We start from the raw sequence: 72,089 nt of genomic DNA on the forward strand, positions 1-72,089 counted from the left end.
GTACTCATAATAGTCAAAAAAGTTGGGTGTGGAAAATGTTACATTTTTGTCCCCGTCAACGGCTACATAGCAGAAAGGGTAACTAGTGATAATCACGGTTGAGAAAGCTGCAGCAGCTGCAGTGTAAAATACACTTTACAGATATACAAGCAAGTAATAACTGTTCATGTTTTGACAAGGTATGACCATGTTGCTGTGGAATATTTAAATGTAATTTCTGTTAACTGCAGAGTTGGTGTTCAATTCGCAACACTATCATGTTGAAATTCACACACTACCTGAGTAGGCACACAGTGCACACAGCGTATGGCATGAAAATGTACTGTTGGAAGTACACCAATTGAGACAGGCTATATGATTGTTCTTGAGTGATTCACTTAGCATCAAGCAAGTTCAAAACAGTTCCAGAAAGATGTCCTCAATGAATTCATTTTCTATTGAGCTGTACAGGCATACTATCTCTCTTTCTAACAGATTACTTTCTATGAGGCGTGTTGTTCATGGGCATTATGTTACCCTGAGAGGTATCTGTGATTTAGTTTGTTACGTGCCTTAGGCTTGTGCATTGCATTGTTCAAAAAATGAAACCAGTCAGCATTGATCAACCAGTCTAGACATGACTTGTTCGGGATCTTGTGGTTCTCTGTAAGTGAGCATCACCACAGCACTCCTGGCAGCCGGGAAAAAGGCTTCGTCACACCCTTCCCAGCACCACTCTGGCTGGCATGAGCTGGCATATCTCTATCACCAGAACATGTGCTCAGGCAAGAGACAAGGCGAGATGAGGAGCCGCCCCTTTGTTTGCTACTGATAAACTTGCGCTGTCAGTCACCCGAGGTGGTTTTAGTTACAGGCATCACAGTCGTCACTGCTATGGAGCCACCTCTTGTGCTGTCAAGGGGAGACGAGGTTGGGCATTTTCCATTGCTTGGTCATTCAGGGTGGAGATAAGAGATAGGAGAGCCCTGAGAGTTCTTATCATGGCTTAGTCACAGCTTGCTAACATCCTGATTGGAAACACTAATCTTCTCTCCTGGGCTGCTGGTGTTACTGCCCTGTCTTGGTCTGGTGAAACATTAGCCATTTAATCAAAGTTTGGAAAGGCCTCAGTAAGCACTCTGAACTCATAGATAACAGTCAGGGATTTAGTCACAGCTGACGCACTGGTGATTAGTGTCACCCTTAGTGGTAGACTAGTGGGTCTAATGATAGGACATAGACACATGTGTTTGGAAACATTGGGAGCCATAGTCCCCGAAGCAGGACTGGGAGACCAGTCCGCCAACAGCACTGAGATCATGGATTTGATTCCCGTAGAGAGCACCTTTGTATAAAATGCATGCCTTACATTTTAAGTCATTTTGGATGAAAGCATCTGTTTACAATCCAACAACTACAGTGTTATGGCAACGGAAATGATACAACCTGTGGGAAATGTGTTTTGAAGAGCACACAGAAAATGTTTCTATTCAAGCGAAAAAAAACTCCTTCTGAGAACATGGGTATTTCAATGCTGCTGTTACTGTTGGTGTGAAGGCCCACTGTTTATCACTGTCTGCTCTCCCTGCAGGTGTTATCAAAAGGTGGCGTGACCTACCGAGACGAGCCGTGGCATAAGGAGTGTTTCGTGTGCACAGGCTGCAAGGTCCAGTTAGCCGGTCAGCACTTCACCTCTCGTGAGGATAGTCCCTACTGCCTGAAGTGCTTCGGCAACTTGTATGCCAAGAAGTGCGAGGCCTGCAGCAAACCAATCACAGGTACAGTAATCAGTAGGGGTGTGAATCTCTCATGTAAAAGACGATACGATTCGCATCTAGATACATGGGCACGATTCAAGAAAAGATACATGTTCATAAAAAACGATTCAGTACGATTCGATGCAATGCGATTCGATGCAGTTTAAGAAAGGAAAGGATTCTGAAAGATTTTTTATCATTTGCTCAAGGTGCACATTAATTTTATATTATCAGTTATCATGGTCATGGTTGTCTATTAGGCAAAAAAATGTGTGAATATGATTATCTAAGGTTTGTTTCATATACTGTACTGTATTGAAATGACAAAGAATAGTCTACATTTCAGTCAAACACAGCAGCCAAATACAACATATTTTTTTATAGACTTTATAGATTTTATGGAGTTATATCTGATTGTTTTCATGGAGCTGTAGACTTGTTGAGGTAAGACACCGAAATAAAATAAAACAGTGCTTAAGACACTTGGCCTTTTCTCATATAGCCTACAAGAATAAAATAGGCCTATCAATGAATGAATTTTTTTGTTCCAAAGGTAGTCTGAGTGAATATGAACAAAATAATTGGCTAATAATTTGTGCATCGTTTTAGCAAGGGCCAAATTATTATTTAACATTAAGGAAATCCCTTCATCAAACGTAAGGCTATACTTTACAGACTATCGTTGCTGTTTAGTGTTTAATTTCGCGCTGGATTTTGAAAAACAAAAGAGTAAAAACTGTAAAACAAACGACCAAGTGTGAGTTGTCACATGCTTACGTTGCAGTAGATGTATGGGTAATGAGGTCATTTGACAACTTTGGGCAATGAATGTAGCCAAAAACGAACTGCATTACCCACAATTCCGTGCCACGTATAGTTTCAAAACCGGACGTGGGATGAACGCGCTGCTTGGAAGTTGGAACGTAAATGAGAGTCTGAGCGAGCAGAAAAGGTTGTGAACCGATTCGTAACAAGTAAATCAATATAACGACCGGTTCATTTCAGTTTTATTCCGATACAGGGCTTCACGTATCGATGTAGCCTTATCTTACATGTTAAAAATGGATACCGATACGTATCGGTTAATCTTTACACCCCTAGTAATCAGCATTTCCTGTGAGAGAATCTGTAGATCAAATTAAAAAAAACGCACAAGCTTTCCATCTCTAGTGATTAGAATGCTGTAACTGAATGCTGTTTGTGTGTGCGTGTGCGTGCGTGCGCGTGTGTGTGTGTGTGTGTGTGTTTGTGTGTTTATGTGTGTGTGTGTGTGTGCGTACGCATACGTGCAGGTTTCGGAGGAGGGAAGTACATCTCCTTTGAGGAACGTCAGTGGCACCAGCCGTGCTTCATGTGCACGCGCTGCTCCGTGTCGCTGGTCGGGGCTGGCTTCTTCCCCGAGCAGGACGAGATCCTCTGCCGCGACTGCAACAACAAATTGTAGAGCCTGAGCCTCAGCAGCAGCCCCACTGCCCTGCCCTGCCCTGCCCTGCCATCACAGCATGCTGCCCCAGCTAGCGCACCACCAGCTTCACCGCCACCGCCTGCCCTCAGGCCTACCTCCTCCTCGACTCTACTCTCAGTCCTGTTCAACTCAGTGCCCTATGCCCACTTAGCACTGCTAACTCTCACCTCTTCACACACACACACACACAGAGACACACACACACACACACACACATAAACGCATGCAGGCACACACATACACACACACACACACACACACATAAACGCATGCAGGCACACACATACACACACACACACACACACACACACACACACACACACACACACACACACAAACACACACACCATACACCACACACACACGCACACACACACACACACACACACACACACACATAAACGCATGCACGCACACACACACACAACACACACACACACCGCACACACATGCACACACACACCACACACACCATCTCTCCTCATGCCTCAGGTCATGTTTATCCAAACCCTGAACTCTCACCCAAGTGCCTCATCACCCTCCCAAACAAAGGAGCAGCCTGTGTTCTCTGGCTGATAAATCACAGATGCAGCCTCTTTCAAACATTCCACACCAACAGTAATAACAAGAAAGACAAACTCTTTGGGAAACGATGACCTTAATATGTTTTATCTAAAAAAAAAACATTTTCTTTTACATTTATTGGGTGTATTAACTCTACGAGTTATGTGTATTGGTAGACTTTCGTCTTTACTATGTGTGTCATTGAGAGATGTCTTCCATGTTTGCTTTGAAAATCCGTATTTAATGGATAACCATCACATACTGACATCATCCCCTTCAGACTAGGAAGAGCGACACTAACGGACGAGTCAGAAATCCAGGTCACACACTCACTCCTCTCCACATGCAATAACAGCTACACTGTAGACATCACACACATTTCACAGGGCATCCATCTTGTCAAAGTACTGATGAGGTAAACTCAGGCTCTCTCTATAGCTCAGATTTCAAGTGCTTCAAGGAAGTGAGGGTGGAAGTATGTAGGAAAAGAGGCTCTTTCAAACGAAGGTCCCATGACAAGTTTAACGTGCACATATTATGTTACAACAAACCATAGAATGGTATGCCAGGTATGCCGAAATATCATTGGCTTGAATTTGGAATAATGTGTCATGTAATTGATAGTTTGGTGAACAACCCACACAGGATGTTTGAAATGTGTACACGTGTTTGTGCTAGAGTTTCTTTGAAAGTTGTAGGGTCAGAACACTTTTTTGGGTTTTTTTGGGCTAAATGAATGAGCTATGTATCTTTTTTGTTCTTTGTTAACAGCCATTCGTTTCCCAACCCTGTTACACTCTCTGTATATTTTTGTATTTTATTTAAATCAAGTCATCACTACACTAACGTTAGTGTTTGAAATAGAGCAGGAGGATTAAGACAAAAAAAAATTCCATGACGTAAAATGAGATCAATTCTTAGGCAGCAAAATCACATAATAGTACAAAGCACTCGCTTAGGCCAAAAATAAACGTTTGCTACGTTGCCATGCATGTTAAGTGATGTTGTCTAAAAAGAAATACACTTTTTGACACGTGTCCATGGCACAGATACCCATGTATTTGCACTATGGATCCAGTAATCACACACATAACTAGTGCTAATATCCATGTTAAAAAGAATCTGCAGAAGCTTGTATACTTTACTGTATGTATTATTGCAGAGCACACAAACCACTTTGTATCTTCTAAGAGCTACAGTATATTTCCCTTTGTGTTGTTTCAACACTTTTTTCTAACCAAATTCATGATGTATCATCAGTTCTGTGTTTATTTTTTTGTTTGTGTTTGTTTGTGTTCGTCTGTTTGTTTCTCCTCTGTCTTAATCTTTATTTACTATTTCTATGAGAGCCACAGTTGCTTAAAATGAATGGGCTAGTCCCTTGCAATGTTTACTGCAATGTGTCAACAAGATGGTAATGCATGCTCCTGTTCCTCTTGTTGCTTTCCTTAACAATTATGACAATTTTTATTTTGTTACTGAAAATAATATTAGTTTTAATTACTTAATGAATGAGATATGATGCTAATGCTTGATGCTGGCAAGTTGGCTAATGTGCTAATGAAAAGAATTGATAACGTAATGTTGAAAGTAGGGTGAGAGAGATTTTCCTGACCTTATCTGTCATCGATGTAATTTGTTAATAAAAAATGTATGACTATATTGAGTTCTTATCTGATGTGTCCTGGTTGTTTAAATAGTTCTGTTTTATTTATTTTTTCTATTCATTATTTTAATGCGTCCAATGGTTTTTGCTGGTGTGTGTGTGTGTGTGTGTGTACGTTGTGACATGAAACAAGAGAGGCAGAAAGAAATAATGTATGTCAGTGTGTTTGTGTGTGTGATGTGTGTGCGCCTGTCTGTGCATGTGCTTGTGTGTACATGTGCAGGCAGGCATGCTGAGTGGGCAGTTTCCAAGCCTTGCTGAAGCATACAGGCCTCCCACCAAATGCACAGCCAGACTTACTCCACCCCCCCCCCCCACCCCTCTCTCTCTCTCTGCCGGTGAAGGTCTTCCTCCCGTCCCCGTCAACGCTTTCGGAGTTTTCACCAAAAAAGGAAATGGAAACGCTCCTCTGTGCAGTTGGGGGTGGGGGTGGGGGGGGGGGGGCAGCCAGCAGAAGCATAGTAGGAGTGTGGGAGAGGTTTGCAGAAGGAGGGAGAGACTGAGAGAGGGAGGGAGGGAGAGAATGAGTGTGTGAACATCTGGAGGCACTCTTTTTGCTGGGGGTCAACTCCGCACACAGCCCTCTTGGTTAGGGGTGAGTGGGAGAGGGAGCTCTCTTTGTTGCAGAGTAGTACAGATGGAGGTTGAAACATAAGAGGTGAATTTACCTCGTCCTATGAAACGCTAAGCACAGTTCACATAGACAAACAAAACAATAAACATACGATTCAGATTGATCTCCACAGATTTGATTCAGCAGAACATTACTGTCACACTTATCCTGTTTCACAAAAGGTATGTGACATGTGCGTGTGTGTGTGTGTGTGTGCGCGCATGTAGACATGCATCTTATACACAAAGTGTATAGGCTTTCTAACTCATTAAACATTACCTGTGGGATATTTTTTACCACTCCAAAAGGTGACTGTACCTCAATATTTATAGAATCCATTTCTGAACACAAATTGAGTAAAATATGGAGACTACAGCCATTCTTAAATGCTTTGGCCTCTCTGTCTGGACCCTGGAGTGCACACAGCTGGAGGCCCTGGATGGGACCCTAGGAGCCAGAGCTGACACGATCCAGCTGACTTACCCTCAGAGGGCTGAAGAGATCTCGCATCTCTCCACTCGTGAAACCGTTCAAGAACACCTGAGACGTGTAACTTGTGAGCGTGTGTGCACGACTTTGACATTAAAGCGTTACACATTGCCGAGGCGAATTTTGTTTTTGTTTTTTTATCACCCCAAGTGGCCCTTGAGAAAAGGCTGATTTAGCATACTCCACCGTCAACAACCCAGTCCACTTATCCCTTAAAAGTCCTAATGAGGACCATAATTACTTACTCATAATACCATGTTTCGTCTTTATGGCCTTTTTGTGGTGAGAGTAAGTAAATTAAGTAAATTAAATTAAATTAAACGAATGAAAGTCTGAAAGGCCACTGAAGGTAACGAAAAACTTGTAGTGACATAAAGCAGGATTGGACTGGTCACAGATGAATGCCGTAGTATCGTGACATCCACAAGTGTGTTTAGTCCACATCCTGTGAAAGCAACTGCTGATCTATGTCTACAAACTCGAAACGTATAAACTAAATGTTGCCCCAAAAGCACAGTCCTTTGCATTGCTTTTGACATTGAAGAAATAGTGTCTGAATGCACTGTGGATACAGAGCTGTGATGTATGGAGGTATTTCCCTTGCATGAGCCAGAGAGGCTCATCTATATTGTGGAGTTGGCCCCTCACACCAGAGCCCGCCCTGTATTTCAGGCTGCAGTGTAAACTGTGCTGATGCGGTTTGGGGGGGGGTCGGGATGCAATGCCTGACTGGGTTACATTGTCCTCAGAGAAGACGTCTCTAGTCAAAACACTCTACCGACGTTACCCAGATGCATGTCTTCATGGCGCATGAGTGTGACCAGAGCCCTGCTTCAGACAAGGGAAAACAAGGAAACATCCTACACACATACACATACACATACACATACACATACACATACACATACACATACACATACACATACACATACACATACACATACACATACATACACACACACACACACAAAGACGCACCGACACACTCGAGGCCCTGGGCCATTTTTTGGGGTTAAGAGAAAACAAGCAGAATGCGAAAATGCGATGCTGCTGCCTTGTTATACGTTTTCCCTTCATTCCTGCCTTGTTGTCAAGTGCTTGGCAAACAATATTTTGGAAAGGCAAGGGCACTAAGGTTTTATGAAGCTTATGGTATCCATTAGTAGTTTCTCACAGATATCTTGCCAGAACCTTTTCAAGACATGCTGGACCTTTGCATGCAATATTATTTTTATATTAAGTCTATAATATCTCAGGCTAAACAGGAAATTATATTTGTAGGTTTCTCTGATGGTGGGTGTGGAATTGTTTTGTTGATGTTGTTCTGCTAGACTGTGGTTGCCTTATTGCAGAATGCCTGAGGTTTATAGAACCTCATAAAACATGCTCACTGATAGCAATTCTTTCCCTCCTAAGTGATCCTGCGTTATCTGAACTCAGACTTGACACTCTGAATGTGGCGAGACTGCTTAAGCTAACAGCTACCTACTGAAAATGTATACAAATAGTCGATCATGGTTCAGTGTTTTATGGATACATTTGTAGACAATTTACAGGTGAGTAGGAATGAAAAAAGCATATCAACAAGGAAGGCGTGTGTGGACAATATAGTCCTCCACATTCCACAATCAAAAAGTCATTATCCCTGCAATAGCTGAATGAGTCAATAAAGCAAGAGAGGACTCCAGGAGGACTCCGGCTGGTTAGCAGAGCTGTGATCATGAGGCGGGGCCCACCGGAAGCTGTTCCTCTAGCGCTCCCATGTGAACTGCCAATCAAGGGCCTATCACTGTTTCTGCATGTCAGTCTCCGTCTCCACAGATGCACCAAATGCACACATCCTCAAGACAGCCCATAGCTCAAGCCTGAGTTTGTCCTCTGCTGAACTACATTAGACTTCACAATTTCCCTACAGATAGAGATACATACAGACACACACAATGACATGCACAAAAGTTTTACTAAACAAAATGAATGCCAGTAAGTGAAGATGCTTTCAAAATCATGTCCAAGTCATAAACGTTTATGACATAACGCTTCTGTTATTAAGTGACATTCGTTTTTTGTCATAACAAGTTAGGGTTAGAATTAGGGTTCATGTGTCTTGACAGTGTTATATGTTCATGACTGTGTCATGTCACTCTTATGTCGATACTGTCAAGTAAAGTGTTACCAAAACAAAAAGCAATGTGTTAAGACAAATGCCTAAAACTTTTGCACAGAGCTGTCCAGTTGTGTGATGCCAGTGCACTGTCTTGAGGTCCCCCTTTAAATCTTCAACATAGAGACACTGTGCAAGAGAGTAAACAAGAAAATCTAATCAACAGACTCAGTGAGGCAATTCTCCAGATGTGGCCCCTAGGTTCCAGTTGTCGATGCTTTTGTATAATGGGTGCGATTCAGTCTTCATTTCACAGTGGAAGTGGATAATCTTGTTTGATGCCGTGGAGAAAGAGATCTTTGTCAGATTGTTGTGCAGAACCGTAGGTTATCTTGAAATGAATAAGATCATGTCACCATTTAAAATGTATAGGAGCCTATTTTTCTCTCCAAATCACAACCTATTTGGAGAGATTACAACCTGTTTAAAGGTACATACTGTACTAAATTACCTAGAAATATCTATAGATAATATCATCTTGGGTCTGACTGGACAGTAAGGCATCAGTGTATCCCAGAGTGTAGTCACACACTGTGGCTAGATTAAATTAGATTACCTTCAGATCCTTACAGAACTGTATTCAACCATAGCCTCCATTCTGAGTTCCCCTCACCATCACAGTCTAATATCCAATCACTGATGACTCGGACAGGGAAATCTTATCACTTCACTGACAGCTGGTGTTTTTACGACGTGCCAAGCAGCGATGTGGCAGTATCAGGAAGAAGTCTAGACAAGAACACAGTGAGACTAGAGAGGAGAGATTAGTCAGTGCCAGCCAGGGCATGGCGTTACATTGTGTCACTGCCATTAAGTCAACCGTGAAACGTCAAGCCGTGAACCAAGCCTGGGCAATCATGCCAGGGGCATATGGAGCCAGGGAAGTGGGATGGTATGGTTTGGTATGGGGTGTGGTGGGGTGGGGCAACGGGGGTTGGAATAAGGCATTCCACAGCCGTCTGACCCCCCACACAAGCCACTAGACCCAGGTCACCTGTCACCCACTCTACCCTGTGCTGCTTGGCTGTAAAGAACATTGCTGCTGCCACACAAAAGTGATGTATGTGTGTGATGTATGTGATGTTCCCCAGCACCAAGCTTTAAATTATTTAGTATTATAGTATTTTTACTGTATGTTTTAATGGAATAAGGTGGGGATGGGGTAAAAGTGTTGATTCAAGTTAAATTTGGTTCAACTTCCAGAGTGTAACGTCACACTCATAAGTGTCAGTTTAATGAATACCAGAGCCATACAGAGAAACAGCTACATCTGATGTATCCTAGCAACATTTCAGACATTCTGAACTATTAAGGGATAATGGACGACAGCGCGTGGGTAGCAGATGTGAATGCACATCTGAGGTGGTAATGTGGCCAGGACACAAAGCAGACTCTGCATAAGATTCATGGATATGGGTGGGTGGGATGTTCCCTTCTGTTGTGCAGAAAAATACGCTTTATAATAATAATAATAATAATAATAATATCAAAGTGCTTTACATTTGGAGCATGTAACACAGTAATAGAGAAGAATCAGTTATTCATCTTCGTTGCTGTGGCAGTTTATGATCCAATCAGCAATATATATATAGGTTTTGCTAACAAATGCTTAGGCTAACAAATGCTTAGTCCTTGTTCCCAGAAATCATTTCACATCACCTATCAACATAGAGCTTTGTTTAAAATAATAGAAGGTTTGAGATATGCACTTTGCCGCTGCTTCATATCTATTTTTAGTGTGATTCTCTCCTATGTCAGGAAGATTTTGTCATGAGATGTGAGATTTCAGCACAAGAGGGTGCCTTTCACAGACATTTTTCCATTTTTCTCACAGGAAGTGAACACTCTCTTGCCATTACACTGGGTTTCTGGAATGCAGTCCATTCACCCCCCTTTTGGTCAAAAGATTGTGTCCATTAGGATGGATGATGAGGGCTCTCATCTCGCCTCCACACGGGAAGTGCACAAGTGTTAATGCTGGAGCAAAAACACTCACCCACTAACCTGGCACTACATCCTTGCCAGAACTAATTTCTCAAGAGAGCCACAGGAAGTGTGTGTATGTGTGTGAAAGTGTGTGTGTGTGTGTGTGCATGAGAGGACATCTGTATGTGAGTATTTAAATGACTCATGACCCAAACCTGTCTGGTACTCTCTCAGGTGACTCACCTGGCAGGACCTGCTTCCTCCCGCCAAGACAATCAATCAACACTGAAGAGATACAGCAGCAGTATAGGGAAAACAGTTAGATAGACACTTTGTCACAAAGAGCTGCCAATAACCAGTGCTACTGTACTGCACTGAAGATGAGGTCACAGTGGTTTGATAATGCCGAGATTGGCACATGCCCTCACTATTAGATTAAGAATCAGCAATCTGAAAGACAATATCACCACCCCTCTTGTCTTACATGTAGCGTTTAATATGAGAACGGCCAATCGTTTCAGTTACCATGGTAATGAAAAGTTTGGCAGAGAGGGTTCATACAAAAGATTTATATGTATCAATGCTCTTAAGTGAGCCTTACCTCAGACACTACATTTACTGTCAAACACCAATTACCATTTTCCAGATATCTGTTTTCCTCCAATCCACCCATGTATTTTTAGTAGGCTACATTCATGGAAATTTGGCTAAAAGAAATACAAGTCTTCTAAAAAACACTTCTAATCAAGAGGAGTTGTGAACAGCTGTCATTCGGGTGTTTAGTAGGCCTAATCATTACAAAAAATAAATCTCAACAAATGTTAATTGGACGTGATTATGAATAAACCTACTTCCATCAACCTTCAACAGTTATGTTAATCCACGATCCATCAATTCCTTCAACCACCAATTCCCCCAATCTTCAATTTAGATGATTGTATGAGCATTTAAAGCAATTCCACCACACACCACCTACTTCAATGGTTAAACAATTGCATTAAAAAGTTAAATGAAAACCCAGCAACTATTCAAAGCATTTCAAAATGGCCCCACCTATATCAGAGAAAGAGAGAGAGAAAAAAAGAGAGAGAGAGAGAGAGAGAGAGAGAGTAGTGGACAGACTGTGTGCTGGTCCGCTACATCTCAGACATAATTACATGTTCCAAAAAGCAATCAAACATGCAATACAAGAGAACATCTCAGCACACTGAAATCACGAGTGAGTTATGGAGGGGGAAAAGGAGGGGGGAACACACAAAATGAAGAGCCAAAATAAAACAGACAATGTTGAGTGTTATTGCAAAGCCTTGAGTGAAACGTGGCAGGAGCCTGGTGGGAACCGTGGGGTGGAACGGAGAGGGATGAAGCATTCCGAGGGTTTACTCCTAATTCCACACAGGGTCTTCTGGTAGTGTGTGGTTTACTCTGGGTGTCCACTGGAGGTGGAGGGGAGCTGCGTCTCTAATGGCACAAAGCAGGGACAATGGGGGTTAGATCAGCAAAAACCACTGAGGAACCAGTCCAGATAAACCCAAGCCTAAGCCAGCCAAAACAAACTGTTTTTTTCTTTCATTTGCTACTTTCTGAACTGTAATTGTGTGGACAAATAACATTAATTATGTAATGCAATTTGTAAGTCCAAGACATACAAAATGACCCAAGATGTCCTGTGGCGATTCCAGGATTCTGTATTAACCACTACCAGATACAAACTCTCTACCAACTCTGTCTAGAGTGAATTAAAAGCATGCCTAAAATTACATATGTTATAGTTCATATAGAGTAAAGAAAATAAAGATGATGTAAATGCAGAAATACAAATACAAAATGCATTACAAAGCCTATTTTTGTTAAAGCATTTCTGCTACCAGCCTTGAAAGGTAACTTAACACTGCATGAAACCACATCACACTAGAGAGCAGCGGCATGTTGTAACCAGAACCCTGCAAACGTCAACATCCCCCCCCCCCCCCCCCCCCCCCAGCCCCACCTGATCTGGTGTAGCTCCAGCACTGGTTGGACCACATCATCAAGCCCTCATCCATCTCGTCTGCAACTCTTGTACACTGTCATGTATGATCAGCGCAATGCTTTCCAACACCACTTACTCTTCCTAAGACCCAAACTGACATGCAGGAACCCTGATGTTTGATGGAGGAGATTTGGAGGTGATGCTTGTGGCTTGGCACCCGCCTCGCCCCTCTCGGTCTTGTCTCTGTGCTGAGGTCAGGAGGATTTAGCCTACTTAATGTGGACGCAGAGGGCTGAAACAAGAAGCAACATCTCAACATCCTAATGGGCCCTTGATGTTGTGGGGGATAAGACGCTAGGGCTCAGCTTTCTTAAGTTGGCCGGGCAGCAGAAACCACGAGAACACCAATAAATAACCTCGTGTGACGACCGCAAGACCAAACCCTTCTTGGCAAACAGTATATGAGCATTAAGCAACAAGTGAGCATGATTCATATAAGCTTTTTTTTCTCTTTTCATTGCCTTAACAGAGAGACCTATCCCATGTTGTGGGAAGCATGATTAAAGGAACAATCACCTGAGGAACTCTTGGCTGTGGTCCTGGGTTTGTTCCTGACTGAAGGCGTCAGACATCAGATGTCAAGCAGCAGGCAGAGATCTCCAGGTGTGTTCGGGTGTAGTCACCTGTGTGACACAGCTGGGCTGGCTGCCACTGGAGGAGACGCCCCCTCATCCATCACTTGCTCTATACTCTCTCTGCTGCCACATCCTAAGCCCCCACAGCACAAAACGCTAATGGGCACTGCAGACTTCAAAGCACTAGCTACAATGCTGCTTAAAGGAGAATTCCTGCTATTTTTCACATAGATCTCACAGAGTACTGTCGGTAGCCTACAAAAAAACCTCCAAAAACAATCAGTTAGGTTGAGTTGCTGCAGCCAACAGCTAGAGTGCTACACTCTGGGGGCATGAATATAGGTGCTCCCGTCAACTATCGTTTAGTGTAAGGTGCCAATCTTAGCAGTTTTAAGTCAGTCCGAGTCAGTCTTTTTGTATTCTTGGCGTTACGACAATATCAAACATGTTTGATATTATCATAAGTCTTTTAGTCATGGCTCATACAAATAATGACGTGAACAATATAAAAACCAATAGTGAGCTCTCTCTAACACCAAACAGAAAGGGGCAAAGTAGGCTACAGCTGTAGCCTGTATTATTTGTTATATAAACAGTGACCCTGCAAGATCCCTATTGCAAAATCTAGTGACTTAGATACTCTGACTTGTCTTTAGATGTGAGAGGGCCTGAGACTGTAGTCTTTCAAAAATCTTTTCCAAATCTTTTCAAAGTCCTCTGGTGTAAAGATGCCATTAGTCACCTTGCCTTCGCACAGCAAAAAATAGTTTAACTACATCAACTAGAATGTATTCTGCTGTTAGTGAGATATGATTGAGATAGACAAAAAAGTGCTAGCTTACCATTTCCACTAGTGTGTGCATAATCTACCTCTGATCAAAATAGGTTGCAAATTACATTTATAGTCAGTTCTGGGTCTTTTGGTTTGGAAGAAAGCAAGGGGCTGAAGAAAAAAAGGTGAAACTGTTTATTAGATATAGACTTGCAGGGGCAAACGCTAGTATGACTACTACTGCATCTCCTTAGGGGGAATATCTGATGATTAGACTTACTTCTAAGGAACAAGTATAGGTAAGCTAATCAGCGTAACTCTTTTCCCAATGGTCCAGACGCTGATTCAACAGGTTGAATCTCTGCCTGCTTCCTGACATCTTGTTTGTCAATTCGCCAAGCCAAGGGAGGTCTGTTGGTACTGGACTTTCAGACGTGCATTGACCGACCAAAAATTATCATATCTGACCATCGGCCAACATGGCTCCAGCACATATACAGTAACACATCACCCTTCAAGTGGGCCCACTAAAAGCATTGAAAGCAATTGGAAAAACTATGAGAATATGATATTATGAGTTGTAGTCTAATCATTAATAATGCACACCACAATGATCAAACATAATCAGAAGCACAGACAAACATGCATGTGGATAACCTCAAGCTTCTGCCTTGGGCCTCTGTCTTTACCATCTCTGCATAAACATCTTTTATATAATGCAATGTGAGAAGCCTCAACAATTGTATTTTTAAATGTCCTTACATCTTTAAATAGGCTTTGATAAACTTGCATTTTTACTATACACATGCATGCTCATATGAACTTTCTGCCTAAAATACCTCTGAAGTAAATAAAACAAAACTGCAGCCTCGTCCCACAAACATATTAGCTTAAAGCTTGTTTAAAGACATTATAAAAAGACATTGGTGAATTTGTGCTGAATTGTGTTAGGTCTGTGAGTGCATGCAAGGCTTGTCTTGAAGTGCTCTAGTGTTCAGGTACAAATTGAGTTACATTTAAAAACATCTTAGGCTGATTCTCAGAAACACCTGTTTTCTCCAAAACAACAGACTCTGTTGTTTGTCCAAGAAGACTCAAGATCAAACACAACTTCAATATACTTAGTTAGCTCTCAAAGTTCCTCAATGTTTCAAATGGTGCACATCAAAGCTGTATCCAAACATTCTTTTGCAAACTCCTTAAAGGTGGCTAGCAGTTGCGTCATGTGAAATCGAGAGAGGCATTTTGGTGACGTAAATAGAAGTGTTAGGGACCACAATCCGCAACACCAATCTTAGCAGTCTCCACCATCTTCCAAGAACCTGGTTACGTTCCCAGACAGAGTGGCTTCTATAGGAGTCAAACGACTCCTATAAGAAGGTTTACCACTTATTCTGAGTTAACAAGGTTTGTTACTAAACCAGGTTATTGGAAAACTCCCCCTCCTTCTGAGAAACTCAATTAAACGTTTTCTCTGGTACATCAGCTATTTGTTGGCATGCTTCAAATAGGCTTCCTGCAGCATTCTTCAGCCACAACATGCTTTACACATATGAGTCCATTAACATCTGTCTCCTCCTCTCTCGCTCTCACGCAAACAGGATAACCTGTAAACACATGGATAGGATGCAGACCCAGGGGTGTATTCCAAGTAGATGGTTATAAGTTCTGGCAGATCTGGGTAAGTTAACCCAGAGGAAGTGGTAAACCTCCTAATAGAAGAGCCTTTTGGCTTTGTTTTGTTAGATATTGAAGCCCCTGGGCTATTCTATTATCAGGTTTACAACTTCCCCTGGGTTATCTTATCCAGGGTTGCCACTAGACCACCAGCTTAAAATCATGGCCATGTCACAAACTCAAAAACAAACCCAACACACTCAATATCACAGGTTGACCTGGGAGAGAGGGAGAAGGCCTGAGAGGAATCATGGGCATATTTTCAAGTATGAGCCAAACCTGGATGAGTTAACTCAAGCGTAAGTGATAAGCCTGCTAATAAAACAGCCCTATTCTCCTTAGCTACTAGGAGATTAACCACTTACTCTGGGTTATTGTACCCAGGGTTGTCACTGGGCCATGCAGGCCTATGAAGAACGCTTCCCAGGCTGGCCTTCTGCCAGACTGCACACTGTGTATAGAATGGAGAGTCAGTGCAGCGCGTCCACAAATGGTCAGGAATATGATGCACGACACTGATTATTTATCAGCTGCCCGCCACTGTTTACCATTTCTCAGGAGCAGCATAAACTGCACAGAGCCCTAGCAACAAGTCCCGACATACACTTTGTGCAACTTCCTGGCCAGGCACAAACACAGGCACACAAATACACAACTGGTTCAAAGTAGTTTGAATCAGAATCCATTCATCTTTATCAAATTCCTCCCTGCAAGAAGTTCCTGCAAACTAAACTGTTGGAGCAAAGGTCTAATAACACTTATACTGATTTAAAAAAAAAAAAAAAAAAAAATCCAACAATAAATGCAAATAGATTATAGCCTTACCAGAGCTTTAATCGAGGTGGAATCCTCCAGCATTCTTCAGTGGAGGCATGACAGACGTTAACCCCCATGTGCAGGTCATGTCAGATATATGGACACTGTTGATAAGTTGATGATTTCCATTTTAAGAGTGGTCTTTGAAGGGAATTACATACAATACAATTAGGAAATGGAGATAATTGAAATTCAACATGGACATGCCTGCCACTCCAATGAATACCCTGGACTATCCTATTTTAATGATATTATTATTACTTATGTCATTTTATTATTTAGTTATGTTATTATTAACTTCTGTTTTCTTTCTTTTGTCTGTTTTATTTATATTCTTTCTACTTTAAACAGTCATGGAGCTAACTAGGCTTTCGTTACTTGTTATAACTGTATGTGACGAATAAATCTCTGAATCTGAAATTCTAATGGTTCAATAACATGACGGGACAACCTTAAAACATGGTATGTAGCGCCCTCTAGTGGGTAACCTATACTTCCACGTGCACTCTCCCTGAGTGGCAATAAAGCAGGCAAAGACTATGGTCTTGTTTATGATAATTAGCAGTCACATTGCCATTGTGTGCCATTGCTACAGCATCTGGATAAGATCCTTATCACAAGGATACATTGACAAAAACAAATCTGAGGGCACTTAAGATGAACAATAAAGATGAATAAAAAACTTTATTTTTCATGACTTGTAAACCCTTTTCACAGAAATTTCACAAAAGTACAAGGTATAAAAATAATAGCTCATAATGAAATCAACAATAAACATATAAAAGAAATTAAGAGTTCAAAACTAAATGGACATGATTGACTTGACAGTGACATTTTTGCCTTTTCATTGATTTCTCTGAGTTCTGGGAAATTCTCTGGAGTGCCTGAAAATAACAGCGGCCGTATCTAGCAACCCCATATACTAAAGCCAGTTCAAGTACCCTGTAAACACAATTTACAGTATGTAGCCTGTTCCAGTTCTATAGCTAATCCACACCTACATTGACCAGGATTCTACAAACACCAAAATAGATGCCATAGAGGCAGAACACTACTAAAAGGTAAGGAGTCGGAAATTCCGGAGCCTAATGTGAAAACTGTACACATGACTGAGACTCAAAGTCAAAAACTGTCTATTAGAGAGAGGCAGATGAAGACCAGCTGGCTACGATGGAACCAAGGCTTTCCTTCAGAACATGAAGTTCACATAAAGTTCTGCCATGTGACTTGTCACAAACATGACCTACATATCCTTTAAGGGGTAAGAGTTGGTGTATGGCTTGAATCTGTCCACCTAGCCTGCTTCACAGAGGGTTATTTATTGTCTGTTTGCATCAGCAGAGGCAAAACAGTACAACCTCTAGTTCCAGCTCAGTTTCATGCAGCCTGGTATGTCATCTTCACATATGTGTTTTCCTTTCCAGATGAAAACCTGTGTTCTCTCCTGTGGTCTAGAAGTCCGGTTGCTGAGGAGATGGAACACACAAAAGAAAGCCATTTTAGACTGAACCCATAGCAGTGGGAGCAAAACGGAACATGGATGGAGTTCATAGATGGTGTAAATCATGGCACAAAATGTAGTTACTTCTGTCTAATCGTATCCCATTAAGGATCCAAACCAAGCATTGTAAAAGTGGTACTTACAGCTCGAGGTTTCTTATTGATTTTCATGTCCATCCTGTGAGTAAATCAAGAGAACTTTTTAATGTACATGTCAATTGTTTAATTAATCAATCTACAGATAACAGCCAGGATGGAAAATTGGGAAGTGCAATCTCGACATCTCCCTATATATATATATATATATATATATATATATATATAGATAGATAGATAGATAGATAGAGGTGACCTCTATAAGCATTACATACTGTTATTGGCGGTTTGATTAACCAACAAATTCAGATTGAAAGCTAGTCTTAACACTCCATAAAAACAAACACAAAAATAAAACTGTTAGAGCAAATGACAACATTACATGAAATGAGTCTAGCTCAGGAGTGTGAGGGTGGGAGAGAGGAAGCTGAATGGAGCAGTTACAAGACAGCATGCAGCATGCATGCAGATGCTGATCTACAAATGCACACACACTCACTTACTCAAAGTCATAGTCATTCATGCCACTGGGACTGAAAGCAGCAGAGGAGAGAAGACACCAGATTACTGATTAGATGCTACAACCTCAGCTAACACCTGCGCTCAATGCATCCAAATGGATGTGATGAACAGTTTTCTAACTATCTTCTCTCATTAGACACAGAGTGAGTCTAGCCTTCCTATAATCACACCATATACAGCTGGCAGTCATGGAGTCATGCAGTCCATATTTCAAAGCAATAAGTAGGAAAGGCCAGTACACTTAAAGATAATAAAAAAAATCAGGCCACACACTATGTAAGTACTAAGCTAAATGCCTAACATGTGGTCCAGCACACTTTCGCTTAACTTCATTCAAGGTTAATTTGTTTGCTGCAAAATTTAGAGAGAGCTGCTCATACAGACTACCGTGCATGTGAGACTTGTGGCGTACAATATAAATTCCTGGAACTCCACCAGTAAGGCCATCTAAGGCTAATTGTTTTTTTTCTACACAAATGCAGACAGAGTGGCACACATGAACTTATCAGCCTATCACAGGAGGATAAAAGCATGTACAGACTGGAAAAGACAGAAGTTATCGTGGTGGGTGGACCCACCTATGGCGGTTCTTGTTTTTTCGCTTCTTGTGGCCGCCTTGGTGGCCGCCAGCGGATGAGGAGAGGGCCTTCTGCGGCTTCACACTGTGGGCTGCTCCCTCGGACTCCTCCGGCTCCTCTGGGCTGGGCTCATTCTCCTGGTTCTGGGAGTCTGGAGACCCGTCACTCTCTGAACCACTGCCTGGCTCCCCTACAACCACCACACATAGAGCAGTATGTGTATTGCTGTGACATTACAAAGAGGGTTTTCTGTTTCCACAGTTTGGTTTTGGTATTACAAGGACAGCATGCAATGAAAGGATTTTATGTATATGACGTGTAAGTAGTTCATCAAGGTAGTACTTACGTTTCTCTACAACCTGGTCTTGAACTCCTCCCATTGCACTGACAGCCTGTGTACACACACACACACACACACACATACACACACACACACACACACACAGTTGTTTAAGTGGCCACAGTGACTGACAGCCACAAATCAGAGGGCAAAACACAGTGTAACTTACAGCGACAGAGGTGACTGAGGATTTGCTAAAAAGGCGCTCTGCTTCTTTGAATTTGCGGTTCCGTCTGTCATTTTTGCTGTTTGTGTTTCTGTGAGGCAAGAGAGTATGAAAAGCAAGCGGTTAAGGTTACGGCAACAACTAAGATCCATTTAGATTTTCACTCACTTAAATTAATTTACTTTTGGTTGGTGAGATAGCGGTCCCATCCTCGGATTATATTCCCATACATCTGCGTATCTTCCAAATAGCTCCCTTCAAATGCATAGATCTGCCTCTCCAGGTTTGCCAATGTTTCCTAGAAGAACAGGGGGAAAATGTAACTTGGCCTTATCAAAGACTATCCCGTTTTCAAGACAGTACAGTTAAATCCCAGCCTACTACTATGCCATTTAATATCTGTAAAACGTATACCTAAAGTGTTCTGTATGCCTTCTAAGAGATATGAATGACACTACAGACCTATTTCTTTTCATAAAACGGCACGCCCCCAATTCACCCATAATACCTGCCATAGGGTCTAGTGCTGCCTGCTTTGGGCAAGGCCTTAAGTTACCTGGCTCCATCCTAAACAAAGCATACGTAACTTAGTAAAATGATAAGTCAACCTCATTTCTTAACGTTACTTAAATAACACAGCAGGTGAAATCACAATACAGCTGGGGAGTTAGCCAACTTAGCTAACGTAAACTAGACGTTAGATTGTAAACTAAAGCCCGACCAAACATCTTTCCTTGCGTTCAGTGTTCTGGCTTACATATCAATTTTTAATAGTTCATAAATAGGCAGTGTAATTACGCCTTGTGGGCAATACAACCCGAAACCCAGCAAGACAGAAAGGTAATTGGCTAGCATAGTTAGCTAACGCTAACAGAGCTACAGACGCTTTTGTTATTGTTGACCAGAAAATACGGGTCTAGGTCTTTTACCGCAAGCTCCTGTTTTCTCTTCAACAATTCTGTCAGTTCTTTGCGTGTATCTGGAATCTGCGGAGGGGTAGCTTTCGCATGCATTGCCATAATTTAGCAATTTGGGATATAAAAATAATTTGTAAACAACCGGAAGACCAGACCATGCGCCCGTGCGTGCTACGTCAATGTTGCGTAAGCGTGCTTACTGGACGTACGTTAGCCGCCTAGTGGTAAATTTATGCAGAACAACACGACAGTAAAGTACATATTTAATGTCTTGTATTATATTATTTTTTCTGGACATTGGAGGAACTAACAGGCCTAAATAATTACACTGTATTACGTTTGAATCACAACCATACATAATAGAACAGTAAAACACTGTAGAAGCATGCATTGTTATGAACACAAAAAAATATACATTTCCCTTCTTCTCAAAGTTGAATTTTGCTTAAGCAATAGAGATATACTTCTTATAAGTTATGTCTGATGTAAGCTCATCTGCTACTTATACAGTAGGCTACGGCTGCTTTGCCAAGTCTGCTTGTTGCTTTTGAGGAGATGTGGCCGAGTGCTTCATCGCCATGGTAACTGTAAACAGGTAGTGAGGGTGAAGTAAACTAACTGATACAATGTGTTAATGTTTTCCGCTTCTTTTGTTACTTTGAAAACTTTATTTAATTTTAGATAGGTCATCTCCAGTTTACCGTCATGATACCCCCAGCCGACTCGTTAGTGAAATATGACAACCCACTTTTGGTGAGCAAGAATACAGAAAAGAAGTCTCCAAAGGTAAACTTCCTTTTAGCCTCTCAGTTTTGGCTAACGTTAGCTAACCAGAATATTTGTAGCAGCACTCCTTGTTTTATTTTATCCGCTTGTAAACTGTTTCAGCTAAGCACCAACTATGTTTTAGTTGCCTTGATTAAACAAGTTGCATAGCACAGCTAAGGTGACAGTCTTTTTTTTTTTTTTTAAGAAATGGCCTTTCAGTAAACAAAAGGCCTGCTTTTTTAAAAAGTTTTTAGTTCCGCCTGCATAGGCCTATGGCAAAACAACAACAACAAAAACATACCTCTCACTATGCAGCTATTTATCCGGCTGCAGGAAAAATATTAGTCTAACTTACTCTCACCTCTAACTTTGCTACTCTCACCTCTAACTTTGCTAATCACATATAGGCCAGTATTCAAACTGCATAAATTAAACGTTGAAACATTTTATATTGAAATCATTGAATTCAGGCTCGTCCCCTGAAAGTCAGTCCTCAACAACAGGTCGTCACAGGTCCAGTTCCTCCTCCACCTAAACCAAAGACCCCAACAGCTGATGCCACTAAGCAACAAACAGAAGAAATTCTTAATTCCATCCTTCCACCCAGGTAAAGATAACATTAGGCCTAATCAGTCTTTCCTGCCCTGTCACTTTGCTTTAAAAAAAATGCAGACTGGACTAGATATAATATCCTTCAAGCATTGTATGTGCTTTAGGTGCTTACTGTAGTGAAATCAGCATACCTATAATAAGAAACAAGTTTACTCTCAAGCAGATCTGAGTGGGGCGAGATCCATTCCAGTGTGTCACCTAACTGTAGAAGATCTAAAAGCATTAGCATGCCTGGGCTCCAGCATAGACCGTTTCATCCCATGTGTGCACACATCCGTGTCCTCTCTGTGTGTCCATGTGGGTTGTGTCTTGCAGGGAATGGATGGAAAACAACCAGCTGTGGGTGCAACAGGTGGCCAGCACGCCCTGCACACGCATGGATGTGGTGCACCTGCAGGAACAGCTGGACATGAAGCTGCAGCAGAGGCAGGCCAGGGAGACAGGCATCTGTCCTGTTCGCAGAGAGCTCTACACGCAGTGCTTTGGTAGGGGGCCAAACCTGCACATCAAGCTGTGATGTCAATTGTTGTTCCTTCAAGTCAGTTTATTTGGGAGTGGAAGCATGTATGAATGTGAGAGATAGCTTATAAAAGATATGTAAACTAATGTCTGCTATACTTACAAAACAATTGAGGACTCCCACGTTACTAGAGATTTTGATTCATGATGAAATCTAAATCCACATAACTGAAATGCATGCATGTGTTTCATAAATGTTATCTGTTGAGTTTGTCCCTATCTGTTTTTCTGTAGATGAACTCATCAGGCAGGTCACAATAAACTGCTCTGAGAGGGGGCTGCTACTGTTGCGGGTTCGAGATGAGATCCGCATGACCATTGCTGCTTACCAGACACTGTACGAGAGCAGCGTGGCTTTCGGCATGAGGAAAGCTCTGCAGGCTGAGCAGGACAAGTCTGACACGGAGAAGAAGGTAGGCGTGGGTCAGCCCAAGTCTGAGGCAATCTAGTGTTTGGGAAGATAAAGGAATACACCTAATCGTGTATAGACATACCCTGGAAATCCAGAGTTCTCGCGAGAGCACAATGGAATTGATTGAGCAATGATGCACGTTACTTTTACCCCAACATTCCGGGGAACCAGCTACAGTAAACTGATGAAGACAGCGCTGCAACGTTGGAGGACAGTACACATTGGTCGTAGTGTTATCCAATTGCGTCTAAGTCCGAAATCATTCAGAGTAAACATGGCCTAGTGTTATCCAATTGCGTGCAGTGAGATTTTGAAATGCATGCTTGTTGCTTGGGCCATTACATTACAAAGCCCCTTAAGTTAAGTTTTTCCCTTAAAATCTGATTTTAGGGTCCCTTAAAATAAAAACGGTTGCACAAACACCCTTAAGTTTTCTCCTTAAGATTTCCTTAACATTTTAAGGGTTAGTCCTTATCTTGTAAGAAATCCCTTAAACTGTTGCACAAATGACCTCAGTAGTCCAACTAAGGGAAAAAACCTAAGGGACATCTGACTATACCTTAACCATATTATTAACTGAATTTATGCTGATAAATGAAGTATATTATTTATATATTATATACTATCTCTGTCAAATAGGCCTAGCTTATTGTGTAGGCTAGTTTACATAGGCTAACGTTAACAATTCATGTGGATGTCTTGTTAGCCTATGAACTTCGGTTCGGTTCGCTAGGCAAAACGTTGGTGCACTGATGACGGCAGGATCATCTCTAACTTGCCAACTAGTATTGTTCAGTTCATGTATATAACATGCTTTACTTGCTACCTGGATAATTTCCGCAAATATTATTAAGGTAAGATGAATGATAAGATCATTAAGCTTTACTGTGTTCGGTGGGTTAACGGCATCGTGGGCGTTGAACAATCGTGGAAACTATAGAATTTTCATGCCGGAAAATCCCTTTCAATGCAGTAAATCGCTTAACGTTTCTCCTTAACTAAGGAAACATTTTAAGGTATTCTGTGCAACACCCTTAAGTAAATCCCTTACCTAAGGAGAAATTAAGCCTTAAGGGTCATACTTAAGGGAAAAAACTTAAGGTGCTTTGTGCAACCGGCCACAGACCCTTAATCTTTCTAGATTATCAGGGTCTGGATCAGTGTTGCCAACTATTTCAAATGAAAAGTAGCTAAAGCCAGCTCCAAAAGTCGCTAAATGACGTCACACACTAATTTACATATCAATTACGTCACCAGGTCGTGACCCCGCCCCCCCCCAAAAAAAAAAAAACGGTGATGGACCTTTAATTCCCCTTTACACTTGTTTGCTTTTCTCCTAGACCTACTGAAATAGGCAACTTTAAGAGCCTAATTTAAATATATTTAATTTAATATACTTGTGGTAATTGATACACTTTACACTTCTGTACATCTTGTCATAGTATACACCAGAATGAGCATTAAGTGGCTGAAAAGCAGTAATTTCCAACCTATTCCCAACTGCTGCATTTGCTTTGCACAGCTCTCAAAAAGTCTCCAAGAACGGCAGAAAAAGTAGCTAGATTTGTCTCTAGTCGCTTTTTACAAAAAACGTCGCTTGGGGGGTCTGAAATCTCGCTAAATATGGCGACAAAGTCGCTAAGTTGGCAACACTGGTCTGGATTTTCCAGGCTAGTATAGACACCTAGTTGTTGCGAAATCAATAAAAGTTTGACGGTGGGATCAGATCAACATTGATCTGAGGCAATGGTTCTCAAACGGTCTGGTGTGTCGTGAGGTGTGCCATGGAATTTTGAGGAACACAATGCGGTTTTATACAGATTCATTAAATAAGGCTAGAGGGCTATTTTGAAATGCATCAATGTCAAAGCTTCTTTTAAGATTAAAACGGTTTTAAAACCATTTAAAGTGGTTGTTATAAAGTAGCCTAATAAGACTACAGATTTGTTAAGAGCTCAGTCAACATGTGAGCATGAATCGCTGTATTCTCAACTCATGAACACTCCGTATAGAAAAATAATAATGTGTATGATACTTCACAATATGTAACTATGAATCAGAGTGCCTTGGCGCTTTGGTTTGACCTTTGATGTGCCTTAGCCCCAAAAAGGTTGCGACCTCTGGTCTGAGGAATTGTTGACCTGCTCCATAGATCGCAGGCCTGGAGATGGAAAAGCGGGACCTGGAGAGGCAGGTGAACGAGCAGAAGGCCAAGTGTGAGGCCATCGAGAAGAGAGAGGCGGAGCGGCGGCAGGTAGAGGAGAAGAAGCACACAGAGGAGCTCCAGTTCCTCAAGCGCACCAACCAGCAACTCAAGGTAGGCTGGCATCAATGCTGGGACCAGCTAGTCTCTCACTCTCAACAAAAGGTGGATTTGCACTTCTGTAGCTCCAGATGCACTCACTGACTCACTCAGCTGATGGGGTACTGCAAAATACCATAGCAAAAATATTTAATAAGACAGCAACATTTTACGGTAATTTGTTTTTCCTTTGTAATGTTCTGATGAAAATGCTACAATGTCATGGACATACCAATTATCATAATAATTCATTATTTCTTTTAGTAATTAGTAAAGCATGGCATCAATTGAATTGGTTCAATTCCAGGGTAACTGCCATACTGACAAAATGTATAGCTTGCACAAAAACTAAGTCTCTTTTGGCAAAACAGTTTAGTAAATGAATAAATATCTAGTCTTTGCTTTCAAGAGATTGTGGGGCATGTAGTTTCTGTCTTTACTTTTTCGGGGGCAGCCGTGGCCTACTGGTTAGCGCTTCGGATTTGTAACCGGAGGGTTGCCGGTTCGAACCCCGACCAGTAGGCACGGCTGAAGTGCCCTTGAGCAAGGCACCTAACCCCTCACTGCTCCCTGAGCGCCACTGTTGTTGCAGGCAGCTCACTGCGCTGGGATTAGTGTGTGCTTCACCTCACTGTGTGTTCACTGTGTGCTGAGTGTGTTTCACTAATTCACGGATTGGGATAAATGCAGAGACCAAGTTTCCCTCACGGGATCAAAAGAGTATATATACTTATACTTATACATCCAGTCTACCAGTGAATGATTTTGTTAATATACTACAGCTCCTCTGTATTAAATTCATCACTTTGACCAAACACTTCTTTACAACTGTAAATAATGGCAATGCAATCTCAGGAAATGCAACTGCAATTGGTCAAAAATAAAATGCATTTGCAAAAAGGAGTTGTGTAATCCAGTTGTCAGTATCAACAAGTGAATAATATCCTTAGGTCCAACGGAATAAATAATACGTTTTATTTTTACCCCTCCATTAGGGGCACACTATATGAAGGCAATAATATTTTATTTGCAAATGCTTTTCTTATTTTTACAGACCCAGTTGGAAGGAATCATCGCTCCAAAGAAATAATAATCCTGTGTTGGACATTGAAGTTGCTGTTTGATGAAGCCCTGCACATAACTGTTCTTTCAATGCATATTCATGAAAATATACACTTCCAAAGCCAAAATCTTTCTTTTGCAGTAAAGAACATTGAATAAAAAAGTCAGTTGCCTCTGTGCTTCTTTATTAACAGATGCAGAGACAAGCCACTCCAGTGTACAAGCCACTGACAGATCATTGGTTGACATGCAGCAGAATGGCTGCATTTTAGATAAGAACATTCTGACGTTCTATACAGAACAATGTTGGTTTTAAGACAGCAGCAAGTATTAGCAGGCCATCACTTTCACCAAGGACGGTGAGTAAATGAAGGTGATCAAAAAAGCATTTTTTTTGCCTATTCCAATGACAGACACATCAGACTCTTAAATACACCAATAAAATTCCCACCTCCAGCCATACACTTGCACAAAATGTCCATTGAAAGATGCAGATTTGAGGAGCCCAAGTGCTTATCGCTTGGATCGCTTGGCTTTTTTGCCCTCTGTGGGTATTTGTTTGTTCTTGTTCTTGTTCTTGACGTTGTGCGTATCATAATATCGCACTCCGACCTTTTTCGTCTTCTGGGAGCGGTCGATCCTTCGCTTCTGCAGAGACAGACGGTGGGGAGAGAGAAAGAATTACGGATAGATAAGACAAATGCAAGCGATTCGACTTGAGAAACAGCAGGAACCACATCTTGGAGGCCATCATCCATCTGTGGTGTCAACCCAGACAGATGAGGCACGCGGGAAGAACTCGCCAAGTCGTACCTCTTTAGACGTGAGCTTCTTTCGTCTCCTCTCTGGCTCTTCATCATCCTCAGCCTTCCTCTTTCTGCCCACCTGCGTCATGCCTGCGTAAGAGATGGTGAAGAAGAGAATACATTTAGGAATCAGATAAATTCACAAGTCATCATTACCATGTATGGACCCAAAACATCAGCAATATCACAACTCAGTGACGCACTGCAGGCATCCATGCTACATACAAAAGCTATACCAAGAGGACCACTTATGAAGTTGGGAAAAAAAATAAAAAAAAATGGATCCTTTACACAGGTCGGATGAAGTTAACTCTGTAATGCCTCTTTAGTAAGTGTTCATGTCTGTCACCACATTAATCATTATAAAATCTGAATTGGCTTGAGTATGTCCTTGGTGGAGAAAATAAATAGTTTGCATATAAAAAGAATGCACATATTTCATATTCATGATTTTCATAAGGTCCCCTGCCACAGGTGTATAACATCAAGCACCATGCAGGTGCTTAATTCTATACACCTGTGGCAAGGGACCTGATGAAACCCATGAATAAAGGGAAATAATGACATATGTCGTTTAATTGTAATTTAGATAAATCACTTTTTGATTGCTGTTCTTTTTTTCTATAATGGTGTATGCTTTCCAAGAGAAATGGATACAACTATGGGGAAGGTCAAATACAAGCAACTTGCACAAGGCCAATGGATGCCAATGGATTTCTTATTGTTTTTGTCTATCTTTGGTCAAAGCATTTTCCCAAACTTCACGTATCAAGCAAGTAAGCTTGCAGTCAAAGCACAAACCACCAATTTCGGCATGCTGAAGAGATAAAAAAAAAAAAAAGGTGTTCTCAGATTAGGTGGTTACCTTTTGTGCGTTTAGATTTATCAGCTGCTGTCTGCTTTGCCTTCATGTCTGCAAACACTTTCTCTGAAAGACCTTTTGGGATCCTTTAAAAGGAACAGAAGGAGAACAACATTACTCACAATTTCAGCTACCCGCTACCAAAGGTTTGGGGGGTCAGTGTTTCGGGCCAGTCCTTGGCCAAGCCCTGATGTGAAATTTCACAACAACAAACAAGTACAATGACGTAAAAGACAGCAGCATGAATCAAGCAGATGTGCCAGAGGCAAATCGGGAAGACAAGCCAGATTCTGCCAAAGGCCAGCAATCTGGAGAGGGGCACAAGTTCACCCCTTCAGCGGCCCCCCTTCACCGACTCACTCACTCAAGAACTCCTGGCGAACAGTGCTGCATATCAAAGGGGTGAGAGACAAAAAAAATGGAACACTGACCGGATAGCCGAGAAGTGCTTGGACTTTGCCCGGTCCAGGAAATGCTTTAACTTGGCAATCTTCTCATCCAGCTCCTTGTTCACCTCGCGTGCACCCTTGGTCTTTGAGCCCCCGGCTTTCTCCGCTGGTTTCTCTTCATCCTCCTTCTCTCCTTCCTTGTCCTCACCATTGTCTCCTTCCTCGCTACCCTCCCCATCCTCCTCGTCATCGTCCCCACACTCACTGCCGGACAGGTCGGCAAGGTCAGGCATCTCGACGGGCACAAGGTCCTCCTCTGTGAACTCGGGTGCCACGTTGATCTTGCCGAAGTTCTGCCGGATGCTGGACAGCATCTTGCCGACCTGCTCTTGCCTGTGTTTGTGCTGCTCCTGGGCCTCTTGGTCAGAGGATGACACTGCGGCCTGGGCCTCCATCTCCCCCTCACACACAGCCTGCTCGGCTTCTTCAGCAGGGCCTGCCAAGGGCATGGGATGCGCCTGGGATGGAAACCGATATGTAACCAGTGAAAAGGCCAACCAAAACATACTCAATATCCCTTCACAAACAGTCACAATATTATTCCAAAATATAATTCCTTTACACAAAATGGTGTCAATGTGACCCATCAATTTCTTAAAAGCATACAAATGCAACTGAGTATGGAATCCTTGCATTTTACCAGAGGGTGGCAGAACAGAGTAGTACATTTGCAATTTTTCACATTGTGGCTGAAGTCCAAGGCCCTTTGCCCTGTTTGCTCACCTCCTCGTCTGTGTCCATGCCAGGGGGCTTCACAAAGAAGGGAATGCGCCCTCGCTGCCAGTCATTCAGCACCATCTTGGACACGGTGGGAAGGTCAGGCTCACCACCCTGCAGCAATCAAAGACGTACACACATACACAGAGGCTGAATTTAAAACACATTTTCATAACTCAACGGAAGCCTCAAAGAGTGTGATCTAAACTCAGTCATTAACCAAAACAACTTGTTCCCTTTCAGATAAACCAGATCCGATCTAATGAGTTGGCCTCAAAACGTCATCCCCAGCTCCGGATGAAGACCCAATGTGGTCATCCTCTCCTGAGCAGCACTTTCCCCCAGTGTTGGGTGTCTGGCGCAACGTTCATTTGTTGGTATCTGGGTGTATGGCTCTGATTAAGCGGGCCTGCTGGTTCCTGAGGGCCGAGGAGGGAGTTGTGCAGCTGCTCCTGCTGCTGCTGCTAGCGGAGATGGCCAAGGCAGGCCCCAGCCGAACCGGCCAGGAAGTGCACGAAGGGTTCATGTGCACGACTGACTCACTCTACCAGCTCCTGCTGGCACAACCCAGCCCGTTTCCACCCAGCAGGGCCGGACGTGACTCATGAGGTCTGTTTACTTGTAAAGTTAGATAAACAAACACACACATACACACACTCAACATACGTAGGTAGTACATGTTTTGTGTTGCGCTTCTGGAGGCCAGACCTTAAGGAGTTTTCCCGTGCGGAATGCGAGCTTTTCCAGGAAATCCTCGGCGGATGTCCAAGACGGAATTCGGTAGGTCTTCTGGATGTACTCAGCCTTGGCCCTCTCCAGAACTGCGCCAATGTGGTCTTCTGGGTTGCGGATCTTCTCAACTTGAACCTGGCCGAGGAGAATTCACGGATGAGAGATCCACTTCAATGGTGAACGTGAATGAATGATACACACGTTTGATAGTGACCGATCGGGGGGGGGGGGGGGGAGAGAGGGAGAGAGAGAGAGAGAGAGAGAGAGAGAGAAAGAAAGAAAGAAAGGGAGCTGGGATCAAGTCTTACCACCCCTTTGAGAACAATGTCAGACTCGCTGTCCTCTGAGGGATACACAACACCTGGACAGTCGATGAGGAAAATGCGTCTCATTAGGGTAATGTACTGCCAAACCTGGAAGGGTGAGAAGGGAGACACACATGGAATACACGCTACCAGGCAAACTATTCTACCATTCAACACGGGCATCACTGCCAACAGTGTTCAGGAGATGTTTAGATAAAGGGCAAAACATCTAAGGAGACATTTTGTTAGAGGGAAAAACATATTAAAAGATCCCCAAGAGTGGAGGATGGCTGTTTTCAATCTGGATTTTAGAAAAAGAGCCATCATGTGCCCTTCCGTACCTCCTCCTCTCATCTCCTCCTGGAAAACCATTACTCACTGCCTGTTTGTACAACCAGAGGAAACGACTGACAGGGTAAGGGGGAGAGGGTAATTTTGACACAAACACACAAATACATGTGTTTAGGGCCAACAAGGCCTGCTGGAAAGCTACAGGAGGTTCGCATTCTCACTCGTGTCAAAGCTGTCCAATATGGCTCGGCCACGCATGACTCCAGACTGGGAAAATGAATGAATTATATACTACCATTCCGAATTTTGGGAATGAGGGCTCAGTGTCATAATCGACATAGTGATGGGTCATAAATGGAGAAAACATCATTGATTGAATGTTAAAAATAACTATAATAAATTGAATGAGACATGGCCTTGTGACAGAGACAAAATATAAAAATAAATAAATACATGTTGCTGCCCCACAAGCACGAGTGTCCTCAAGAAACCTGAAGTTTGGAACAAAATAAGCTCCATTAAATGCATGTTGGGGAAGGAGAAGCCAAAGCTATTATAATGAACCACAAAGAGTGATTCTCACGAAAAATGCCAGACAAATAAATTACCTCTGTCAAAAGGGGGCAGAGGGTGGGGGTGGGGGAAGAGTGCTGAACACATTACAAGCCATTTACTTGAAGAACACTTGAACACACCCCATTGAGTAAGAAGTACAAGGCGTTCGGAATTTGCATTATGGGTGAAACGAAGGACGAGGTGAGAAAGCAGCTTTAGAAGGCCTTACCTTAGTCTCGCCAGCGAGAGGCGCCACGTTGCACACTTTTTTGGAGCGCAGGGTGTTGATGATGGAGCTCTTTCCAACGTTAGGGTAACCAATGAAGCCGACGCTAATCTGCTTTTTGTCTGTGTGGAGCTGCAATGGCAAGGACAAGAAATGAGAAACAAATGGGACAGTAGACAAAATTCAGAATGTAAATATGAAAGGAAAAACGAAGTTAAAATAAAAAATTAAGATGACTGTTACAAAAGGGTGCAGTTCTTCTACTTTCTCCTTTCTTAAAAAATAGCAAATGTTCAAGAGTAATGGCACTGGTACAAAGGATTCAAAAAACAGTATGTCACTTCGGTCATTGTGCAACACTTTAAAATGACTCGGACGCCGCATTATCTTCTAGCAGGCTCTCCAAGTTCGACATGAGACATAACATTAGTTCTGGTGGTTTAGTCAATATTTTCAAAGCAGAAAATAGGGGTTTGTTTCGTGGAAGACCCTTCAAAGTTATTATGACTAAAGATTTACAACTACGCCATAATAACTGTGGTATTCTCGGCCTTGCTCAGCTAAAAGGGGTATATCAGTAGTATAACCATCAACTGAATTTATTTGCTCAGGCATGCACGATCTTTTTAGGGCTTCCAAGTCCAGCTTGTTTATGGCCCAGACCCTATAAATAGGGGCTGACCGACCGATCACAGATGTGTAGTCCAGGGGCAATGCCTGGGGAGGAGGTGATGCTGGGGCATTTGGGGGATAACGTTGGGGCTGTGCTACATGGCTCACCGTCCATTCACCTCTCACCCGGGACTCAAGCATGACAAAATAACTGCATGTGTGTGTGTGTGGGTCTCTGTGTGTGTGTGTGTGTGTTGGTACGAGTGCGTCCTTGATCACTCACTTCTTCACACATTTGTCCAACTCTTGGAAACACACACCATGACACGCGGCGATGGGGGAAACACAGATGAGGAATCATGAAAAACGGGGAATAAAAAAAAAAAAGGATAAAAAAGGGTGTTGCTGAAGTTTGTGTCTAGCGTGATGGGGCCAGAGGAGCGTACCTTGCCAAACTGGCGGAGGAGTTGGATGAGGGAGCCCTTGCCGAAGGAGTTGGTGAGGCTGGCGTGGAAGGCCAGCGTGGGGTAGTCATGGGACAGCAAGGCCACCCAGCGTTTCTGAAACACAAAAACACACACACAAAATATGAGCACATATATCAACCTTTTACAAAAAAATAGCCAAGCCCTACTCACAGAACAGCAGACACAAAATCACACAGTTGGCACATACATCACTGATTCTCTGGCTCTCCATCTTTTATTTGTTTCTCTCTCTCTGGCTTTCACTCACAAACACACACTCATCCCTTCACTACAACTTATTCTCATGGACAAAGATAGACAAATCAAACACACAAAACATGGACACGCTTGGAAACTCATTTACAAGGTAGTTATGACTATGTCTATGCCCATTAAGTCCACACTGTGATGACACTAACCTTATTCATCTCTATGAGCGTGCGCACGTGCACACACACACACACACACACACACACCACACACACACACACACACACACACACACACACACACACACACGGCAAAGATAAATACTCCTAGTGGTAAACGAACCAACGAACCAGAACTGGCAAGGCCGCACCAGGGGAAAAACCTGACAAGAGATTTCCATTTAAACATGGTGTATGCACACAAAGCAAGCATTAACACAGCGCACAAAGGTACCTGGCACGGGACTCCCAAACAAAACGAGACAAAACAAGAAATATGCAAGCTTTGGTGTGGTGATCTCACGCCCATAAACAAATCTTGTGGAACAGGCAATTAGCTTCCTGTTTGGTGACCCCTTGTTTTGTTTTTCTGCACATACACACATGCGCATGTGGAAACAAAAGTGGTGCGGTTGAGATATACACACGTAAACCAAAACAGAAACAAGAGGCAAGGGCCTTCAGGCAGAGAAAAAGAGAAAAAGTTCATTTATTCTCCATCACCACGCTGGGGAAGCATGTACCACAGGCTCTGCTTACCGTGACCCAGGTGGGAATGAGGTCGCACTTGTTGAGCACAAAGATGAGGTGCTTCCAGGGCTTCTCCTTCTTCAGATAGGTCTCGATGTTCTTAGAGCGTGTGCCTATGGGGTCGCGAGCGTCCAGAACCTGAATGATGACATCCGAGGAATCGATCACCTGAGGGGGGGAACCGATGGAGGTTTAGAGGTCATCCTGAGAAGGTATTATTTGATAATTTGACAAACCTGTTCGCTTTGTCTTTCACAACAGGATGAGAGAAATTGTCTTATAGGTGCGGAGTTCTGTAGGGTTCAAGTTGTCTTGAACGCAGCGACACGCCACTCTTGCTAACTTTTGCTGAATGCTAAGTCTAGAGGATTGCTGGGCAACACAGAGCATAGACGGCTTTGGCATTACGTCAAAATGGTTGTTTCTTCAATTTCTGTTAATTTTGTCTGTCACTTGTTTCTCCTTCACATTTTAAACTAAAAAAACTCCACATAACCCCCTTTAAAGCAAGCAGAGTTTGGTTACCTTATAAAGTTCACCCCAAATCCTTTTGGACTGGCCCTTCTTGAAGATCTCCTCACGAGCTTCGTTCCTGGAAGCACCAGCAAGTACTGATTAATGACCAGAGATAAAAGACAGTGACAAGAGATAGGCAGAAGAGAAACCCATCTAATTTCTCTCCTCTTTGTTTTGAGGAACAGAATCCATGGTAACAATGAATCTTTCGCTGAATCTTTCAAAGCACAGTCTCTGAGAGCTGACTATAATCTGCACTATTCCATGAATACCAGTAATGGCAAGAAAACCATAAAAAAATAAGTTACGGCATCACATCTGCAAAAGACTTTCCCTGGGAATTACGGAATGTATACCCATCAGCTTTTGTTCCTCCGCGGTTAGAAAATTCACCTTGACTCTTCTGAGTGTGTGCTTATATCTGAAATAAGCTGCACTGCTGAATCCCTGCTGAATGTTTACCTGATGCCACTGTCCTCTGTGACCAGATCCCGGTCCTTGTCGGCACTGTAGCTTTCTGCAGAAGCCTGGGCCTGTTCCAAAAGGTCTTGCACATCCCCCACCACTAAGCTAGGCCTTTTACGCTGAGCCTTGGGTCCGAATGTGGTTTCAAACGTCTCTGTGTCCAGGATATGAACCTTGGAGTTCTGTTGAGTAAAGATACAGAGAAGGTGAGAGGGATGACAGTGGGTGGATGACTTAATTGCTGTAACCCTTCTGGTTGGTTGAAATTATAGCTGCAGATTGTAACATGCTCAGCTAATCTGCTTCTGTCACATCTCTGGCTTGGTTCTCCAGAGCCAGACCAGCACTGAAGAACCAAGCTAAATTGGACAGCAAACCAGCGTGGTGGAGCCAGACCAGAGGTGCGTTCAAAAAACAGTGGCGAACATTCATGGTGAATGTCTTCTCTGAATTTGAACAATTTGGTGTAAACATTCCATTGTAACAGTAACACTTGTCCAGCTCCACTCCATGTTTGCAGAGAACTACCTTCTCAAACTGTTTGTAAGTGTTTTACTTCCGCCAAGAACTCAAGGCAAACAGCAAACTGTTTGCAGAAAACTGTTTGCAAACTTCGCCTAATGTTTGCAAATTTGAATGCACCTCAGTTCAGTAAAGCTCAATCTGCAATGCAGTGGCAGAGCAGACAAAAAAGCTCTGGATCCACACCGACTGGATTTGCACTCGCGTGCTTTGCATTACAGACAAGCGATGTTCAAAATTGACACTTTCTTACCACAGTCTCCTTTGTGGTGAGAGACTAGGGCTGGGCGATATGGCTGAAAACTGTATCACGATATAAGTATTTCATATCAGTCGATATCAATAATTATTGATTTTTTTTAGATAAGGACCAGAAGGAGAAAAAAGTTAAATTTAAACACTTTTATTTTAAACTTAACCTTCCTCTGATTTGAATCACCTCAGTTATCAATCAAAGCAAACAGGGAAAAGAAATAGCAACACAATCATGAAAAACACTCAAATAAATAATTGTGCACATAAGTCTGAATGAGTGCACTGGTTGAAGCCTGGAAATATTGTAAACAAAGTAATTTGCTAGTTTATCATAGTAAGTCTACTGGTTAGACTGTTCAGTTTCCCCATGTGTGTTTAAGTTTCAAATTAATACTTTTTCTCCTTGGGACAGGCCCGTTTGAGTCTTGGAAAATACTTTTTCATTTGCATCGGGATTGAGTTTATTAGAATTTAGCAGTCAATTTGAATGCAACAGTTTTGAACAAATTCGTGCAGCGTGCTAATGATGCTAACCGGATTTAATAGCAATTCAGTCGTCTTGCACGATTGTGAATGTTTGGATTACATGCGCATGCTGAGGAGGGATGCACCTAGAGAGAGAGAGAGAGAGAGAGAGAGAGAGAGAGAGAGAGAGAGAGAGAGAGAGAGAGAGAGAGAGAGAGAGAGAGAGAGAGAGAGAGAGAGAGAGAGAGAGAGAGAGAGAGAGAGAGAGAGAGAGAGAGAGAGAGAGAGAGAGAGAGAGAGAGAGAGAGAGAGAGAGAGAGAGAGAGCGCACAGGGCAAGGACTCATTGAGAGTCTGTGTTGAGGTAGGCCTACTTCTATCATCTACTCTGGTAGAGTTGCACATACTAGCTACAATGCAAGATATATTTAGCCTATTTATTTATGGACGACGTAAGGCGGGAGGTGTATGTTGCTTTTAATTATCGAATGTTCTATCGAACACATTTTTTATTGATATCGATTAAATGTCTATTGCGATACATATCGCTATCGTATTATCGCCCAGCCCTATGAGAGACTGCTATTTGCAGTAGTGAATAAATACATAAATAATTAAATCTGTCAAAAAATCATTAGGAGCCACTTGAAGGGCTGGCTGTGGGATCCGGATAAGACGTGGGACCTCAGATGGGCATTGGATGGTGTGTTGATGTTCCGTTTAATGTGGAATGCAGTTCCAACTTGAGGCCAACTTGAAGCTCTTGAGCAGCTGTTCGGCACAATCAAAGCTACAAGCAAGTCAAGAAACTATACTACGCATCCCCCAACTTGGTGTACATTTTGTTGGAGGTACAGACAGTTGTGAACACTCTGAACATGTATATTTCAATTAAGCAAACAAAAATTTCTCTCGATGACAACTCCTTATGGATGCATGCGTGCGTGTTTGTGAGAAACCTGGAGAAGACAGTCAGACCCCAAAAAGTCAATGCAATGTTATTTGGCAATCCCGGTTTGATTTCAGTTAAGATTCATGTTGCAACAAACGAAAGAAGCAAAATAGCCTAACATTTACCAGATCTTGTCAAAGTGCATCAATTTCAAGTCTTGAGGCAGAAACTGTGACCATCTGCTCTGGGATTCTGGAGTTTATATTCTTAAAACCAGTGGACACCCTTTTGACATCCACCCAGGCATGTGTGTCCTCGCCAGTCTCTCCCTGCTGATGTCTGGCGTAATAAGAGGCTAATTAGGACCATTAGCACAATCTTGGGTTGACCGCTGCTAATCTGAAGCTCTCCTCACTCAGCGCAATACTCCATTTGTCTTGATTCTAGCCCCTGGCAACAGAGCAGATGCTCATTGATACACACCAAGCCAGCAGCAGAGAGAATCTTCAGCGGTGACTGGAAGAGATGGAACTCTGGCAAAGATCGGCAGGATGAGCTGGGACTTGAGACCATGCCAGAGAGGGATCAAAGGACCAAAATATGAAACAAAACCGGGAAAAAAAAGGATGTGGAGGAGAGGCCATTCATAATGAGTTTGCAAGTTTGAGACGTGTGTGTGGACTTGTTAAGCAGAAGTGCCCTAATTGGGATTAGGGTTGCAAAATTTCGGGAATTTTCAAAGTTGGAAACTTTCCATGGGAATTAACGGGAATATACGGAAATTAACGGGAATTAATGGGAATAAACTGGGAATTTTTATTATGGCAAGTTAGTCTATAAAGGGGAACTTAAATGTAGTGGACAAAACCCCATCTTGCAGCATAATATTAGTTAAAACAACCTGATTTAATGCAATTTCAGTCAAATTTCTACCCTGCACATACGTCAATCTCATGCACACAGCAATCAGCATAGGCTACCAGACATAAAGGAAACCTATGATGCGTGGGAATAACTGGTGTGAAACTGGGGGAAGTTTGCAAACAGAGTTGCCCAGTTATGAGCTTGTCGTCACTTTTGTCTTCATTCAAATGGGTGTACGTCATTTTGCATAAACTGTAATGGAACGATTCATCTGTCTGATTAAGATTGACAATTTATATATAATTTACATAATCTATAAGGTTTGGTTGGGGTGGTATGTTGTATCTTTATATTTTTATTAGTGCTGTCAGTTAAACGCGTTATTAACGGCATTAATGTAAACCTATTTTAACGGTGTCAATTTTTTTATTGCAAGATTAACGTTCTTTTTGGTGTAACAAACATTGTAGTTTTTTCACATGCTGTTGCAACAACTAGTAACGTTAGAACAACTACAACACCACACTGGATCTAGCTAGACCGGAAACTAAACAATACCCACTGACTAATGGAATGGAATGTTGTATGTGCTGCACGTACACGCCCCCTTTTAGGGGAAAGATGACTGATATAATGGAAACCTATACTGCATCAAAGTGGGGAGCGAAAAGGGCTTACAGTATACTTACTAAATCTGGAAACAAACGTGAATAAAAGGCACAAAATAAGGTTGGTGTAAGAGTTATCTGTGTGTTTATGGGATTAATGTGACCATGTTCCTATGTTTTGCTCTTTCCAGTTTACTAACAGGAGTGTCACGAATGTATCGATAGGCACAGTCAAACTGCCCGTGGCTGACTATAATTAAGTTCAGCAAGCTTAACTTTACATGTCATAACATCAACTAAACATAAGTCACACATTCATTCTATCACTTGTAATAGGAACGTAGCCTATTTCCTACAACTAGGTGAGATAATTGGCTATGTTATACTGAAGTTCCACAGTTAGCTAGCTAGCAAGCTAACCGTTTTGCATGGGATATTATCGATATGGTTAGTGTAGCTACATGCAAAATGTGTACAAAACATGGGGTATTGCAAACAAATTAGGTTAGTAAAGTACATAGTTTCGACATGAGTAAGTTACATAAACATAGTTTTTCATAACTGCCGTGTTAGTAAAATGATTGAATGTCCTGTGAATTAATAACTAGATGTAACGTCAATGTGTGATTACTAGCTGTCTATCCCATTGGAATCAATGATATAATGTTAACATGTTTTCCGCTAAAATGGGGTGTGATGCAGATTAAATGCATCTTTATGATGATGTGCCGTTAGTAGGCTACGTAAAGGTATGCTGCACACACTTGGTTGGGGTTACGAGCCGGCCAAAGAGTAGTAGCCTAGGCTGACGCATTAGTTGTGTGCCGCTAAAGATTTTTTCACCGTCACTTGTTCTGTTATCAACATTCCTCTTTGGCTGCTACTATTTGCGATGCACTCTGCTTTCAACATTCATTTACATTAGATTCCATTCTTTTCAATACAACTCCGCACACCAGCATCGCACTTTGCAGCTGTGTAAATCACGATTCAGTTATATTTGGTCGACTCTGCTCCATAAAATCAATTGTTCATCCAGTGTTTGCCTGTTAAAAACTTTGGCATTGATGTGTGTGGCAAGTGACATAGACTGTAGGCCTATAAAATGGCAATGCACTCATGTTGAAAAGTTCCTTATTTTCAACTGAACTCAAAGATAATGAATATAGTATGAATATAATATTTTCTGTTTGTTATGCCCTTTATAATGTGTGTAGGCCTACATTTTGTGCATGCACTTCTGCGGTAGCATTTATTTCAGTTTATATCAGCTATATATTTCTGAAGAATATATTGTGTTGCCTCAGGTCTGCTGCACATCTTTTGAAATTTGATTTGAAATAATCAAATAGACCTACGTCTTAAAGTTCAGTTAATAAAGTAACTTGCTTTGCTTTCATTTGAATCCCAATCAAGATACACAATAATTGCTTTATTGTTAATATGGACTCCTGGAAAGTTCAGAAATGCAAAATAATAGAATTTTAATCATATGATAAAATATGTGATTAATCATGATTAACTATAGGAATTCAGCGATTAATCGTGATAAAAAATAATCGTTTGACAGCACTAATTTTTATTTGTTTTACCATTTTCTGGGATTCTAACTAAACAAACTGATTGTCAGTCAATGTTCCGCCCCTTTGCAACCCTAATTGGGATCAATAAGATTGTCTGAACTGAATCACAATTGAGTGGCAATGTTACGTACTTCATGGGCACATTAGTAAGGGATAATGGACGACACGGTGGTCTGTTCACAGAAATTAATGCACAGTCGAGGTTGTAAAACGGCCCTGACGCGAACTGCCGTTACTAGTTCTAAATGGATGGTTGCTAAGGCCAAAGGCCAGTCGTTAGTTCTATCTCGCCCGTTGTCAAGCAGGCGTATCCCAAGATTCTGACAGCTTTAGCTTTGAAACATCGCTATTTTACTTAGCCTGTGTAATAATTACATTACCTTTACTCCTCTGTCCAAGTCATCAAAAGATGTACTATACACCGATTTAAGCTCAGTCAAGCCTATCCAGATGTGCAATCATTTGATATATTTCTTGATTCATATTAGTGTACTTTTGTAAGTAAAATAATTCTTATTACATTTCAGGTATCTGATAGAGAAATGTATGAGAGTGAGGCTACCAGTACCTTTATATAATGGGGGCGGTGGTAGTGTAGGGGTTAAGGAGCTGGGCTAGCGTGCAGTAGCTTGAAAGTTGTCGGTTCAATTCCCGGCTTCCACCGTTGTGCCCTTGAGCAAGGCACTTAACCCCAAGTTGCTCCGGGGACAATGTGATCCCTTGTAATATAGCTGACATATGTAAGTCACTTTGGTCAAGAAGTGTCTGCTAAATGTAATGTAATGCAATAATGTAATATAAACTTTTTCATAATAGGAGAATGTCTGAGATCAGGGGATATCTGATCCATGATGGTGGGCCATTCTATGATTAGTAAAGAATACTAATGTATTCTTTTTTTGAGAAAAAAAAAGATTTCTAAACAATACACAGATAAGAACCTGAATCATTGGAATTATTGTGTTATCTAAGCAATAACGTCACTGTGAGTATCTCAAACAAGACATAAGGGTGTGGAGATGGATGTGGAAATGGGAATTGTAGTGAGAGATTATTCCTACTATTTCAAAAGCAGATGACTCAAACATTTTTGTTGCATAAACAAGCAACTAATGTTTATTTTGAAGAGTACGCAAAATCTAATAACTCAAGAGGAAAGAATGAAAGTCTGACACAAGCTGCTTCCAGTGGGTACAGAGTCAAAGGGCAATTTTACACAGACACATAGACACAGGTCAAACAGCGCATATTTCATAAAAGACGCTATATCTCCATTTCTAGAAGAAGAAAAAAAACAGATTTTGATGAAAACTAGCCATTGTTTAGCTTGGAATTTCTCAGGAACAGAGGCATGTAGAAGTAAACGGTTTGTACCTACAGAGAGCTTAAAGTCTCACCTTTCAAACAAGCCATAGTATGTTTCCATAGTTATAACAGACTATGCTGTGGCTCTACAAAAATCAACAATGATCTAGATACCTGGCACTCTGGGCCAAAGCTTCCAAAAACAGCTCGGCATTCAAAGTGTAGTTTTCACATCAATCAGGCACGACTGAAGAAAACACACTATGAGAGTGCGGACCTAGTAGCCCAAGCACAAATGCCCCTCTCAACTGTAGCGAAAGTGAAACTAAACCATGAAATCGCCCATCAACTGGATCCACTCAAAAATGCAATGGGCTCTTCCTTGGTCCATTCAACACATTTCCACCAAGTCTCATGAAAATGGGGTCTAAAGTTTTAGCAAAACAAACAGACTGACAGACAAACCAAACCGAAAACAACCTCCTTGGGGGAAGTAATAACCAATCAAACCATTAATGAGTTGATTCATTAATGATTCATTAAGGGGGGGGACTGTTAAATCAGTCGAGAGAAAACAACCGATCATCTTCCAGAGGTCTCATTTTTGTATGGAACTGTTTAACATGGGGTGGGGGTATGGGGGACTTTGAACAGGGATCAACAACACGTTTGGCGAGTGCAAGATCTCAGCCGCTCTGAGGTTTTTGGTGTTTTGCTGTTGTGTACATGGCAGACACAATGGCTTTCTGATCATTGTTGCGCTGTCTAATCCAAAAAGACAAAAGCGGTCTTTGCGGCCAGTTCATCTCCCCCCCCCCCAAAAAAACTGCCGAGCCCTTCACATCAGCAAAGAAGGCCAATAGAATTTCTGTCCTCAACCCTGACCCGTTTTCTTAATTTGTGAACCTGAAAACAATCATCTGCACCCTATTGCACACATAATGATGTACTGAGTAAAGTAGCAGTGTGTTGTGAGTGTGAGTGTGAGTGTGTGTGTGTGTGTGTGTGTACTGACGTGGGCTTTGACGCGGTCGTGCAGAAGGGACATGGGCAGTTTGCTCTGTCTCATCACCACCCTGTAAGGGTCTTTCACCACTGCACCCATCTCATCCTGGAACTTCTGCAGGGAGGACTGCTTGATTACTCGGGTGTTGGCTGAAGGGAAGGGAGAGAGAGAGAGAGAGAGAGATACTGTTTAACCAGCTAGTATTGAAGAGGACCACCACAGAGGAGTAATTTAAAGTTGAGAATTGACATGTGCAAATTATTTACACATGTGCAAGTCTTATCAGTGTACCCTTGTGCTCAGCTGAAAAATGGTAACTATTATTATATGTTGAATGTGAAATCCAATACTCTGGCAATGATTACTGGAACAATTTGACACAAAGTTCATCATTACATAAACATTTGCATGCTGTTTTGTACACCCCAGTACCTACTGTCACTGGATAAGTGGAAACACCTACAGAAAAAGCCATAATGTTTGTTAGGACGGTGGGAATAACTGGAGTTTCACCTAACCCTCTAGTGTCAGATATAAATGTATCAAGTTACGATGAGATGTTTAATTGTCAAGAGACTAACGGCATCTAGAAGCAACTTTGTCCCATAACCCAGGCATCTTCACCCATCCAAATAAGAGACATGTCTAATCTGAATGAACTTGAAACACACCATATTTACTATATACAGTATACTGGCAAAGATGCTGATGAGCTGGGATTTGAGACCATGCCAGAGAAGGATCAAAGGACCAAAATAACAAACAAAACTGAAAAAATGATGTGGGGAAGAGGCCACTGAAAATGAGTTTGAAGTATTTGCAAGTTTGAGGCGTGTGTGTAGACTTGTTACACAGAAGTGCCCTTCTTGGGATCAATAAGATTGTCTGAACTGAATCACAACAAGCTTGAGTGGCAATGTTACGCTCTTCATGTAAATTACATAGAATAATGATTTTTAAAAATCCACTTAGGCAAGACTTTCAAAATCCGTGTTTGGTTGTATATGGAAAGGTCTACTGTTTGCCTCAATATTTTTCAGTGTGCATAAAGTAATAATCTACTAACTGTGAAAATGTCACACTATTTTGCTTTCTTTTAAAGAAAAAAAACGAAATTGCTCCTTTCGTTTCATAAACAAACTACTGTAGCCTAACTAAAAGTCATATGACTTTACTGTTCGCATAGTTTGTTTATTAGCCTGGTTAGCGTTGACACTTGACACTTACAGTCAGCTCTTCATGTGAAAGTACAATACAAGTTACCCTAACATAAAGGTGATCACCACACTGTTAACACCGCTTTCCATCATTACAAAATCATTTTAAGCGTTAGGTTTTGGCCCTATTTGTATGTGTATCTAAAGGCTGGTAAGAAATGCAGGGAGACGTTTTTTGTCTCGTTTGAGTGATTGGTAGACCTACATCTGGGTGATGGAGTCGTATGCATTAGCATGTTCAATGTATTTCCAATGTATCTTAAAGAGACCTCTCTTGTGCGTCACCACCACTCGCCATACCCATCCTTAGTGCTGCTGCTGACTGAATCACTCGACCGTCGACCTGACAAAAAACTATAACCTACGTAGACGGACCTCGGCTACCTATGCGCCAATGAGAGCTTCATAGAGCTAAAGCGGGACTACAGATTAGGGGTCCCTAATGAACTCGCGTATCGAACAGTAGTTCCGCATTGCTTTAATTAACTTGCGCGCAACTTTTATTTATTTTTATACCGTATATTCTCCGTGTAAATCCATGCACCGAACCGTGACACCCGTATCGTTTCGGTTCAATACGAATACAGGTACCGTAACACCCCTAGTGTAAAGTAAAGCTATTTTGCAGGCCGCCGTCATGGAATGAGTCCTTAGCAATGAGTCCCAGGCAACGACTAGTCTGCTTGGATTGTCCTAAGGATTTTTATTCAGTCATTCGAATATTATTGGGGTAAGTCAGTGGTTCTCAAAGTGTTGGGCAAAGTGGGGAATGGAGACATGACAGGTCGGGCGCAAGTTATAATGTAAACAGAATTGACGGATGAAAACCAGACAGATTTCCGGTTTAAGGAATAAGGGGAATACTCTGCTTGTCACACACACACGTTTTAGTAAAGAAAGCTTTATTAGTGGAATCCTGGTCTTGCCTAACCAGTGTCATGTGCAAGCAGATTCCTTCTGCAGAGATCAAATTACCAACACGCTGTTTGATTTTGTGCTCCTTGCTCTTAAAGGTATAATGCAGTTTCAGGTATTTTTGGCAACTGTAGAGCTCCCCCTAAAGTGACGATATATTTATATTTTACTCTGCAGTTAGCTTCAAATCAGCCATTTATCTCTAACTCCCTCTTCCTCCTATGCAGTGGGAAACTGATCAGTATTTATACCAGATATGAGTCTCTATACTACAGTCATGGTGACGCTCAATATTTACATCAGTCTACATTCTTTTGTAGCCTTATTCAATCAAATGTTTAAAAAGTGCATTGTTTGAAATTGAAATACAACTAGATGTACCGCATAGCGCCGCTCAGTCCTGTACATCCGTTCCGCGAACATAAATCACACTAATTTTGTATCCACACACAGTTTGTATCCATCTTCTACTCCATCCAACAACTCTTGAAACTTTTGTGTATGCTTGTTTGGCATGCCTGTGTGTGTGGGTCGCACAGCAAGTAGCCTACTGGTGCTGCGAAGGTGAATAGATTGAATAGATTAATTGTAGCACTAGCCAAAAAATTTGTAGCATTGTTTAGAGGTTTTGAAGGTTTTATAACAATCACAAGTAGGGCAGTTTATCACAGTTCATCCTTTGCAACTGGACTGATGAAAGGTCATTTCCATGCAGTTTTCAACAGCTATCAAGAAGAGAGGTCATGCCATGGGTTTTTGTGAACGTTTCTTCTTCTACATATGCAAGATTCTAGTCATCTTTAGTTCATATGATATTCAACTTTATTGTCAATGCACAAATTAAATACCAATAGTCTAAAACGAAATGCAGTTTTACATCTAACCAGTGGTACAAATAACTGACATGTCCAAAAGGGCCTTCATGAAATGCTTCGCTACTGTTCACATTTTAAAGCAACACCAAAGAACTTTCCCTCTGTCGTACGCACGCTATTTGTTTATCCAGCAACGGCTTTGCAAATAACGATGTCCATAGACAAGGTAGAATATGTTGCATGATTTTATGAAAGTACGATGTATTGCGACATCATGCAAGTCAAATTTGTAGTTTCTTATGTCTCATTCCATCGAACTACAAACCCGCTACCCGATGTGGCAAACTTACATAGTGCGGTTACAGCCGATAGAGGGCCGCGAAGCGAATGCAGAAGTGCCGTTCACCCTGTTACGAGTTGATGAACCACGGAAACAATTTTGGAAACATTAATTTGGAAAAAACTCTTTGGTGTTGCTTTAACGGGCAACTGGTGTTGAGAGCTGTTGAGAGCGTCCATTATTGTTTGTGGGAAAAATACTGATTTCCACATTGCAACTACTGAATCCATGGTCAGGGACCACCAGCAATGTCCTCGGACCACTGGTTGAAAACATCTAGGGCTGAAACGATTCATCGAGTTACTCGAATAACTCGATTACAAAAATTACTCGAGGCAAAAACCCTGCCTCGAAGCCTCGTTAAATTCCTATGACGCGCACTATACGCGCAGGGATCTGATTGTTCCACACGGACCGTTGTTCAGGAAGCACACCACTAGCGCGTGAATTGTGATACATTCTGAATTTAGCTGGCGCGATGGCGGAGTCAAGATATCCATAAATGGCAGAGAATGTCTAGTAAGTTTTCAAGTAAAGTTTTGGGATCATTACATACTCAAAAAGGAAAAGAACAAGCATCTGAACCTAAATATCCACTCCATGCTGTTTCACCAAGCGTCAATAAAGTAGGGTAGGCTATTTATCAATCTATCTAGCCTATCTATCATCTATCTACGTAGCCTATAGCCTACATTGATGTTGGCTGATTTTAATCACATACTGTATTTGTAGCGATGTTGTGATGGCTTGTTTAGCTTTGATGTTTTTAAGTAAGTAAACTTATTCACATTCAATTGCAAGACAGTATGCCTAAAAAAGAACCCCTCACACACATGCATGCACCCTCATCTTTCCTCACGCACCGCACGCGTGCACACACACACAGGTTGCTAGGTTACCATAGCAAATAGGCTCACCCCAGAAATGATTTTTAGTAGCCTAATGGTAAAATTATTTGTTAGTAGCCTAATGGTAGGCTATGTTTTAGTAGCCTAATGGTAAAATTATTTGTTAGTAGCCTAATGGTAAATGCTGCAGGTGTAGAAATCTACATAAAACAGATATTTATGTTGATGTCAGGTCTAGATTACAGCATGAAACTTGTTGTAGGCTACATATTAATACATTAAATTGCTTTCCCTCTTCTCCCGCCCAGCACTTCACAACATAGTATGGACAGCTTTGTTCGCCCAGCTAAGTCATGCACAAGAGGCTGCAATTTTACAGAGAGCATTTTGAACATTATTTAATTGATGGCACTGGCACTTAAAAACACTAAATGGGTAAATTGCAATAAATGGGCTTAGTTTTGTAGCCTAATCTTGGAGTTAGAATAAATACTCAAGTGGCATGCGAACAGTTTTTCCACTCTTAAATTCATCAAGAATCGCCTAAGGACACGATTGTCACAGGATAATTTGGAGGCCTTTATGCTGATGGCGACAGAGAAAGAGGTCGTAATGAACTTGGATGCTGATGACCCGATACAGTGTTGCGGAGAAGAGCAAGCTCCTTCGCACCTTGTTAACTGCATGACGTTAATTAAGACACGTTTGTGGAGCGGCTGCTCTGATGATCTATTCTAGGCCATTCTTTTTTCATTTTCATATTTCATATTTTTGGAGTTGTGCATTGATATATCCATGTTCTTGGTTCAGTCTTTATGTATATTAGAGTTCATTACTAATGGGGCTACAAACGTGCGTGTTATTTCCGTGCATGTGAAGTTATATCTAGTGTTGCGTGCGCGTCCCCGTGTGGGCCGCTGGTTGGTGAAAATGCCAGGGCCGTTTTTTAATCCCAGTCCGTCACTGCACATGGGTTAGACAAAGGGGGAAGCCTGTGTGCTGGCATGGATACCGTTTCCTTCTGAGGAGAAAGCAGACTTCCGTACTCACCAAACCATTTGATGTTGGGCTCCACTCGAGCAACTGTGCCTGGATCCACAGTGGACTGGTACTGTAAGGGCCTGATCACCTTCCCTCTGCTGTTACTGTAGGGACAGTGCAAAGGACAGGAGTTGTACCAAACAACATAACTGATATCTGGTCTGTTTCACCTTTCTAAGAAGAATTAACTAAGGGCCTGTGGCACATTCACTGTTTTGTGTATTCTGTTTTCATCCAAGCAAGCTACTGTGTGCAGCAGTATTTCATCAACAGTGAAAAATACTGCTTCCACTTCTTCTTTGTTGACATTTTGTTGACAAATGAATGCAGACAAAACACAACTGACTGACATACTACTTACCATCGCTGTTTTTGCCTGTACATGTTCAGGCGTTTAATAGTGGCACGGTCCCTCATATTGTTTCCTCCGGACCCCTTGGCACGGTCTTGGGAGGAAGAGAAGATGATACAACTAACATTATTTACAAGATTGAACAATTGCAAAAGTACACTTCGGACAGGGCAGGTCACGTCAGACATCGACTGGCCAAAGCCAAAGCCAACCAAACGTTTTCCATATTCTGTGAAGTAATCGGGGTGTCTGTCAACTGTAACGTTACGTTTGTAAGATCCAAGTATTTGTAAGGGTCATACACATATGTTTTACGTCTGTTGACCAGGAAATATTTAGGAAAGGTTGGTGTCAGTTAGCTTGTTAACATCATGTAGAAACTAGCATTAGCTGACTATTTACATGCGACATGCTAGTTGGCTAAATTCAGTAATCTTACCTGGATTGCTACTAGACGATGAGGGATTTATAGAACATTTCCCTTTAAACTGTGGTTTCACCATGTTGGCGAGGTATTTAGGACAATTAAAATAAGAGAATTTTAGGTAGAAAACAATCGTTTACTCCGGGGGTCCCAATTCCTACTGATCCACGTGTAGCACCCAGCGCACCCGGAAATACGTCACTTTACAAACTAGTTGTCCCTGACCAAAGGACGACCAGAGCCTACCTATGGAGCCTACACACTACAATAAGTTGAGAAAATAATATGAAGTTGGAAAGGTTAATTGATTGTAAGCATAAATCGCTGGATTACTTTACATTTCATTCAATATCAGGTTAGACTTTTATTTATTTAATTATTTATTCAGCACCCTTATTTTCACAGATATAACGTTTTCTTTTCTGGGCCTTGCCTATACGCTAATTTAAGTACAAAAGTGTCATCGTTTAAAAAGAATCATTTTATAAAAAAATCGCGGACCACAGCCCAGTAATGCCAATGAGCTAGTGTTCTATTGAGCCAGAAAAAAAAGACACTCTCATCGATACACAATTAACCCGTTACTTGTGTGTGAATAAATGTATGGGGAGAGATTTGTAAGTGATCTACACCGCTAGTTCCAGAAGAGGGCGTACTAGCATTGATGTTACCTAAGTTATTTGAAACGGTCTTTTTCTGGGTGTTTCAGCCCAGATCTATAGGTCTAGTGATGGATGAGAGCCAACATTAGTCTGGTCTCTGAGGTCATTAGCTGTGCTTATTGCTAGAACTGCTCGTTATATCCAGACTGCATAAGGCTAGATGATCTCATAGAGTTAGAATGTTGGGTGAGCTGATATGATAAGATTTGATAGACTCTCACTGTGCAGGAATAAAACATAGTTCTGTGCCATGCACAGATATGCTCAGGGGCATTGCGTTATTCCATCTGTGTCAAAAAGGCAGGTTTCAAGCCAGTGGTACCAAGAGCTGCTCAGCTTTGAAATCAATATTATCTTTGATTGATTTTAGCCATATACCTTGATTCATGCACAATCTAAACTGTTTCTCTGTCAGTTGGGCCATGAGTTATGGCCCATGGTTCTATTTACTCTTTCATTAAAATATCTTCTCTTTTCATTGCCCTTTTTTCAAGGTTCCCCACAAACAGAATGGATAAGCCTAGTGAAATAGATGTGTTGAGTTATTGACAGAAAATAACACAACTACCATGCATTAAAATGACTAGGGCACTGGAACAGCAATCGTCACTTCACATCCCTTCCACACTGGTTAGTGGCGATCCTGCCCTGAATAAAACCCACCTCCCTTGCACACTGGTTAGTGGTGATTCTGCCCTAAAATGACCTACAAATGAGGCAAAGGTTGGAAAAATACTCTCATAGAGAATGTATTAACTCTCCTTTAACTACTTTAACTGTACTATTTTATCCAATTTGTCATCACATTATTTTTTAAGTTGGATAAAATAGTACTGAAAGCAGTAATCTTAAATTAAACCCGACAGATGCACTAGCTAACATGTGGGATAGCCTATAGCCACTAGCATCACTGTAAAATTCAGACTGCAAGGTGTGAAGGCACAATCACCCAGTTACTGAGAGAGTCTGTCTGTGCTCAACTTCAGTCTGCGGCAGCAACAGAAGATTCCAGAACGAGGAATGTCTTCTGCTCATGGGGACAGGGTTGGGGCTGGCAATATAAAAGTAAATAGATAGACATAAATAGATAATTCCTTAGGTCTCAGAAACTGCTACCACTCTTTCATAGAACAATTTATGTGTTAATACTTTTTTTTATCAAATAATTAACAATTAAATAATTAAATTAAACTTTAATTTGTTTTTTTGTTGAGATACAAAATTATAATATTGTACTGAAACGTTTGAGACATTCTTTTGTGTTCATTGTTCTTCAGTGAATCTCAACATATTTTCTTTCACCAGTCACCAGTTCATCCTATATATTATTCACCTGGCGGCCATTTGTAAACCAAAATGAGGCTGAGGGGTACGAAAACCAGGAAGTTCTTTAGATTCGAGTTCAGAGCGCATCTATCGCACTGACCTAAAAGTAGCATTGTACAAAATGAATGGATTCTGTTGTCAGTTGAACTTGTAATAAACAAATACATGAAAGAACATTAGGCTACATTGGGGAAGCAAAGACATAAAAGGCATGTGTGGCATATAGCCTTTGTTACTTAGCCAACGACTGTCCTAACTATTTTACCAGACAACTCTTGTCTAAGTGAAGCCATCCCGGAGGATTTAATTGTATAGGCCTATTGTTTGGAGGTGTTATTATCTTGTTCCAACCAGTCTTGTACTTGGCTTGGACTTGTGCACTGAATGACTTGAACTTGGACTCGACTCGTGCATTCAGACTAGGGATGCACCGAATCCAGGATTCGGTTTCGGATTCGGCCGAATATTGGATTTTTTGACGGGGTTCGGTTTCTGCCGAACCTTAGAATTTTTCCCCACCGAACCGAACCCTACGCTTACACTATGCGCGCTACACTGGTCGACGTCATGACGCCGCCTTTGATTATAGGAAGGTGTTTACGTAGGTGGCCCGTTCGAATGCAGTAGCTCAGGCTGTGTGAGTGAGAAAGTGAAAATGGAACTCGTGAGCAGAAAAAGTGTTGTTTGGCAGTACTTTCAGTCCAAAGAAGGTGATTCTAGTCGAGCTACATGTTCAATTTGCAGTTAAAATAAAATAAAATTAAATATACACTGCTGTGGATGTTATTTACTTCATAAATGTGTTTACTGTGTTAATGGACTGAGGATGGAGTAGGATTCGGTATTTGGTTTTGGATTCGGCAGAATCTTAACCAGTGGATTCGGTATTCGGCCGAACCCCAAAAATCTGGATTCGGTGCATCCCTAATTCAGACTCACAAATTGAGACGAGGACGGGACTTTTTTTTTGTAATATGCCATTAGGCTGTAATTCCTGAGAGTGAAACCACGACACTCGTGAACACACCTAAAGCATATGAATGAATCATTTAGATATCCTAAGGGGAGGACAGGAGTGTAGTTATTAGCACTATAGTGAGTTCAAACAGTAAAATGCATATGAAAGTTCATAGCTGCTGCCATTCGTACGCACCTAGCTGCGGCACCACAGTTATGTTTTTGAAGTTTAACAACATGATTGGATTTTTTTTTATGACTTGGACTTGAAACAGACTTGAACACTGGAGACTCGAACCCGGACACGAGGAATAATGACTTGACTACAACACTGGTTCCAACTATTAATCTGACTTACAGCTTCATTTGTGTTAGCTGGCTAATTCTGCCACCACAAAGCTTACCAGTCTGCAAACTTTACAGGCTGATATTAGTTATAACGTTAACGGTAGTTAGTTATTAGGCTACTAATGTAACCTGCATTGTGTTGAACCGTGCGGCTCAGCCCTGCACACGCTCAGACTTGAACCCGCAAACGGCAGCACCTCAGATCCGGAGTCGAGCGTGCTATAATCGATTTTAAAAGCCCCGGCTTCTAGCTTTCTTGGCAGCACTACTCTAAAGCCGTCGGGAGGTACTCTAAAGCCGTCGGGAGGTAGGTTTACCATACATTTGCACAGCTATGGACCAGCTGTCTACCGTTACACTAAGGCACTTGTGCCTTCTGCTTTATCCACATTTATTTTCAAATAAGTCAAATAACTACAGAAATATAGAACCAAAAAACAGATAGGATAGGTGTTTTGTCACTGAGGATAACTCAGTGACAAAACACATTATGCACATGTTAAAGGTGCCCTGCCACACAAAACCTTTTTTACTTGTATTTTTTTAAACATGTTAGGTCCATATGTGTTTGTGCTATGTCGTGAATGTGAAAATGAACAGCTCCTCTGTCAGCTCTAGCCACTGAAAAGAAATAAGCGGAGAAATTAGGCCAATTGCAAAAGCTCTTCAGATTGACATGGAATTGATGAGCTCATTACTATTCATGAGCTTGCCCAGTTGAGACCATGCCCACAAAATTTGTTTAGCTCTGTGACAGTTTTCGTAGGTCTATGCAAGGATGGCTAAATGTCAATGGACTTGTGCGCAATGCACAAATAGAACGTCAACAATGCTTTTTGCCCAAGAACCCAGACTTAAGGATCAAATGGCTTCAGTTTATTTTTTTGGAACAATGCCACAGGCTTTGCGAAAAGGTTGCTGTTGAAGCCTGGAGCAGTAGGCTACCATCGCAGTCTACGACCAGTGCCTGTAAGTAAAACGTAATTGTCAACTCAAGGAAGTGCTATGTTATACAGGTTTAATGAACTCGCTAGCTTAGCAGGTTTTATTTATTCACATTTGGACAATGCTAGCACTTGCTAGCCAAGCTAAGTTCATGCCATGAAGCTAAAATTAGTTGATAATGCTTGTCATGTTATGGACGAAACCTACTAGCTGTTAGCCAATCAGAGTCAAGCAGCTTAGCTCGTTGAATATTAATGAGAACTGGAGCAAATCGAGCTGAGTCTTCATGCAGGCTTTCAATACCACGCTAAAATGGCTTGAAACAAGGTAACCAAGGCATGTTTTCCACAAACATTTTTACAGTGTCCATGGTAGAACTTCAGACATTACCACAAAGTAATGAAATACGTGTGGCAGGGCATCTTTAAGCATCCACTGTTTCCCCAGTTCATACCTCTCCAGTATCAACCTTTCCACTTCGGTTCAATGGCTTGTAAAAAATGATCTGGCTTCCTTAATATGGTGGTAATGCATAATGTCACATGCCATTTTTTTCCCCCTAGAAGTCACAAATTCATGGAGGTTTCTCTCCTGATGTTTTGATCCATTGACGTCAAACCACTGGGTCTTTTGGGAAACCGCAGAAAATTGTCCTTGGTAGGTTTGTCTTCATTTGGATGAAGAGCATCTCTGCACGCAGCAGTGAGGAGCAATTGTTGGTAACGTTAACTCGAGTCTGGTCAGTGTACCCCTCAGCCTCATTTTTTTGTTTATTTATTTATTGATGTTTTACTGTTTTTTTTTGTAGTTTATTTCTTTATACTTTCACAGTACCCCCGTCCTGAACCCCTCAGCCTCATTTTGGCCTCATTCTGGTTTCCGGGTGAATAAGGCAAATGTCATAGCCCACGTCACGCTTCCTGTCATCACAGTGATTGCTGTTCTCTAGCAGTGATCATGATTTGTTCTTGTGGTCTTAGTTGATTTATGTCATAAAGCAAGGAATTGCAAAACACAAAGAATTGCAGTAAACAAGGCAATGCAAACCTAGAGACATCTGCTGACGTGATATCTGCTGATGACTTGACAGTTGGAGCTCATTTTTTACACAGAAATGCAATGTTGTGGTGTTCTCTGACGTATTTACTGCTTCTCTCAGTGTCAAAGTTCAGACTCCATCTTACCTTGTGTGAATATACTGATCTCAACAGTGGCTCTTAGCTGGCTCTCAAGACATGCATGTGGCAAGGTAGAAGACTTTTTAGTGGTGAGGGGAAGGAAAGGGGCAAGAGCAGGATTGAGAGTTCCTGTCTTTTGTTCTTCCCTTTCATGTGGTGCCAGACAGTTTAATTTATCCAGAGAGACTGAAAGTTAACTAACTTCAGGGACAGTTCCCCTGGACCAACAGGGTTAACTGCCTTGCTCAGGGGCAAAATTGACACAATTGACCAATGAACTGATATGGTCTGGTCTCAAGAGGTTTTTTTCCCCTTTGCCACTTCAATGTTCACTCCTAGCTATGTGAAATTAGTTGCCTTGAACACATCCACACTGCCTCTATTGCATTGTATTAATACTATTTAAAAGAGACTCATTTGTAACATGTAATTCCTCCTGAAACCGAGGTGTTGTGTTAAAGCTGCTTAACTGAACATTAGGGTAGTGGTGTCGGACATCAACAGAGGGTCTACTTTTCTCCACCAAGCTCTCTCGTTCAATAATACTGCTTATTTTATGACATAGATATGTGAAAATGTTCACTTCTCGTATACGCATGCACTGTTCTTTCAGACACCAGAAATATAGTCATTGTGTTTCTTGTACGTATAACATAGACTTTCCAGTAATCAAAATTCCCGTCTTGGTGTTGCTGGAAGAGTGACATCACAATTCTGCATCCCAAACCATGAAAGCTTTTCATTAAATACACTTGAGAAAAACACATGATATAGACCCTGTAATTATGCTATAACATGCAATGTAACACAGTTGCATAGCCTGACTTAGTCATACTCAATTCTAGTCAGAATATGCACTGCAAAAACTGCTTATCTAACAAAATCTAGTGTTATTAGATATAAGATTAAAGTGTTATTAATCTTATATCAAGATAAAAAAAAAAAGTTGGTATTGTTTTCAGTATAAAGAGACTTACCTAGCGCTTTCTTGTGAAATAATTTGACTTAATTTGAAAAAAAATGGACTTATTTTAAGACATCTCATCTTGAAAACAAGCAAATTTGTCCTAAAAACAAGCAAATTGGTCTGCCAGTGCATTGAGCAAATTTGTCTTGATAAGACTCTTTAAGAAGATAAAGTCTTCTTAAATTAAGTCAAAATGATCTTTTGAGAAGGCGCTAGGTAAGTCTTTTCATACTAAAACAATACCAAATAGATTTTTTAATCTTAATATAAGATCAATAACACTTGGTTAGAATTCATTTTTTGCAGTGTGAGTTTGATACTGCTCCATTGGGACATAATTATGGGGCGTGTTTCAACCGATACAGGGGGGGAATGCCTCTGCACTCAATTGGATAGACCTAACCAATCAGAGCAATGAACTAGCTTACCGTGAGGTGTAGGAAGAAAACACACAAACCATCCTTCTTCTCCACAAATGCCTTGTTTTCTGGTCTTTTGTAAAAGTTAGTGCCGTCAATAACTCCTAGCCTACAACACTCATTAGCGAAATCTAAGAGATACGTAGTAGGGTAGGCTATTAAAAAACGGATAGCCTATATCCCCTCCGTTTTTAAAAATAATTCTGTTGAACACTGATATGCTACAAACATGTTAAACAGCTGGGAAAGGCTGTCGCAAATCCCTCGAACAGGTGGTCAATCAGAGATTTCAAACGAATGAGGGAACATGTCGCAATGCAACAGCGCTGTTTTCCCTCGATGAAAGTGAAATCACGAGTTTTCCCACATCTCAACTTTGGCCAAAGTTTTCAGAAATAATCGTTTTCAGTGATTAAACCTCATTAAATAATATGCATTTTCCATATGGGGTCTTAAAAGCCATGTATTATTCTAGCCACAGCGTTTTTGTTTCAAACATAAGCCTAATCTAAGCGTGCTCAGATGACGTGATAGACCAGGCGCTGTTGCTCACCTGTCCATCATCGTAAAGCCCGATTTGATTGGTCCGCCTGATCTAGGGCGAGCATACTTGCTCCACAATGGAGCAATGCCAGACCGAACTTCCCGACCTCAAATGTTGTGGGCGGGACTAAGTTCGGAATGGCACCCAGGCTAACAGTTGCATATAATTGACACTGTTCTTTTATAAACCCATCATTTAATCCAGTCCAAACTCTAACATTAATTATATCAATGTCCTGTGCTTGTGTACTTGGCAGGTACACATCACACATGACACACTTTTCTCACACACAGACACACATGACTCACTAGATTAATATAAAATAGTTCCTGATGGAAAATGATAATGCCTTCATGATGACTGTAAACTCGGAGGACACAACTATAAAAATCCTGACCTCCACAAAAAGTGTGTTCATTGGATCAGCTCGGAAAACAAATATGGATCCCGGCCAGTAACATGATTGCGTTTTTGTATTGCCGCTTGTTGTGTTGTTGCAAGGGAGGCCACCATGGCTGGAGAACATGATTGTGACGTCAAGTCAGGTGCTTCGGCATGAAGGCGGCATGACTCATGGACACCTAATATTATTGTATGAACTCTTATTGGGCCTATGGAAGGAAAAGGCCCCTATTGGATACAAGACCTCATTATCCTACCTAAAATCTAATTACAAATCTGCTGACTGTTGCTACCCCATCTCTCTCTCCCTGAGCCATCAGTCTCATCTGAAAGGTAACTGGCAAGGATGGGTTACTGAACAGGCCCAAGGGCTCAAGGGGCCCTGAAGCTGAATAGGACCACTCAGTCAAATAATGCGGGTTATGTTATGTGATGTGAGTCTTAATAGAGCCCCTCATATATGGGTATATTTCAACCCTGATATTTGAATGGGGCCCCACAGTCAAATAACACATGTGACAATCATGCTTTGTAATAGCCATGTAATAGCCATCTTTTGTCACAGCAAGATGCCTTAAATCTGTTGATGGTAATGTCATATTTGTAAGCCTCAATCTGTCCATTTCTTTCCACAAAATTCGGCAGAAGTCATAATTTAAGGGTTATTTTTCATTTTTTTCTACCCCCCTACCCTACCATTGCATCCTCAGGTGGGCAGGGGGGCCTTTTTCATGTCTGTGCCCGGGGGCCCAGTGGCTCATAATCCGTCCATGGGCACTGGGGTCACGCGGTTCTCGTGCAGACAGTGAAGGCAGCAGCTAGCCCAGACAAATGAAGCAGTTGCAATAAACAGCAGATTTAGAAAGCAATCTCACTCCAAACCAAAGGATTCTGCATGTATTAAATTTTATAGATTCATGTAACAACGGTCATGGACAGGAAGCCCCATGTGCTCCTGAAAGCCATCCAACATTGTAAGAGTGAGAAATACTTCACTAATGACTTTTTTCCCCTCTCCCTCCATCTCGATTAAACTCTCCACCCTACTCCACCCTGTTTGACTTTTTCACTTCTATGAGGGTGGGATGTGTGGGTTGTTTGTTTCGCAGTACAAAGGTGGTGGGTCACTCTATCGGTATTCTCTTCATCCATTCCCAGAGCTACATACAGTCTCCCCAGCTGTGAGGTGCCGTGATAGATGATGATTGTTGTGTCAGCCCAACGTGCACTGCCTGTACATGAACAGGGGAGTGTGCTTAGCACAGCATCGCACGGCACGGAAAAGATGGTTGTATTTAACAGTGACACGGAATGACCCCTTATTTACTAATGGGAAACTATTTCCCATCACAACGGATTGATGAGGTTCTCCTAACAGAGTTGACAACCCACTGGCATATCGGCAGAGGCACAAGCATGCAGACAAATGAAGTGGGGCTGTGCTGTGAACTAACAGATAAAGAGTTCCTGTCAAATAGAATGAGGAATATCCAGTGAAGTCTTTAAAAACTCCATGGAGCAAAAGAGGAGCATTGAACATCAAAGAGGAACCATTGACAGCAAACTGATTTTAAATGATCTAACTAACTCCAGTGAGCACAAGGCCACAGCAGGGGTAATACTGTTCTAGAAGGGTGAAAGGTCTGCCTACTAGTTAGCCAAGCCTCTACGTTGTCTGTAAGCATCCCCAGATACCCCAAAACGTACAGTTAGTTACGTTGAGATATAATCTGCAGCAGCCTAAGCCTGAGAATGCACAACAGTGACATACAGCCACCTTGTAAGTAAAGAAGGATAGCCCAAGAGAGAGCTGCAAAATATACAAATGAAAGTCCAAAATGAAAGCTTGTTGTAAAACCACAGTTTCCCCCCAAGAAAGGGCCATGGTGTTTCACATAAACAATTAAATTAGCCGATTACTTGTTCAGACTCCCCCCACAAAGGCCCTAATGCAGTGTGGCAGTAATTATAAAAATTTTTGTTTTGTCAAAGTCATTCAAGCTTCTCTCAATTACTCAGACACCAGATGCAGAGGATGCTGGGAGCTAAAAGGTTTTCGACCTTTTCTGAATCGGCAGCGCTGCACACATTTTGATAAATGATCAAAACAGGTTTTTAAGAGTAAGCTATTCCATTTCAACATGCAGTGGCACCCCCCTGATTGGACACGACTCGTCTAATAATTGTGTGAATGCGTTTGTGGATAATATTTCAGAGCAGCTCATTAGCCAAGGATCTGGTTTTGGTCAAGAGCAGAGCACTGGCTCGCTGAGGGAGAACAGCCTTTAGCCGGCCTGACTAAACAAGTGGAGACGGATTGTCGTCGGGATGGCTTGAACTCCCCCACTGATAGGTCTGCATGGGAGAAGCCCTAGACCCAGCAGCCGGCTGTAATGAAGAGGCCTTTTCACGGAGCTTAACTCCAGTACTGCTGAGGTGCTGACAGAACTCTTGTCTTGGATACTTAAGGAGGGGATATGTAGTCTCTTTCTCTCTCATACAGAAATAAACACACACACACACACACACACAGCTAAGTTGGCCTTAGGACACACTATGAGACCATCTGATTCAAGCCCTCAATTTCAAATCTGATTGACTGCTGATTGGGAGAACTGTCACAATGATGCCCAGATATATCAGCCAAAATAAAATAAAGAAAAAGGGCATTCTATTATCTTTGCAAAGCTGTTAACTCTTGAAAAACGTACATTTTCAAAGGAAATGCAGGGAAATGTCAAGCCCACAGACTTATTTCTGTTGAGTTTGGAGCCTGCCCTTGGCTATGATTTTGTCTATATGTACTTCTAAGCTTACAGTACACATACTCAGGCTTTGAATGCATGCTTATTCATGCTACGTTTTTACTAGTAGGGATAGTAGACTTTGTGCAAGAGGACCAGAAAAGTTGACACACGACATACAAACAGTACTAGCAATTGGGGCAAAGCAGAGGATTGGAGATTAATTGCTGGCTGATATGGAAAAGCAACTTGAAGTCCCAGTGTTTTGCTGTGACTGCTATGAGACTACACATGGTATTGTGCCTACTCTGAATGTGTGTACATTGCTTACTTTATAAAGTTAACAATTCCCTTTGAAGAAGTGATTAAGGAATCATCTAAGAGGAGGAAGCTGAAGTACACTAGATGTGAGGGAACCAGATTGGCAAGCACACACCAGTGGAATTGTCTCAGGCTGTTGAAAGAGTGAGACAGTGGTTATGGCTGAGGCACTCACAAATACTTGGATATGTGAAGATGTAGGCCTACTTAATAAGGGGCATAAGGTGACATAGATAGAACCACCAGCAAATGGGTCCCAATAGCTGAAGAACCTGTTTGGACTGGCATTTGGTCATGATGTCTGTGGGGCCCCTCTCAGTGGTGTGTATCTTAAAGAGTTGTCTTCATGTTGCATCCATCCATACATCGTAGGTATGGAGAGGGATGGGTCTAACGTAAATCTAACATTAATCCTTCTCACAGATACCCACCAAGGCAGAATATGGCCACTTGGAAGTAAGCTTACCTTTACTAAAGGATCTAATGGCTACGTAAATTACCCAACTTGGTGTTTTTTTTGTAATGGTATTTTTCTTATTGATGTTAAATACAGAAAAGTATTGCATAATAAATTATGCAAATTATAATAATACAGACAACTTTTAGATTTTTTTTTGTCCAATAGCAATTTATATATTGGTTAAGATTATCTTTGTGCTATTTCATTGTTGTGTCATTTTGTTTAATTATATTATTATATTGCATGGCATTTGTCTCTCAAACACATAGTGGAGGAGGCAGCTTTTGTTCATGAAGATACGGTGAAAAGGAGTAAGGAGAAGTTTGGGAGAGTCAGCCGGTCCATGGAACTTGTAATGACTCAGCGCTGATCTATGCCAGGTGAGCAGATTGATAGTTACATACATGTATTAGACAAGGTATTTTACACAATCTGTCTGAGGCTATTTATTTGTGTGGTTGAAAAAAATCTTATTCTGAGGTTTGTGTTTGCATTTTGCTTCCAACAGATGTAAAACCCCTGGTGTCATTGGTGAGGCTACCACTGCTATTGAAAATATGTCCTGTAGATCAAGTAAGGTTCCAGTCTAAGTCAAAGTGGATATATGCAGAGGAACAGAAGTTGAAGAGGGGGAAAACAGCAGCCTCCACTGCTGTTGACCTTTACTTAGCACACTCTCCTGAAGAGTATGTTGGATTTCTGCCAGTTTTTTTAATTGAACTTTGGTGTCTTTTGAGACTCTTGCCTTTTTAATGGCTCGCTTCATGATTGGAAGGATTGGAGTGTATTTTCTGATTGATTGATTTATTGGTGAGGTAATAAACATTGTAACAATATATTGTACATTTTTACAGGCTTGCTAATATTTCCCAAAGGCTTGCACATTGTTTTCTGAGATACTACTCTACTACTAAAATGTCGCTATATGACTCATTACATCACACTTAAAGACACATATCGTTCACTCAATTCTATGGTGTATGCACTGTGAATGAGATCTAAGATCATAGCTATAAGTTACTGCAAGGACTTTGTTACAGTAATTTTGCAACGTGTAATGGTTATGGCAAGCAGATACTGTATTTTCATCACTCATACACGAGTATTAACATGAACTTGAAAGCATACAAGGTTTGTTAGAGTGATTACTAACTCAAATATTGGTATTTTATAGATCATATACAGTAAAGGTGTTATTAGTGCTATCGTGCAAATTAATATATTTTTTCCCTTCTGCATATAAACACAATGTGGCTACTCAGGCAAAATATTGTAAACCAAAGTGTTTTATTATTTACGCTTACCTTAAGAGTCATAACATGTTTTACGTGAATATGTATATTGATATGGATATAAGATACTTTGATGTTTTTATATGAATGTGTTTTTAATATGAACATGTTAACATTTATTGTACCTGTATTCATGTGGAGTATTGTGTGTAATATCCCCCCAGAATAAACATTTAAATGTACTTATTGGTTGTGCATATATTTTAGTTATACCACCTTAAATTTTCACTGGGGTTGTACCCTTGAAGTACAGATTAGTACCTTTTAAGGGTACTATGTGATAATGATATATACAGGTACATTTTAGTCATTGCAGGTACACAAGTGTACCTTGATGGGTACAGATGGCTAGGGTACACAAATGTACCTGCATTCATGGGTACATTATTGTTCTTCAAAAGGGTACTGCCCCAGCGACAAGCATTTGTCCCGACTTAGGTACACACTGGTACTTCCATTTCTTAGAGTGTAGCTTGTCATCGCTATTTCACTTCATCCATTCCCTTTCCGGCTCCACTATTGAATTTCTTTGTTGCTGCACAAATAGTGTTTTGAGTTGAGAGTTTTTTGGCTAGTACATGCTGACTCAATGTGCTGACCCAATTTGCCATTTGCCCCCACACATACAACAAATAGCAAGGAACCCAACATCTTTTCCTGTGTACGCACAAAAACAATTCTGACACCTCATTTAAATGGAGTAAGAATAGTGTCCGTTTACTGGAAAAGGGATTGCAGACTGTAAATGCCAAATGATGGAATCAAGAAAATTATGAGTAAGAGTGTGTCATTAAGTGTCTGAGCATGTGTGTGTGTGTTTGTCTATGTGTGTGTTTTTGTGTGTGCATGGTTTTGTGTGTGTGTCTTGTGTCCATGTGTGCAAGTGTATGCTTGTGTGTCTATGAGTGTGCACACGCACTTGCGTGTGTGTGTGTGTGTGTAACGGAGAGAGAGTTGAAACACATACAAACGAGACCAAACAGTAAATCTCTAAAACTAATGAAAAACAAGCAGTGGGAGATGCAGGCTGTGCTGAAATTACAGCTCTTGTTTTGTCACGGGGATGTGCTCCCATAATGTGCTTTATCCTCTGTTTATTTTGCCCCTGCAAACCCACCCTCACAAAAATCTCCATGTTGTTTAGTTCGCAGCTTGCTGCAGCTACAATTTTCACACCACATAAATCACAGCATTATCTTTTTGGCAGAAGGAAAGTGCACACATGGGGAGCTCTCTTATAAAAAATGGTGTTTATGGGAGCCAATCTGTACGATGTAATCTACCATTTAAACTGAGATAAGCCACAATAAACTTAATATTTATATCTTCAGACCTACTATTTTGTGAAACATTCTGTGGACTATTATATGTAATCAATATTCAGACATTCCTGCATGTAACTCAGCTTATTTACTACTGTTGTACATTCTTGTGGTATTTGACAGACTGGAGTGCATCAATGTATCACTGGTCACCCCTAAAATAGGCCTACTTTTTAGACTGTGGAACTGGAGGAGAGCATATAACGTGCTATGGTAACCTGCAGAAAAGACCATCTCTATGGCAATCCACCTCAGTTTCATACCTGTGCTTACTGGGGCGTTTCTTAACTTTCAGTACTGTAGGTCCATGTTTCTGAGGAGGCATGAGGAAATTGGGACATAGTAGCATTTGGCACCTTACTGTACCTTTGTATTGATCTAGCAATACCAGTTAGTATTCTGCCTATGTTGAATGCATATTTGGGGCATTTAGACAACAGCGTTTGGACACGTTATCCCTCGCCGCATTTCTATGAAATATGCAATTTAGGCTAGAGATCAACAGTTAAAGAAAACTGTGAATGATCTATATATCGGAATTGTTCACTGAATTACTGTCACGAAAAGTAATGCTGTGGATATACTTGCTTTTTTAACACAACTGGCTTCATGGTGAACAAACCTTGCCCAGGTACTATGCGGGCATTATTGCTGGACAACTTGACTAGAGAACAAACCACAGAATTCAGAGCCAGAGAGATAGAGCCACCTTATGCTCACGTACGGTCACATACTATACATATACTATCGGCTCTAACGTTCATGCGAATATCACATCTTGTGGACGCGTGGCATTATATTGGGCCACTCCCGATGCACTGAACGGATACAGGATATGAGCAGCTATGGTGCTGATGCGTTAGTGTTGTTAAAAGCAAGTAGATTCCTGGCCTACGTTAAATCTGTTGTTATCACTCACATCCCAATCTTGTTCTAATGACCTTTACGGGATAACAGAGGCCCTCAGATTAAACAGGGTAATGGGGTTTATTGTAAATAATCATCATGCCATGCCATTTATTTACTGCTTTTATGTTCTCTGCCCAGGCTTTCCACTGTTGTGGATTTCATCTGATCAGATACATATCTTTAATGAAACATGTGGCAACCATTACCCTAGGCAAGCACAGGAAATCCAGATACCTTCGCTTGCAGTGGCCTTTCTCTGAAACAAGACTGTAAAAATCTGTTAAAAGCCTGTGCTGAACAGAGGCAATGAGAATTGGCTCCTATAGTGACAAGATACCAACAGAAAAGCTTTCATATGGTGTGCTAAATAATAATAAAAAAAATCCTTTTACAAATTTCTTCTGTAGCAGGAATTTTTAATGTGCCTCAAAAATAAACTCATCTGTTCCTGAGAACCTGGTTTTTCAAATAAAATGCACAAAAGGACAGAAAGAACGCAAGCTATCCTGGGGTGTTTAAAGTAACAATAAAATAATTAACTTCTGATAAGAAAAACATGCGTGAAAAAGGTTTCTTGGAAATCCAGTGGTAATCTAAAGTGAAACGTGAAAACGGTTCTCCACCCGAAATCTCTGTTTCCCAAGCTATCCACTCACTGCCAGAGCACTCGCTCAGAGAAACTGGCAAATGCAGGTCTGACTATAGTATGTCCAAAACAAACACACTTTCTCCTCTCCAAAGACAGACGTTGAACTGTCATAGAGTTGGGACCACACTCTGCTCCACGTCCGCGCATCTGGTCCACAGCACCTACCCTGCTAATGGACATGGAGTGTACAGGGTGTTCGTGAGAAGATAGCGGCTGAAACATTGAGCGTGAAAAACTGGAACGTGTTCAAGCACTCCGGATGGATGTTTGGCTAAAAATAAAACGGGGCTACCTGTAGTTGGAACGAGCATGGAGAGAGAGAGGGAGAGAGAGAGAATAAAAAAACATGAGAAGAGATGCATGACTTATATTCCCTGTTATAAAGAAAGGGCTGTTCACTTGATCCTCTCTGGTCTGTTGCCTTTGACCATCAGACAGTTCATCACAGTAGAACAGCAGTATCACACACAACTGGGTCAGGGAAGCCTCCATCCTTTCGCAGGTCTGTAGCTCACTGCCAGCATGCTAGAAGTATAACAGGGAACCTTCAGAACATACGTCGCTACAGCTTTTTCAAACTAACTTTATCATTCTGTCAAACTCTGAGTGTCTGTGAAAGAGCTCTGTTAAAACTGCTTACTTTTTACCCATGTTTTTCAGACAATAAAACTAATTTGTACCACACTATGGTATAGCCAGGATGAGAGTAGGGACATTTAAGCACAGTATTAAGGTCACCTGTGTTTGCCTGTGTAATTCCCACAGGGTTTTTGCAGTAGTTTGGCACTCTGTTTGACTGAGCTGGACTCTCTGTCTCCTGTCCACTATCTGCTGGCCTTTTAAATGAGATAGGGGCCAGACAAGAACAGGCCGTATAGTCTCCTGTGATGTCATGTTTCGAGACACACACAGACTCCTGCTGTCTCTGCTCCGATGACGTCGACGGGGCAACCTCCACCACAGTGGTCGCAATCAAAACCGAGCCACCCAGTGTCTCTCACTTCTCGAGCCAACAGCGAGAGCCTAGGGAGCGAATCGGGTCCAGCCCTGTCTCTGAGGTGCTGCCTCGGCGACTACAGATACCTGTGTTTTGCTCTCACTTCATCTGGCATGAAATGCTCACAAAGAGGCCATTCGAGGCGAACGTTTTGTGGTCAGAAAAGCTTCAAGGTGGATGAATCGAACTAGCCTGTTGAGTCTATACAGACGTCTGAAATGGGTATTTTGGAAAATAAGACAGCGTTTAGAAATGTACCTCATAATTAACATATTTTCCCCTTTGTCTTGTGAACTGTAAAAGACTTTGGCACCAGTGGAGGTGGGATGAGAGCAGGGATAAGAGCGAAACTAGTCTTTGATGAAATCAGTGGGCTCTGGCAGGGCCGGAGGCCTGCTGGAAATGACAGGGCCATTTCTTTCCTAATTTCCTGTAGTTTGCTAAGGGTTGGCAAAGTGTGTGGTGCCACACCTGCAAGAGAAACACTTTTAGCTTCGGAATGGGCCCTTAAAAGCATGGCCATTCACGTCTCTTAAATCAATCGGTTAAATTATTCAAGCTTCTCAAGTGTTCTCTTTTTAAATTTTCACTTATCGGAACAGATGCTAATAAAAGAATGGCAAACCAAACTGTTGCCAAAATGATGTCTTGCTGTGGTAAAGTGTTGGTCTCCAGCACACAGCAGAGTTGGTTTATCATTTACGCTACCACATCTCGGAAATATTTTCCCAAAATCTGAAAAATGTTGAAATAGGACTCTTCCCCAAACCCTCCTGAAATATATCCTCCCTGGCTTCCTGATAACAGTGCTATTGTTGATGTTCAATAGTTGACATTTTTAAAACGTTTAAAACATCACATTAGATTGGAATGGCCATTTTAATATGTTCAAGAAATAAAACATTTTGTGCAGCGCTCCTAAATGTACAGCTGTAGCAGTGCCCAGGGCGAGGTGAATTTCCACTGGTAGGCTTCTCATGTGATGTGGGTAGAGGACCTTTCCATTGACCAAGAAAGAGGCACTTGTTGTTTTTGTAGTCCCACTGGTATGCCCAAGCCTTGATGTGTAATAACCAGGGAGAGAGTTTGGGGAAGGGGAGAGATGAGAAGCCTGCTTTTAAAGTTTCTGTCTTCCCTCTGTTTCTCTATCTCTCTCTTCCTTTTTCCTTTCTCTGTGTTTGTTTCTCTATCTCACTCTTTCTCATATGCCTCTTCCCTTCTGTGTTTCTCTCTCTGTGTGTGTGTGTGTGTGTGTGTGTGTGTGTGTGTCTTCTGTCTACGGTGGTGGCCCTGCTGTGCCTGCAGGGAAGGGTAATCTCATCTGTCTTAGCAAGGCAATCATGGCAAGGCCAGCAGACAGTCAAACCTCAGTCAGAAAGGATTCGCCCTACTCTCTCTCTCTCTTTCTCTCTCTCTCTCTCTCTTTCTTCTCATCTTAAAGCTACTAGATGAACCTCTATTCGGAGAGTCTGTGCTCTGTGATTCTTTATTATTAAATGAAGGACTAACCTGCTGTGGTTCCCACAGTATCTTAAAATGCTAAAACACCATAATATTCTTTAACACATGCTGTTTTACGACTTCTCACATCACTTTCAATGGGAGAAAGACTCACAGGCTTAATAACAACGCCTTCCAGTGTAAATCGGCTGTGATAGAATTAGTGTGAATGTCTGGAGAGGTGTTATGGAGGGAGCTGGAGAACAAACTGCAAGAGAGCTGCTTTTGCTTCACTGATCTCTGTAAGTGCTTTCAGACATACGTGTAAGACCGGAGGTTCTGCCGATGTTAAACGGTGGGGCCGTATATCTTGAATGACATAACCGGTCATATGGAAGTCTGAATTTAGCCGGTTGTTCTACTACTCCCCCCTTAGTATTTCCTCCGGACATTATGTAAATGTGCTGTGTCTGAACGAGGCGTAGAACATGCGGTTAAAATTCACACCTAGTGAGAGGGCGTGTTGGTGACGTTTCTTTCGTGCGTCCATTCGTGCACATAGTGCTGTCCAGAAAATCTCCGACCTGGAAAGATGCAGACATCACGGAGCTACTGTCCATGAGGGCATACAACATTTTGATAGAACACATGAACACATTGTAGCCTACAACTGCATGGCAAGGCCAAACGAATTCAAAAGACTGATAAGCAGAAGGCGCTGAAAAGGCAGTAGCCTACAGCGATGTCGTTGACGACAATAACAGGACTATTTAAAGGAACCGTATGTAAGAAATGTAATTCAATTAATCATAAAATGGCCCTGATTTGTCACTAGACATTAGGAAATCATGCTAATTTCAAATACTTATATCACTGACAACAGTAGTCCCGCCAGGATATCGTCATTTAAAAAAGTGAAGTTGCAGCCCTCAACTGATGTTGATGTTTACATATTTGTGTTTTAGCCTGATCCGCCACCTTCCACCTATCTAGTAATCACAAAGTCAGTAATGTTTCGGCATCTGGGTTGCCAGCTCTGCTCTAGTTACCACATCTGCGGTGTACACCGCTCTACAGTATTTTGAAAGTGATTGTAGTACCAGTTTTGGCCAAAATCCTACATACGGTTCCTTTAATAAATTGTTAGCCAACACGTTTTTTTGTTCATTGATAGCCTTCTCATGGCCTGCTGAGCTAGCTGATATTTGTTGAGCATATATGCCTAGAGAAAATGAAAACGAAGAAAACCCAACTTTGTTCCAAGCTCCTTACGTAAATGCAATAGACACATGGGGAGAGGATGCTTTTGGAAAAAAATAAACCATGAAAAAACTTCACTGTTATGTTAGTATTTTGTTTGTTGCTTAAAAACGTTGTATGATGGCCTTGAAGTTTTGAGTTAGCCTACTGAATTGGCTGGTAGCAAGTTTGTGCTCTCTCTCTCCAACGCAAACCAGATTCTGGTACAACGTTGAAAACAGATAAATGTGTTTAGCATTTATACGTGACTAGCCAAGTATTAGCCTACTGTATACGCACAATAGATTTCTCTTCTTTAGCTTACATAATGCATAGGCTACACTTTGTAAACAAAAAGCAGCTGGCAGCGGCCGCATATATTCTGCGTCATATCTTGCATCTTTTGAACTCTACAAGCCCCCACCCCTCACTCGACAACCACACAGAGATTCTGTAATGTGCGTGTATGTCGTTCACACATACGTCCGTATAAGGTCAGTATAAGGTCCGCAGGTTAGCATCATATCTGAATCATCCGAAGGGTAGGACCTCCGTTTGACAAACCTCCGCATATACTCCGGAGGTTATATCTGAAAGCGCTTAATGTGAGTCAGTCGTGTGGGTTTGTTGACTTTGTTGACTGTGGGCATACAGACAGCTACACTGGCAAGTGATCTTATTTCATTTCCTGAGTTAAGTTATGTAAAAATGTAGTGTCAAGTTTGTTACACATAATTTGACATATGATGGTAAATCTGTGTCACCACCTTCAAAGTAAGCCACATTCAAAATCAGTGACACGGCAATAAGTTCTGCTTGCCATGGAAACAAGCACTTATATATGCACACCCTGGAGAAGAGAAAAACAAAGACAGGCAGATCCATTTTGTTGTTTTATCTGTGAACTTGCTTGGGTTTGTTTGGCTTTTGACTCCGAGAGTGCTTGGTGACCTGTCACTGCTATCCGTCTCACTTGGGCTACCCGTTGAACTTCCCCAGGAGCTCTGCAGGCCAGTGCATTGATTACGCTGGCTGGGTTCTGCCACTTTAGACCTCCCTGCGTCTTCCGCTACCGACTGATGCTAACTCAAGAAGTTGGGGACCTTCGCAACCGCTTGTGCCTGGAGAGCAACAGTTCATCACCACGGAGCCTGTTCATACCATTAAAGGACAGGAAGACACAGCACTACCCAGTTACAGTTTTGTATTTGTGTGTGTGTGAGTGACTTTGTGTGCATGTGTATGTTGTGTTCATTCACGTGTGTGTGTGTATTTGTGAGCGACTTAATACATGTGTATGTGTGTTCATTCACGTGTGTGTGTGTGTGTGTGTGTGTGTATTTGTGAGCGACTTTGTGTACATGTGTATGTGTGTTCATTCACCTGTGTGTGTGTGTGTGTGTGTGTGTGTAAATATGCACAAGTGTGCTCTTTTTTCACCCAACCTCTCTAGGCAGGGGTCTTTGTGTGTCACCTGACATGACCTCGAGCAGAACTGTCACCCAGCGCTGTGTTTACGCTGTGCTGTTGCCGTCTAGGTGACCGGGTTGCTGCCGCCACCGCGGCTGCTGCTGTTCTGGCTAACTTTAATGACCTTGGCAGCCGTGGCCGATGCGCCGGAGGAAAAAAGGGACATCTTCCTCTCATCCCACACCAACTTGCGCCCATATACTGGCCGGCCTTCCTCGTCTCCTTCATTATTTTTTTTCCTTAGTCTTTTTTTGGGATGGATGATTTATTTTAAGATCCCCCCTTTCACTCGGTTTGTCTTTACTTCTGCTACCAGCTGATCAAATAGCAAGATTTATATCGGGGCTTGTTATTCCTGGTCTGTCTGAAATGAACGGGACATTTAAGTTCCACTTCCTGATGATGTCTGCTTTTTCTCACATTTGCTCTCTAGACCAGATGTATGTTCCTTGGTATGCACAAACATCGTGATTTAATAGGGGAAAAAAAGAGACTCAAGTCCATCAAGTCAAATGCCCTTCCTCAGTGTCCCTTTTATTTCAGCTCAACTCCTATCCAGTTGCACCAGAAGGGGCTTGGAGATATGAGATACTTCATGCACAACCCTGCTAAATATTTGCTAAATATTTTCTCCCACTCTCCACGTACCTCTCATGCTTTCCAAGGTAAACACAGCTTAATATCTTTTCAACAGAGAGCATGTCCACTTCCAAGGTGTGATTTCTCCATTTCGGAAATCCTCTGTTGGACTTACATATCTTGGGTCAAGATATCCGGGTTTCTGATTCCCGGATTCCTGCTACTTGAGGACTAAGGTTTCTTTTAGTTTAAAACAGAATCTCGCATGCAACAACCGCAATATTTCCCTTTTATAATATGTGTCTCCTCTATGCCTAGTATACATTTTATGGGCAGGGAGACTGAGTGAGATAGACACAGACAGACAGAGAGAGGGAATGTATATGAGATGAGATTCTTCCCTGTTGCAGACCTCCTCTTAGTGTGGCTAATGGTCAGAGATCCTGTTGTAAATTATGTTTGCATTTTCCCACAGTGGGATATGCATAACTGCGGGCAGAAGGGGACGCCCCAGGAGAGCAGAGTGAGAAATAAAAAGGTGTCCGTTGTTCCGCCTCGAAGCATTGGGCCTAAGAAACCCCCCCACCCCCCCGGGTCTCCCCAACTCCACATAAAGCTCACTGGCACGGCGGGGAACGTAATGTAAAACACCATAATCAATCTCACTTGGCAAGCTTCGGTTGAACGCCTTGTACATCCACAAAAATGCAAAAAAAAAAAAAAGAGAAGAGAAGAAAAAAAAAACATATGCTTTGACATTCTTCATGCCTCAGAACTGGAGCAGTGATCCAAGTCTCCCTCAGTGTGACAGGATAAGCTATGCGCATTCTCACAACAGTTTCATCATGTCAGGGCAGCTTTCAGGGTGGTTGCAGGGGGGGGGTCATGGAGTTCAGCTCAGACAGCTCCACCCCCCCCCCCATCCCCAACACACACCACTACCACCACCATTTCATCCCAACCCCAGATTATATAACACTGGTTGATAAATCAGCAAAACAGCAGCCAAACCAGGGAGGAGGTACAGAACATCTTCAAAAGAAAACATGACAAGGCTGATTCAGATTTGTTTCTGAGCCTGGTTCATAAAGGTGATTATCATGGAGTGAGGGTGCAGGTCAAATCATTCCTATGTCTCCATGTCACCAGGAGAGAGGGGTATGGACTATCTCTGTGTTGAATATGCTTCATGCCATGGGAGGGGGAAAGGGTGGATTGACAGGTCATGAGCACACTCTTTCTGCTGTTTCTTGGGGTGACTGAGTCCGCAGCCTTAAGAATGTGTGTAAGAAGACCTGCTGTTGAGAGATTCAGTCCTAAAGACCTGTTGCCACTGTGCTGTCCCATACAATCTACATACTATTACAGAGGAAAAGGAATAAAACAAATGTATTGTTATTTTGCCTTAGTCTTAGCTAGGTGCTGTGGAGGAGTTTTTCTTATTAGTAGGGGCTTACATGAACCCTATTCCTAACTCTTTTAAGAAAGTGATGTGCGCAGTTTTTTAGTATGTGGAGACGCTAAATTCAAAAATATATTTTTTCTGCTTACTGAGAGTCTATTTTTGTGATCACTGACTCAAAGGCCACCTGTATCATCATCACCTTGTCTTTCCTGCTGCCCACGCCACATGTAGCCAGCACACCCACAGCCGAGCCTGTGAGCGTGTTAACCGAAAGTTAGCAGAACGAAAAAATAAATGGCCTCTTAGTTATTGGCAGCCCTGACCCAGTTCAGCAATGTCATCTCTGGCCAAGCCCAACAAGCCCTGTTCTGTGGGCCCCAGCACCAGTAAATTAAGAGTGTGCGTCCCCCATCCCTCCCCATGATGGATGGATGGTGCCGGCGGACGGTGTTTTCTAACCGGGCCGGCATGTGCGCTGCGTTTGGTACCGCCAAGTCTTGCTGCACTTCCCCCCATAAATTCAGGTCCCAGCCTTTCTCTCCCTTTCTGTGTGTGTATGTGCGTGCCTGTCTGTGTGTATGTTTGTGCATGCGTGTGTTGTGTGTGTGTATGTTTGTCCGTGCGTGTATGTGTGTGTATTCATGTGTGTGTGTGTGTGCGATTCTAAGGTCATCTCGTTTCACCTCGCTGCATGCCCAGGCTATGTGTGTGTGCTGGAGAGGCTGGAGACACACAGACGGTATTATCTGCTGGATATTAGCACTTCTGTAGCCGCAGTCATGACCTACACCAGCCAACACAAACCTTCTGCGAGCCTGGACAACACCCAAGACGGAGGTGAGCCAGAACCTTCCCCGAGCTACCTGCCGCTTGGGTCCTGACTCCTGCACCCACACTCCAGCATCTGCGGAGAACATCTTGTGACCTGGTGCAGGATACTAAAGCAATACTAAAGCAACTAATGCCCTTTGGAGTCAGGTACTTTGAAACACAAGTGCCAGTTGATATTTATGCCCCTTGGTGTCAGGTGTTGTTAAGTGCAAGTGTTAAATATCCTAACATTGATCTTGTTTATCACTCTTGTCCTTGGACACTGTTAATCATTATGGTCATGTATCACGCATGCAGCAACCATGTTTATTACATGGTTTGCAAGTCTTCAAGTAAAGCCTCACCAACATTTTTTCTTAGTGTCTTCACAGAGGAAAATGCTGCCATAATTTACGCTAAATCTGATCCAGACTCCTATGAAATATTACACCCCTATTACATCCCTATAACACTATCGGTTGCCAGTGTTCTGCACCAAGGGTTGACCCAGACAGCCCATAATATTCCTTCTGAAGTCGGTGAATATATGAGCAAACGCCACAGCATGGCACATGCTCACCGCAGGATGTTATCATATCATCCCTCCTTTGTTTAGATTACTGTGGTGAAATTCAGATAGAACGTTACGTCACTGAGTCCACTGTTGATAGTTATGGCATTTTGTGTGATGACAGTGATAATAGTAAAAGTATATGTTTACATTGAATGTCGTGCACATCCATTAAGAAGGACTAAGCATGGTGCCTCCCATCCTCATTCGTAGAGATTTACACGCTGGAATCAGCGTCGACGTCAGGGGCGGGCCTTAGGGGGCCACATAAAAAAGTTTAATATTATTATGCCTATGATTGAAATTAAATCCATATTGAACACTGATGTTGAACACTTAGCCTACTCACAATGAAACATGACACGGACTGACACGTGTGTCAACTATGCTACTGTTGATTGTGCGCAAACTGCGCGATGCAAACTGCGCGATGA

At 41.9% G+C, this 72,089-nt stretch overlaps 4 protein-coding genes and 1 long non-coding RNA gene across 6 annotated transcripts in view; 3 read left to right on the forward strand and 2 right to left on the reverse strand.

Annotated features, from left to right (window-relative positions):
- The window catches only part of fhl3a (four and a half LIM domains 3a), a 46,033-nt gene extending 40,606 nt beyond the window's left edge, over positions 1–5,427 (forward strand). Inside the window, exons 5-6 of the mRNA XM_076280461.1 lie at positions 1,571–1,757; positions 3,029–5,427. Coding sequence (XP_076136576.1) covers positions 1,571–1,757; positions 3,029–3,180 — 339 coding nt within the window. The 3' untranslated portion in view covers positions 3,181–5,427. The remainder of the gene's footprint in view (positions 1–1,570; positions 1,758–3,028) is intronic.
- An 11,725-nt stretch (positions 5,428–17,152) lies between these two features.
- LOC143119166 (chromatin modification-related protein MEAF6-like) lies at positions 17,153–20,791 on the reverse strand. Of its 2 annotated transcripts, XM_076280462.1 has the most exons (7): positions 20,624–20,791; positions 19,877–19,992; positions 19,698–19,785; positions 19,535–19,580; positions 19,189–19,378; positions 18,137–18,170; positions 17,153–17,958 (listed from the first exon to the last, which is right to left on the reverse strand). In XM_076280462.1, exons 1-7 carry the CDS (start codon positions 20,711–20,713, stop codon positions 17,944–17,946), a joined length of 579 nt encoding a protein of 192 aa, XP_076136577.1. In that variant the 5' UTR covers positions 20,714–20,791; the 3' UTR covers positions 17,153–17,943. The 2 variants fall into 2 exon arrangements, with proteins under 2 accessions (XP_076136577.1, XP_076136578.1); XM_076280463.1 differs by lacking the exons at positions 17,153–17,958; positions 18,137–18,170 and adding an exon at positions 18,312–18,621.
- Positions 20,792–21,316: 525 nt separating this feature from the next.
- dnali1 (dynein, axonemal, light intermediate chain 1) lies at positions 21,317–26,314 on the forward strand. Its single transcript, XM_076280465.1, has 6 exons — positions 21,317–21,397; positions 21,850–21,986; positions 22,307–22,476; positions 22,745–22,923; positions 25,075–25,239; positions 26,279–26,314. The coding sequence occupies exons 1-6, from the start codon at positions 21,317–21,319 to the stop codon at positions 26,312–26,314; spliced, it is 768 nt and encodes a 255-aa protein (XP_076136580.1).
- Positions 26,315–26,450: 136 nt separating this feature from the next.
- gnl2 (G protein nucleolar 2) lies at positions 26,451–47,878 on the reverse strand. Its single transcript, XM_076280464.1, has 16 exons — positions 47,715–47,878; positions 47,285–47,369; positions 46,933–47,027; positions 41,757–41,896; positions 34,246–34,430; positions 33,793–33,859; positions 33,277–33,435; positions 32,288–32,401; positions 31,233–31,361; positions 30,161–30,265; positions 29,829–29,987; positions 29,127–29,234; positions 28,386–28,861; positions 27,958–28,040; positions 27,100–27,182; positions 26,451–26,934 (listed from the first exon to the last, which is right to left on the reverse strand). The coding sequence occupies exons 1-16, from the start codon at positions 47,776–47,778 to the stop codon at positions 26,800–26,802; spliced, it is 2,187 nt and encodes a 728-aa protein (XP_076136579.1). The 5' UTR covers positions 47,779–47,878; the 3' UTR covers positions 26,451–26,799.
- A 10,997-nt stretch (positions 47,879–58,875) lies between these two features.
- LOC143118404 (uncharacterized) lies at positions 58,876–60,644 on the forward strand. The gene is made up of 3 exons (XR_012986136.1): positions 58,876–59,003; positions 59,242–59,352; positions 59,481–60,644. It is a non-coding gene; the product is annotated as an uncharacterized LOC143118404 (long non-coding RNA).
- The last annotated feature ends 11,445 nt before the right edge of the window (positions 60,645–72,089 follow it).

Source organism: Alosa pseudoharengus, unplaced genomic scaffold (genome assembly GCF_046254945.1).
Source record: "Alosa pseudoharengus isolate Yale_2024_CS ecotype anadromous, Long Island Sound unplaced genomic scaffold, YU_APseudo_1.1 YU_APseudo_1.1_scf_12, whole genome shotgun sequence".
NCBI lineage: Eukaryota > Metazoa > Chordata > Actinopteri > Clupeiformes > Clupeidae > Alosa > Alosa pseudoharengus.

Coding starts and splice junctions, on each gene's coding strand:
- LOC143119166 (XM_076280462.1), bottom strand. CDS start 20,713: ATGGCAATGCATGCGAAAGCTACCCCTCCGCAGATTCCAGATACACGC. Junction 19,581..19,697: donor CCTCAGTCACCTCTGTCGCT/GTAAGTTACACT, acceptor GTGTGTACACAG/GCTGTCAGTGCAATGGGAGG. Junction 18,171..19,188: donor AAAAACAAGAACCGCCATAG/GTGGGTCCACCC, acceptor ATTTACTCACAG/GATGGACATGAAAATCAATA.
- dnali1 (XM_076280465.1), top strand. CDS start 21,317: ATGATACCCCCAGCCGACTCGTTAGTGAAATATGACAACCCACTTTTG. Junction 21,398..21,849: donor CAGAAAAGAAGTCTCCAAAG/GTAAACTTCCTT, acceptor CATTGAATTCAG/GCTCGTCCCCTGAAAGTCAG. Junction 25,240..26,278: donor GCACCAACCAGCAACTCAAG/GTAGGCTGGCAT, acceptor TTATTTTTACAG/ACCCAGTTGGAAGGAATCAT.
- gnl2 (XM_076280464.1), bottom strand. CDS start 47,778: ATGGTGAAACCACAGTTTAAAGGGAAATGTTCTATAAATCCCTCATCG. Junction 47,370..47,714: donor ATCGTCTAGTAGCAATCCAG/GTAAGATTACTG, acceptor CTTCCTCCCAAG/ACCGTGCCAAGGGGTCCGGA. Junction 33,860..34,245: donor ACAGAGGACAGTGGCATCAG/GTAAACATTCAG, acceptor TGGTGCTTCCAG/GAACGAAGCTCGTGAGGAGA.